This window comes from Canis lupus, chromosome 15 (genome assembly GCF_011100685.1).
Source record: "Canis lupus familiaris isolate Mischka breed German Shepherd chromosome 15, alternate assembly UU_Cfam_GSD_1.0, whole genome shotgun sequence".
In the NCBI taxonomy this organism is placed as follows: domain Eukaryota; kingdom Metazoa; phylum Chordata; class Mammalia; order Carnivora; family Canidae; genus Canis; species Canis lupus.
Window position 1 is genome coordinate 61,302,837 of NC_049236.1, and position 72,089 is coordinate 61,374,925.

Consider the following 72,089-nt stretch of genomic DNA (forward strand, 5'->3'; position numbering starts at 1 on the left):
TCAAGATGAAAAATATCATTTTTAACTACTCAACAGCAATGCTAGGAGCTTTCATTCATAGAAACAAATTTAAATATCTGAGAGAAATGATATCAACATAGACTTTACACCTGCTACACCAGGATGAATGTACAAGGGCGGCTGTGTGTATAAGCAAAAATCCAGAAGCAATCTAGATATCTATTACTAGAGGTAAAATAAATTACACCAAATAAATGTAACATTAAATTTTTGTTATAATCATATAAATAAACAAAGTAGAACATATTATAACATCTTACGATGTTTTTACCATGTAAAAAAATTCACTCAAATTTTATCGAAGAATGAAGTTAATTATATGTACTGACATAGAAGGAATGCCATTCTGTATTATTAAGTTAAAAAGAGTAAATTTCAAAATAGCAATGTACAGTATGGGATTTTTTTATAAAGGAATATACAGGAAAAAAGAATAAAAAGAAAAATAATATAAAGATACACAGAAATATAGAGATATAAAGTAACTGAGAAGAAAAATCTCTGTCATCAGTGACTACTTTTGGGGAATAGTTCTTAGAAGTTTAGCTTATCCTTTTTACTTTATACATACAATTCTATAACATTTGGGTTTTTTTCCTTACAATCTGCGAATTATTTTTTAAATATGTATAATTTCATTTCTTTGTGATGACAGCACCATCTAGTGGTCTGTGTCAACTTTTTAAATATTTTAACTTTAATGTGAAATTTAATATTAAAACTTGTAAAAATAAATAAAAATTTAAAATAAAAACAAGTAACTACAGCACAGGGGAAAAACTTATTTTTATTTTTACTTATTTATTTTTTAAAAAAACTTTATTTTTAATATGGCATTTAAAAGAACAAATCCTCGTAATGTCGAAAAAGTTCATCTCTTTGGTTTTTTTTTTTTTTAAGATTTTATTTATTTATGCATGAGAGACACACAGAGAGAGAGGGGGGCAGAGACAGGCAGAGGGAGAAGCAGGCTCCAGGCAGGGAGCCCGATGTGGGACTCGATCCCAGGACCCCAGGATCACGCCCTGGGCCAAAGGCAGGTGCTAAACCGCTGAGCCCCCAAGGATCCCCAAGTTCATCTCTTTGAGTAATTTCCAAGATACATTAAATGAAAAATTCAAAATACAGAAAAATATGTGTAATAGTCTATCATTTGTACTAAAAAAAAAGCAGAGTGTTCTGCGTATTTGATTGTATATGCATAAAATGTCTCTGAAAACACACATTAACACACACACATACACACAGGGAAGTTGGATGTCTTCAGTGAGGTTAAGTAAATGGCTGAAAAATAGGAATGAAAACAAGAACTTTGTCTATGTACCCTTTTGAACCTTTCGAATTTGAAACCCTAACATAAAATGTAAATTAAAAAATGAGCCTTTGCCTCATTGCATCCCAGAGAGAGCAAGAGGGATCCCCAGCAGCTCTCCTGGAGTATCCAAGGAAGTCTGGCCCAGCTTCTTGTTCTTGACACATCTGCTCAAACCCGCACCGTCTGATCCAGAAATACAGCCTCAATGTGTGCCACCAGTGTTTCCATCAGCGCGAGGGGTTAAGTGAACCTCTTTGAATGGGTCGTCTAAGAGACCTACCTTAACTGCAGATGTCCAGCAGACTTAGTTAGCTTAATGCTAACTCTTTGAACATAAAATAAAATAAAAATACATCAAAAATTGTCAAATGAAATATTAAAATGTTAAAATGACAAAAAAAAAAAAAAGAAAAGCAGGACGGAAGGATGGAGAGTGCCTAGCTGCCTCAGCCATAGAGAGCATGCGCTTCTTGATCTCAGGATGGTGAGTTTAAGCCCAACATTGGGCATAGAACTTCCTTAAAAAAAAGAAGAGTGGAGAAAAGAAGTACACAGGCATCAGATGGAAGAGAAAATTGTAAATGGGAAATCTATATACCGATCTATTAAATAAGAATATATACTTCAGATGCACATAAATTAAACACATGTAGCTACGTTCCAGAAGAATGCCAGAGGATCACACTTGGAATATATTAATGGATGTCAGGGCAAAAGAGTTGAAATGAAAGGGAAAGAATGAGAATTTGGAGACAGATCGTCCAGGGGAGAAAATCAGAAGGCAAAGTACTGGCAGTGTTGATAAAAGGATAGGTGGAATCGGAGTGAAATTATGAGAAAAAAGTCTTGGATTTGAAGAAACAGAGAAATCCAAGAGGGCATCAGGTTTTAATCCTGGGTGAGAGGCACAGGGAAGTACAGAGTAGTGCTATCGGGTAAAAATATGAGACATGCATATGTAATATCAAATTTTCTAGTAGCCACATTTAAGAGATCAGAAAGAAAAAAGCAAAATTAATTTTAATATCTTTTATTTAATCCAATACATCCCAAATGTGATCATTTCAAGATATAAACTCAATGTATAAGTGTGTATTTCATACTCCGTTGCATTAGCCACACTTCAAATGCTCCAGAGTCACAGGCGATTGGCCGCTGTTGTATTGAACAACGATAGATTGAATTTAGGAGAAAATAGCATGCTTTAAAAACAGGGAGTTTAAGGAACCAACAACACATCTATCTAAAACTATAAGGCGAATTGTTGGAGGCACAGAACAAGTATGCAGGCGAAAGCTGAGCGGTGGCCGTGGAGATTTGGACAGTCACGCACGCGAAATGCTACAGCCACCGGAAAGGAGTAGGAGAAGGAGCGTTAAACAGCACTGGCCAGCGCATGCCACTCAGAACATTAGTCGCTCCAAAAGCTATTTTTTAAATGACCAATTAACCACAGAATCTTCATGCATTTAGAAGCACAGATCAAGCAAGATTTTTCAACCTACAAATAATGTTCTGGACATATGAACTTAGCAGCCTTATAATAACTCCCTCCATGGAAAGGCCTCACTTTGGGAATACTTATTTATTGCTAAAGTCATTCCAGAAGTATTGCTCTTACTCCTTCATTAGTTAATTAATTAATCAATGCTTTTTAAAACTAAAAAAAAATAATGAATAAGGAGAAAGTAATGAGATCTCCTGGCAGAGTGAACACAAAAGGGCTACTTAAAATTCAATAAAAACCAAGACAAAGTCTCAAGATAAACAGCACTTGGAAAGTTAATTGTTTACCAAACTCTTATTTGTTCAGCCCGACTTATTGTTAAAGAACACGCCAGAAGATGACCTGTGTTCAGACACGTCACTCGTATAAACCACCTGCTGAATCTCAAGTGTGCCTGGGGGGAAAGAATAGTCTTTGCTGGCTCAGAGCTGTATATATTAGTGGTATTTACACAAGGGCGTGTGATAGAAAAAGTACATAACTGAACTTATTCAGAGTTTCCTGTTTCCTTCTTGATCCTGCAGAGGGGGAATGACTTCTTTCCTTTGGAAGCGCAGATTCTCTTTGGATAAATCTTAATTAAAATTCTAGCTGGATTAGTAAACTTTGGTTAATGAATTGGCATCAGGAAGCACCTATATTTTCACGGCCTTGTAGAGTTCGGTGAAAATGTTTACTAAGGGACACGGCGTGTCCTGCCCTCACCCCCAGGACACTGAAGACTCTGTTTGAATCAGACTCATGAGTTTCTTCCTAGCCACTCTCAGAGACAGGAATGCTTCTGGTAAGTTTTTATAAAACCCTCATATTTTCTTAGCCTCAACCGAAACTCTTCTTTTTTCCTTAATCTGTATTGACTGGTAATTAATTTCATTGCCACAGATATGAAATCCCACTTATTGTTCTTTCCTGGAGATTTTCATTAGTGTAAAAGAAATATAGCTAAAAAGGAGGAGAAGAAACCTATGCTTTGTAGAACACACTCTCAGAACAGTTTTCTTCTCCTCTGCTCTCTGAGACTGACTGACTTCTTTGTGCCAGTCCCCCCCACCGACCAAGGAAGAAGAAATGTATTTTCATTTACTTCTGAGATAGAATTCAGCGAGAACTTTCAGTTCTCGTACTTTCCTCTTGTTGAAATTATGGTACTGTATTCTGGTGAAAGCAAGAAATAACTTCAAGAGAAATACTTCCGAGGGACATAGTTACTTAAATAATGCTAGCTTAATTTTTTAATTTAGGTTGAAAGCAGATAAATGGTAACATTTCCTCCTGAATATTTCTATGGACTTTTTGTAACGTAAATCTTACGATAGAAATCCGTAACCAATATTATTTTGTTCTAGATATTCAACTAGCATTCTAAGGTAAAAAATGTCATAGGATGTGCCTTGAAAATTCAAATTGGACGGGGGCTATTCAGTCGCCTATTGTGTGGTGTGATGAGGTGTAGAGGATCCATCCAGTCCCATAGGGCTCCTCTCTGCTGAGACACAGCAGTAATCACATTACCAACCATTAAAAACAAAAATTCTCAGAGGGTGCAATGTTTATAATTAATCTACACAAACACAAACCCGAAATGCTGTTTTTCATATTTTCATATTTTAGCAGCAAAGACTTGTTCCCAAATTGTTGAAAAATTTCGAACATACAAAAAATTAAAATGATTATACCATGAACACCTGAACACCCACCACATAGAGTCTACAATTAACATTTTGCCGTATTGACTTCTTCATATACTATCCAATACCCCTCCATCTAGTCATCCATCAGTTCATATTCTTTACTTTTATATTTTTAGAGCAGTTCTAGGTTCACAGCAAAATTAAGAGTAAAGTACAAATATCTTTCATACGTCCCCAGCCTCCCCCATTGTCAACATTCTCCCACCCCAGTGGTACATTTGTTACAACTGATTAATCTAAATTGACGCATCATAATCACCCAAAGTCCATAGTTTATGTTAGGCTTCACCCTGGGTGTTGAATTCCCCCATCCGTGGCAACCACTACTGGTTTTGCTGACTCCATAGTTTTGCCTTTTCCAGAACATCCTATAGTTGGAATCATAGAGTATCGTGCCGTTTCAGATTGGTTTCTTTCACCTAGTAAGAGGCATTGAAGGTTCCCTAATGTCTTTTCATAGCATCGTGGCTCGTTTCTTTTTAGAGCTGAATCATATTCCATTGTCTGGGTATACCACAGTTTATCCATTCACCTACTGAAGGACATCTTTGATGTTCTGGGAAAGATAAATAAAGTTGTGTGCTGGGTTTTGGTTGGAGATAAGTTTTCGACTTCTTTGGGCAAGTACCAAAGAGAATAGTTGCTAGATCATGTAGCAAGAATACCTTTAGTTTTGTAAGAAACTGCCAAATTGTATTCAAAAATGGCTGTACTGGGATCCCTGGGCGGCTCATTCCGTTAAGCATCCAACTCTTGGTTTCAGCTCAGATCATGATCTCAGGGTCATGAGATCAAATCCTGCATCGGGCTCCGAGCTGAGACCAGAGTCTGCTTGAGATTCTCTCTCCCTCTTCCTCTGCCCCTCCCGCTTGTGCTCTCTCTCACTCTCTCTAAAATAAATAAATAGATTTAAAAAAAAAAAAAAAAGGAAAAGGCTGTACCATTTTGCATTCTCTTCAGCAATGAATAAGAGTTTCTTCTACTGCTCGACATCTCCATTAACAGTGTTCTGGATCTCTAATAGGTGTGTGGTGGTATCCCATTGTTGTTTTAATTGGCACTTCCCTGATGACATGATAGGAAATATCTTTTCATATGCTGGGTGACATCGATATCTTTTTTGGCAAGATGTCTGAAAGATCTTTGGTTTTTTTTTTTAATTGGGTTGTTTATTTTCTTATTGTTGAGTCTGAGAGTTCTTTGTGTATTTTTGCAAACACTGCTTTATCAGATTTTGAGTTCTGCAAATGTTATCTTTCAGTTTGTGGCTTGTCTTCTCACTCTCTAAATATAGTCCCTCACAAAGCAATTTTTAATTCTGATGAAGTCCAGATTATCAATTATTTCTTTCTGGGTTATTCTTTTTGGTATTGTATAGATATTTTTTAATGTTTTCAGATGTCCAGTTTAAGATAAGAGGGTATAACTCAGAACAGACAGATGGAAGAGATGCACAGGGCAAGGTGTGGGGAAGGGCACAGAGCTCCTACACCCTGTTCTGGCACAGCACTTCTCCCAAATCCACACATGTTCACCAACCCAGAGGCTCCATCCTCCTTACCTTTATGATGCATTTTGAAGTTGCAGACCTCAGTATACTTTACCTAAACATTTAGGGATGCATGTCACTAACCAGAGTTCAATTGTTTAAATAAATTTATATATATATATATATATATATATATAGTCCATTTTTTAAAATAGTCTATATATAGTCCATTTTTATAAAATAAAATATATAATTTATATTATATATATATAGTCCATTTTTTTTAAAAATTGGGTTGTTAGTCTTTTTATTATTGACTGGAGGTGCTTTTGTAAGTATATATTGCAGCTACAAGTCCTTTGTCAAATGCATATTTTGTAGTATTTTCTCCCAGTCTGTGGCCAGCTTATTCATTTTCTTGAAGGTGAGCACTAGCTTTAAAGATTGATGAAATCTAAGTACCTATTTTTGTATGGTTATTAATTTCTGTGTACTATCTAAAAAAGTCTTTTTTTCTCAAATTGCAAAGATACAATTTTATGTTTTATTTTCTTCTTTTTCCTTAGAAGTCTTATCATTTTAGCTTTTACATTCAGTCCTAAAACTATGTGTTTGTGTTTGGTGTAAAGCAGGAGTGGAAGTTCTGTGCTTGCTTGAGTTGTTCCACCGCTGTTTAAAAAAATTTGTTTTTTCCTTTTCCCCACTGGATTTCTTTGGAGACTTTGTAGAAAATCAAATGACCACTAAAAGTAGGTCCTCAGCAGCCCGGGTGGCTCAGTGGTTTAGCGCCTGCCTTCAGCTCAGGGCGTGATCCTGGAGTCCCAGGATCAAGTCCCATGTCAGGCTCCCTGCATGGAGCCTGCTTCTTCTCTGCCTGTGTCTCTGCCTCTCTCTCTCTGTGTGTCTCTCATGAATTAATAAATAATTTTTTTAAAAGTAGGTCTTAATTCAGACTCTATTCAGTTCCATTAATTCATTTTTCTCTTCTTATGAAAACACCACATTGTTTTGATTACCATAGCTTTATAGGAAGTCTTCAAGTCAGGTAATATGAGCCCTTTAAATTTACTTTTCATTTTTTCTTTTTTTGAAAATGTTTGGATATGCTACCTCCTTTGCATTTCCATAGAAAGTTTAGAATCAGATTATCAATTTCTACAAAAAGCATGGTAAGATTATGACTATGATTACATTGAATTTATAGGTTAAGTTAGGAATAAGCTAAATCTCCCAATCTATAAACATGGTATATCTCTCAATTTATTTAGCTCTTATCTGATGTCTCTCAGAAGTGTTTTGTAGTTTTAAGGGTAGCGATCTTTTCTTTCTTTTTTTTTACATAAATGGTCACAGAAGTTTTACTCATAATTGTCCCAAACTGGAAACAGCCCAAATATGCCTATCGACTGATGAATTGATAAGCAAAATGTGGGATTTTTCATAAAATGGAATACTGATACTCAGAACAAAAAGACTGAATCCAGTGGGATTTATCCCCAGGAGGGGTTTTTCCTTCTGGATGGAGGGTGAGGATGATTGGGCAGAAGGGTACTTTGGCAGAAAGTAGGCCAGGGATCCTTTGTCATTGAGAAAGCCAAGAAGGGGCTCGGAATCACCTTTATTTTAAATAAATAAATAAATAAATAAATAAATAAATAAATAAATAAATAAATACATAAATACATAAATAAATAAATAAATAAATAAATAAATAAATAAATAAATAAATAAATGGCTAAGCCCTCCTTACAGTGACAGCTCCACTTCTCCACTGGCCCAGGGGTGTCTCCAGCCCCCTCCTCTATTCTTAGGGACCAGTTATGCATCCTGCAGTGGTAGTCAACTGATCCTACCCCACTCCAGCGAGCTCCTGCTGTGCCAAGCCAGCTCCCTTCCCCAGCAGCTTTCATGTCACTTGAACTGTGCAACCAGCTCTTCAGCCTCTGTTGGCTTTTCCATGTTCTGATCCCATCTGCATCATGGGTTTCAGAGATTCCTTTAAACTGACATTTCATTCACCATCCACGTGCCTGTCTTCCACTACTGTGATGGATTTATTCTTTAAAAGTATACATCAGGGTGCCTGCATGGCTCAGTTGGTTAAGCATCAGACTCTTGATTTCAGCTCAGTCAGGATCTCAGGATCGTTAAGATCAGGCCTCACGTTGGGCTTTGCTCAGTGTGGAGAAGGCTGGAGACTTTCTCTCCCTCTGCTCTTCCCCCCTTCAAATAAATAAATAAATCTTTAATTTTAAAAAAAGATTTTATCTTTTAAGTAATCTCCATGATATAGAAGATGTTAAGGTTCGAAGCCAATGGCCAAGAAATAATTCTTGAGACATCTTTGGTGCAAAAAGGTGATTTCATTAAAGCTTAGGAGCAGGACCCACCAGCAGAAAGAGGTGCATTGGGTCATGAGGTGTGGCCCATTACATATTTTCAAGTTGGGAAGGGTTAGGATAGCCTTAGGGTCTAAGGAATTTTGGAAGCAAGTTTCCAGGACCTTTGAAGGGGCTGGCTATTGTTGAGAAAAGGTTATTCATTACTGTCTAATAAAACCTGAGTCATGTCAGATGTATACTGATTGATCATACACTTGGAGAGTGATCGCCAATGTGTACCTTGGAGAGTAGGGATAAAGGAAGTTTCCAAAGAAATTTTTATATGTTAAAGTAGCTTACAGGATCCTGGAGGTTGGGCTAAGATTACCTGTTGCCTTAGGAAAGTATCAACATTGAGGCAGCTGAGTCCCTAAAGGAATGTCACTCTGCCTGTTTCAAGGACTTGTCACCGAGCTGTAAGTAGTAAGGAAATTTAATAATTTTTCTTCTTCCTTTGTTTCCTACATCAATATGCACTTAACGTGGGGCTTGTATAAACATCGGGGTGCAGGTGTCCCGGCGCTTTACTGCATCTGTATCTTTGGGGTAAATCCCCGGCAGTGCAGTTGCTGGGTCGTAAGGCAGATCTATTTAAAAAAAATTTTTTTTTTTTATTTATGATAGTCACAGAGAGAGAGAGAGAGAGAGAGAGGCAGAGACAGGCAGAGGGAGAAGCAGGCTCCATGCACCGGGAGCCCGACGTGGGATTTGATCCCGGGTCTCCAGGATCGCGCCCTGGATCAAAGGCAGGCGCCAAACCACTGCGCCACCCAGGGATCCCAGGCAGATCTATTTTTAACTCAACTCGATGTTTATAGCAGCAATGTCCACAATATCCAAACCGTGGAAGAAGCCTTGGTGTCCATCGAAAGATGAGTGGATAAAGAAGCTGTGGTCTATGTATACAATGGAATATTCCTCAGCCATTAGAAACGACAAATACCCACCATTTGCTTCGACATGGAGGGACTTGGAGGGTATTATGCTGAGTGAAATAAGTCAATCAGAGGACAAACATGGTCTCATTCATTTGGGGAATATAAAAATTAGTGAAAGGGAATAAAGGGAAAGGAGAGAAAATGAGTGAAAATATCAGTGAGGGTGACAAAACATTAGAGAGACACCTAACTCTGGGAAATGAACAAGGGGTAGTGGAAGGGGAAGTGGGCGGGGGGTTGGGGTGACTGGGTGATGGGCACTGAGGGGGGCACTTGGTGGGATGAGTACTGGGTGTTATGCTATATGTTGGCAAATTGAACTCCAAAAAAAAAAAAATTAAAAAAACAAAACAAAAATGTGGGGCTTGAACCCAAAACCCCGAGATAAAAGTCTCATGTTCGGCCGAATAAACCAGCCAGGCACTTCTCCCTTTTTTAACATCATTCTTTTTAATACTACTGTATTATACACTTAAAAATGGCTAAGGTGATATTTTTTTGTCACATATTTCTTACTTGTAATAATAAAATACCCACATAGCTCTTGAATTGCTAATGACCTTTGCGAGGAAGGAAAGGTAAACATGTGGGCAAAATTCATAGTCTTGAATGAAAAGGTAATTGGAATCCTAAATGTGAAATTAACTAGATAGATATTTTTCACTTTTAATTTCATTGTTAAAATAATATTTGAGGGCACCTGGCTGGCTCAGTTGGTAAAGCATATGACTATTCATCTTAGGATTATGTGTTCAACCCCACATTGGACATAGAGCTTACTTAAAAAAAGAAAAATATTTTAAATCTAATGTTCTAAGACTATACAACAAAGATAAACCATTTCATTGCGTCATTTTAAGTTTTGCTACTATATGTGAAAAATGTTCATTAGAATGCACTCCTTTGAAAAAAAATAGACTGCACTTCTTTAGTTGAGATGACAGACACCAAATTTGAACTAACTTTATGATGGTAATAAAAATTGGAGTGTTTACATGTACCAGCCACATGGTATTTAAATGTAAAGGTCTTGTACATATTTTGTTCATTTATTCCTAAGTGTTTAAATTCTATTTTAAGTGGAATTCTTATGTTTTATTTTATAATTTTTGAAATTAATCAAAATAAAGTTGATTTTTTAATAGTGACCTTGAATTCTGAGATCTTGACAAATTCTAATAATTCCCTATAGAATCCTTAGGATTTTCTATTTAAGCCATCATGTCATCTCCAAATAGAGATAGTTTTATTTTTGTTACGTTCTTCACGCTTTTTTATTTTTATTTTTCACCTTACTGCAATGGCTAGAGCTACACCAGCATAACATCGAATAGAAGTGATTGAAGTGGATACTACTGCTTAGGGGCAAAGCATTCAATATTTCACCTTTAAGTATGATGGTAGCCATAGTTTTTTTAGATATTCACTTTATCTGTTTGAGGAAGAGCCCATCTATTCCAATTTGCTGGGAATTTTTTTATTCTGAATGGAGTTCAATTTTGTCAAATGAGTTTTCTGCATTGATTTAAATGATTATATGGGGTCTTTTTTCTTTATTCTCTTAAGAGAGAAAATTACATTGATTGAATATCAAGTGTTAAATCAGCCTTAGGATAACCTGAGATAAACTTGATCATTCTGTTATCCTTTTATGTACATCACTGGATTTTATTTTGTTCTTATTTTGTTAGAATTTTTCAGTTTATATTCATTAGGAATATTGATCTGTAGTTTTCTTTTGTTGTTTTTTTAGTATCTGTCAGGTTTGTTTATCACAATTAATGCAAGCCTCATAAAATGATTGGGAATTGTTTTTCTCTGCTTTTATTTTCTGAAAGGTTTTATGTAAGATTGGTGGGTTTTTTTTCCTTAAGTGTTTGATAGAATGCACTCATCTTATGAAAGCCTATCATAATCTTCCTGTGAATAAGAAGGTCAGTAATAATAGCTATCATCTTTATAAGATCCGACAATGGGTCAGTTACTATATCAGGAGTATTATATATGTTAATTCATTTAATCACCACAACAACCTTGTGAGGTAGATATTATTATTCTTTTTTAAAAGATTTATTTAGTTTAGAAAGAGAGAAAAAGCATGAGTGGGAGGGAGGGGCAGAAGGAGAGGGAGATAAGCAGACTCTCCACTGAGCAAGGAGCCTGATGTCTGGCTCCATCCCAGGACCCTAAGATCATGACCCGAGTCAAAATTAAAAGTCTGAACTTTAACCAACTGAACCACCCGGGCACCCCAGATACTATTATCCCTATGTTAAAAATGCAGAAACTGTATTAGTAAGTGGCAGAGGCTAGAGTAATGTAAGACTCTAAAGGTTAAGCTTCTTTCATTCTAGTATACTGTTTATCAAATTCATTTTTATAGTACCTTAATCAAAGATATTAACACTGGTAAGGAATCATACCAACAGTCAAATCTATATCAAACCCATCAGACCTCCATTCATTCATTCAACAATATTGATAAGTACTAATTGAGCACCTACCATGTGCCAATACTACTTCAGTCACTGGTATAGGTTCAAAGAACAAACCAAGCAAAAATCCTTGCCTTTGTGATGCTAAATTCTATCATTATACTAAATAAAAAACATAATAAATAAGTACATAGCCAGAGGGTAAAACTGTTTTGCAAAAATAAAACAGTGTGGTTTAAGGAGGTTAGGAAGTTTCAAATATAAATAGGGTGATAAGAGTAGACCACATTGAGAAGATTATTTCAAGCAAAGACTTGAAGGAAGGAAGTATTTAGCTATCTGGAGAAAGAGCGTTCCAGGCCAGGAGAACAACCAGGATAAATGCTTTAAGATGCAAGCAAGCCTGGAGTGATGGAGCAGAAGCCAGGAGACCAGTGCATCTAGAATGGAGGTGGGGGTGGGAGCAAGAGAGAAAGTCAGAGACACAACAGCAACCAGATCATGGAAAGTCTTCTAAGGCCATTACAAGGATGTTAGCTTTTACTCAGAGTGGATGGAAGAGTTGTATTGGAGTTTTCAGCCGGTAAGTTAATCAAATTTTTCAAATACTGTCTTAAGAACAGACTTAAGAAAAGTAAGGGAGGAAACTGAGAGATCAGGAGGGTATTTCATTAAACCCTGTAAGAACTAAGTGTATCTAAGGGAGCCTGATTGGCTCAGTCAGTAGAGCATGTGACCCTTAACACAGGGTCATGAGTTCAAGCCCCATATTGGGCAGTCTTAATTAATTAATTTTTTTAAGTACCTTAAATCAGAGTAGTTGAAATAGAAGTGGTAGGATTCTGAATATATTTTGAAGGTAAAGCCAACAGGATTCCTCAATGAAAGAAGAAACGGAGTATGAAAAAGAAGAGTTGAGGATGACTTCAAAGGTCCTGAGCAACCGGAAGGATGATAGAGTTGCTGTCAAATGAGAAAGGAAGAGTATGAATAGAAAAGTTAGGGGGTGAGATAAAGTAGGAACATGTTAAGTTTGAGAAATGCTATATAAATATCCAAGGACATATGAGATCATTGTCTAATGAAATCTCTTGAGTTCTTCGTGGCATAGAAATATTGTCATTACCTGTTTTCTCAAAACAATTGCCCAGCCCTAAATTTTTATTGCTATGCTAAGCCCAAGGATTAAAGTGTCTTGATTATTTTTATGCCCGTCCAGAGACTTACCATATATTAATTGACAGTATTTGAATGCCAACTCTTCATTAAAACATACACAACACACACACACACACACACACACACACACACACACACAAAGGATTTAGTAATTGAACTTCATGCTGTAGTATAACTTTATCAGAGAAATATTCTGGTGACTATTACTCATATAAAGATATAAACTTAAAGTTTTGTGTTAACAGTTTCATAAAACAATTGAATCTTTTTTTCTTGAGTTTATTTCTATGCTTTGCACAGTTCTCTTACCTTATTGTCAAACCATCATTATTATCACAAAAAAAAATAGTTATAAACTGGTCTTGAAACTTAGCAGGACTTATCTTGTAATTTTACAGAGGTGGTTATAAAAATAGACACGATTTCTGCCCTTTGGAATCTAGCAATCCAGAAATCACAGCACTGACACACAGCAAAAGGAGCCATGGTCAGTTACTCATTCCTGAAATAGAGTACGTAGTTGCAAAGAGTTAGAACAGTGAGGTATCTCATGCTTTGTTTTGGCTCCCACTTCCAGGGCTCTGCCCAGCACAGCCAGTGTTTACAGGAAAGAGGAGAACATGCAAGAGAGCCACCTCAATCCATCCAGACTCCACCACCCTCAACAATCACACAACATACACTCAGCAAGGCCAAGAGTACAAAATAGGAAACTCTCTTTAACTCTAAATAGAAACTTTGCAATATAAAGCATATGATTCAGAGGTGGCAACAAGGGGACGCCTGGGTGGCTCAGTGGTTGAGCATCTGCCTTCAGCTCAGGCCATGATCCCGGAGTCCTGGAATCGAGTCCTGCATTAGGTTCCCCAGAGGGAGCCTGCTTCTCCCTCTGCCTATGTCTCTGCCTCTCTCTCTGTGTGTCTCTCATGAATAAATAAAATCTTTTTAAAAAATGGCCTCAAGTATGGGAAATATATATATATATTTGAATATATTATATATAATAATATATTATATATAATATTTGAATATATTTGAATATGATAGCTCCTGCCAGGTTTAGGAAGCTCAAAGACTGAAGATATACCAGACATCACCTGGAATTCAAGGCATTGGAATTACAGTTATAACATCCTAAATGTCTTTCTTCTATTTTAACAAATATCTACTGTAACCAAAATGATAAAATGTCTAATTCAACCAAAATGATTGAACATACTCAGCAGCCTCCAAATGGAGCCAAAATGCTGCCATAAAATAAAATGCAAAACATTTGCTTATATGTTACACAAAATTCATCTTAACTCTCTCAGGTTGAAAAGCATTGGAATTACTTGGTTGTGGGTGGAATTATGTGATTCCACACTGCCTAGAAGAATGAAACACTTTGAAGAGCAAGCAAAGAGGAAAATCTAAAGATACCTGCATTCATGCTCTCCTGGGCAAAAATAGACCTCAAATGGCCCTGAATTAAAAAGACTTTGGAGATCTATTACTTTTCAATCACAAAGGGATTCTGACTGTTTTTGATTAGAGGATGAATATCTAACTAGAGACGAAAGAATAAAGAAAAAAGGAAAGTTAATATTCTTAGCATGAACTTGAGTTAAATACAGCATATATATCCTTAGAAGGCAGAAGGAGAAAAACAAAAACCCTTAGGAAATCTACACCTTAGAGAATTGCAAGTTTGGTAATGCTTCTTTCAGCAATATAAAGCCACTGCCTAAAATGAAAACACAAACACTTTCATGATTTTTTTTTCCTATTTTGCTTTATTTTCCAAAATTCCCCAACTATTACATTCACAATCACTAAAAGATCAATGTTATTTTTTTTAAAGGTTTTTTTTTTCTTTTTTTTTTTAATTTTTATTTATTTACTTATGATAGTCAGAGAGAGAGAGAGAGAGAGGCAGAGACACAGGCAGAGGGAGAAGCAGGCTCCATGCATCGGGAGCCTGATATGGGATTCGATCCCGGGTCTCCAGGATCACGCCCTGGGCCAAAGGCAGGCGCCAAACCGCTGCGCCACCCAGGGATCCCGATCAATGTTATTTTTAAATCACCTGTTAGAAACCCAGAAAATGTTGTTAACTAAACTAAAAAACGAATAAATATATCAAGAAGGATGAGGATAGTCTCTTTAAAGTAAGTCTGTAACCAAAACCTGAGAATTTTTGAAGATGGAACAAATAAAGACACAGATTAAAATTAAGGGATTTAGTTTTTACAAAGAACAGATCTGTAGAGGCAAATTAAATTTAAGAATTTCAGGAAGGGGGCTGGAGTGTCTGGGTGGCTCAGTCAGTTAAGTGCTCTACTCTTGATTCTGGCTCAGGTCATGATCTCAAGGTCATGGGATCGAGCCCTATGTGGGGCTCCCTGTTCAGTGTGGTGTCTGCTTGAAGATTCCTTCTCGCCCTCTGTCCCTCACCGCATCCCCCCACTCGCACATGCACGTGCATGTACAGCTCTTTCTCTCTCTCTCTCTCTTTTTCTTTCTCTCTCTCTCTCTGTCTCTCTCTCTCAAATAAATAACTCTTCAAAAGAAATTTTCAGGAAGGGGTATAAATCTCAATGACTAATTTACTGAGCACCCACCAAACACAAAGCACTATTCAAGGCACTTTATCTCATATGATTCCCCCTAAAACTCTGAAAAGTGGCCTCCCTAAATATATAGGATTAAGCAAATCCAATAACCACAGCATATTTGTCTTGCTCTCATTGAACAGATAACCTTGTTCTAAGCAGTGTTTTCACCAAAGATTTAAATGCTGGCATAGAAAACTCACTGGAATAGGTGACATAAAGCTGAAAGAATTTGCAAAGGCATGGAATGATAAGAAAAGGATCCAGAAAAGGTCTTAGGTGGGCTAGATGGGCTAAATCTTACAATACGAAATTTAGTAAGTAAAACTATCAAGGACCAAACAACCAACTATAATAGAATTCAATATAAGAACTATGATTTGACAATTTGGCAATAATATAGATTTTAAAAATGACATGGGGGTTTAGTCTGTCAGTAAGTATAATATTTTTTAAAAGTAGGATTGATTTGCACCAGATCATTGATGAAAGAGAACAAGTAGAAGGCAATGGATTCTGCTACTGTCCTATGGGACCCTAGGCAATCTAATAGAAAATATTGTCTTTAGCTTGGGTATTTCACTTTAAAAGATTTGGAAATCAGGGAGAGAAATCACAAGGGAAAAGAGATGCAGAACTATGTCGCATGAGGAGTGTTTGTTTAGCAAAGAAAGGACATGCAAGTGACATGTTACAAATTCATTGTCTTCAAATATTTGAATAGCCCTCACATAGAAGGGGAACCTACTAGTTCTGCATTTAAGAACGGAATTGTAATGGCTATGAGGAGAAGTCAGCTCATCTAAAGAAAGAGTTTTCTAATGAGCCAAGAGCTAGCCAGAGGTTAAATGGATAGCTTCCAAAGGTAGTGAGTGCCCTGTCACTAGAGGAATTCAAGCTTAGGCTGGGATCTATTCTGACAAAACAGTTTAGGGAGAATCCAATCGTTGTGTGGTGTATAGGCAGAGTGATATTTAATTTTCTTTCCAGACCTGAAATTTCATTTAAGGGAAAGTTCTTGGGAAGAAGATGGCTTTTTAGTCAAAATTTAAAGAGAGGATGGCTTGAAGTATGGAGTCCAAGACAGGAGAGGTCGATATGGCGGGGAATCCAAAATAAAGACTGAGAAAATCAATCAAGGAGACATTTAGCAGGTTGACACATGAAGCGGAGACAACAGTACGGGAGCTGGGAACACATTTGCCATCGGCAAGTGCAACCACTTGGAGGAGTATCTCAGTCCGTTTGTACCGCTATAACAAAACTACCACGGGCTGGTGGCTTACCTAACAAACATTTATCACTTATATGAGGAGGCTGGGACGAGGCCGATAGTTCCACAGGCTGGGAAGTCCCAGGATCAAGATACTGGCGGGTCCCATGTCCAGCGAGGTCCTGCTTCCTGGTTCATAGGCAGCTGTGTCCTCCCTGTGCCCTCACGTGGCAGAGGGGGTGAGAGAGCACGCTGGCGTATCTTCCATGAGGGCACTAATCCCATTCACGAGGGCTCCAGCCTCATGACCCAATCACCTCCCAAGGCTCCACCTCCACATAAAGTCACATGGGGGATTAGGATTTCCACACACGGATTCTGGGGGGACCCAGACATTTAGCCCATAACAATGAGCCCACAAAGTGAGGAAATAATTCAGCAGCACGGCCTACAGAGACGAATGTGGTGGTGGTGCCTCCCAATCCTTCCAAGCTGGAAGGATTCCTGCTCAAGGCCTTGTTTTGTAGGTGGCGTTTACACCATGACAGAAACTTCCATCTACAACCATCTTCACTCCTACAATCACAACAGAAAGATGTGCAAGTAGTTTCAGACCATGTCCATAAGGCCATCGCTCCGTGCAGGGGCTGCATGTTGTGTTCAGACTTTTTAAAAAGGGACTGAGATGCTCCATCTCAGAAACAAAAAGGGCCGACAATTCCATCAGGCTCAGGGAATGGCGTGGGTGTCGGGTTAGTGGCCAGGGCCTGCGCTTGACAGTGAGACTGTGTGAATATCTGTGACTAGTGCAGCTTTTCAGATTTTGCCCCTTAGGCCTCTGAAAACAGGTGGAGGAGCTGCAGAACATCATGGAATTTTTTTTCAGCCTGTAGTTTTCTGATAGAGTTGGCTTTAAGAATTCAAAATACTGGGGCGCCTGCGTGGCTTGGTCGATGAAGGGTCTGCCTCTGACTCAGGTCATGGTCCTGCACTCCCGGCTCAGCAGGGAGTCTGCTTCTCCTTCTGATCCTCCCCCTCTTGTATTCTATCTATCTATCTATCTATCTATCTATCTATCTATCATTATCTATTTATCTCAAATAAATAAATTAAATATTTTTAAAAGGAAGAAGAAATCAAAATTCTAGGGGCACCTGGGTGTCTCATTTTGTTAAGGGGCCAACTCTTGGTTTCTGCTCAGGTCATGATCTCTTGGGACCTGGGAGGGAGCCCAGTGTCTGGCTCCACACTCAGCAAGGAATCTGCTTGAGATTCTCTCTCTCCCTCTCCCTCTGCTTCTTCCCCAACTTGAGTGCACTCTCTCTCTCTCTCTCAAATAAATAAGTCTTAAAATATATATATATATATATATATATACACTAAAAAAAAAGTCCCTTGTACCCAGGCAAGTTTATTTACTTACTGTGAATGAGCCCTTTGTGTTGACTTCGGCCAACTTTCCTTCAGATTGAGGCAATCATTTTCCCCATTCCCTTCGGCTCTCGGTGCAAACACGGGGTGTTCACATGAAGAAGGTTATTGAACAAAAAGAGCACATCCCACACAGTCCCCAAGCAATCCTAACAGCCCCCCAGGGTTTGTTCCAATATCCATGGAACAAATGGATGGGGCACAGAAAGAGCAGTGTGCACCGCAAGCCACCGCCAGAGAGAAAATGAAACAACAAAGCACCAGAAACACATCCCCGCCTTGCCAGCAATGACGGCAGCAAGAAAAACCATCCCTCCCAACAAGGCTGCCCATTTTCTTGAAGTCTTAAAGCTGTTTTCAAAGCAGACTTCTTGTCCTCTGGGTGGGATTTGCTCAAGTAATAGAGCACTTCACCAAGCAATCACCAAGATTTCTAAATATACCTATAACCCAGATTTTCCCCCAGGATCTCTGCTTCAACTTGCTTGTTTATGTGCTTTTTTTTTTTTTTTTTTTTTTTTTTTGGTCCATTAGTTTATTCACTTACATTCATTCCATGAATATTTATAGACACATTTATGGCATACCAGTCACTTTCTGGAACTCTGCAGATTCAGAGGTAAACAATTCGAGGGCCCTGCTTTCATAGGGCTTTATTTCGTGGAGACAGACAAATAAACCAAGAAAAAAAATGCAATGGGTAAGAACTACAATGAAAATAAAACAGGATGATGAAGAGTGCTTAGAGCCCCCTTTAAATGGGAGGCAAGAAAGGCCTCTGAGGGGAAGCAGGGGAAGCAGTACTTGAACAGAAGAGGGAATGATACCCTCATTTCCCTGCAGAAACCAGGTCCAGGGAAATGAAGAGGAACGTTCTAGGCCTGGGCAGGGGAAGAGCTGTGTGAGCTCAGCAGGGTGCGCCAAGTATGACCAGGAGCACAAACAAGGTCAGCGGGCTGGAGCATGGTAAGTATCACAGGCACCACCATCACAGACGAGGGCAGGTGACCCAGGGCCTCGTAGGGAAGGCCTGGGAATTAAGATTCTATCCCCAGGAGAGCCATTTGCAAGTTAAACAGAAAAGCAACATGGTCGGACTTACATTAATAAAGATCATTCTAGTCGCCAGAAGGACAGCAGGGGTGTAGGATGGAGGGGTAAGATAAGTCTAATGACCCAATTCCCTCCCCATATAGAGAAGATAATGTCTGAATTTAATTGGTTTCTGGGGAATTCCCTAAATAATAATGACAGATCAAGGTGGCCATGCTTTAGTCAATAGTAAATGAAAGGAACTCAAGTAAGCTTCCATAAGCTTAGATGTGATATGATATTCGGTATGATAAAAGGAGCGAGATTTATTTTCTCTTATTTAAAAATGAATAGGGTTTATCTACAGTCTCCTACTAAATAGTAAGTGCAGTTAGTCCTACTCTGTGAGAAGCTACAGAGCAAAGTGATTTGTTTATACATTAGGCGACCTGGGATGGACCAAAGTGTCCAGACACACAACCCAGCAAGAAATGCAGGCTGTATAACCAATTGGCTTTTAGATGCTCCCAGAATAATCCTCTGGGGGGGGGGCGGCCTGGGTGGCTCAGTCAGTTAAGCATCTGCCTTTGACTCAGGTCATGATCCTGGGGTCCTGGCATCAAGCCCTGCGTTTCCGCAGGGAGCCTGTTTCTCCCTCTGCCCCTCCCTCTGCTTGTGTGCTCTCTCTCTTTCTCTCTGTCTCTCTCAAATAAATAAATAAAATCTTAAAAAAAAAAAAAAAAAAAACTCCAGAGTGGGGAGAATGCAGATAACATCATCCTCTAAAAACATCATTTTTTGGTAAGATTTTATTTACTTATTCATGAGAGACACACAGAGAGAGTCAGAGACACAGGCAGAGGGAGAAGCACGCCCCATGCAGGGAGCCCAACGTGGGACTCGATCCCGGGTCTCCAAGATCAGGCCCTGGGCTAAAGGCGGTGCTAAACCCACCGAGCCACCCGGGCTGCCCTAAAGGCATCATTTTTGCCTTCAGACAACAAACTTTTGGCTGGTTTTGAGGCCCAAAAGACAGCTGTGAAACCACCTTTTTCTGGAATTAAGGGCACGATGGTAGAGAGTTTCTGGTTAAGGGCTCTCTGGTCTGAGCATTCAACAAGGACATAATCAGGTTCCATTTTCTTTTTCTTTTCTTTTTTTTTTTTTTAAGATTTTATTTATTTTGAGAGACAGAGAGAAGGAGAGGGGGCAAGCAGTGGGAGGGGCAGAGGCAGAGGGAGCAAGAGAATCTTAGAATCTTAAGCAGCCTCCACATCCAGCATGGAGCCCCACACAGGGCCTGTCTCAAGACCCTGAGACCATGACCTGAGCTGAAATCAAGAGCTGGACACTGAGCCAGCTGAGCCACCCAGGAGCCCCAGGTTCCATTTTCAATAGCCATATATGTGACAATATTCATTATCCCATGACATCATTTGACAGTGTTATCCCAGCACATCAGCAGGCAATAAATCACCCAACTATTCATTCCTGACAATCCAAAGGTCATTACTTTGTGGTTTTTATGCCCAGCAGCCAGTATGATGAGCTAGAAATAACTCGTTGCCTCTGATCCATGTGTATAGGAAACATTAACGGACTCTTCCTTCTGGAAACAGCTACCTGAAAAGCAGTGAATGTTCTGAGCATGGGACAAAACCAAAGAATATGGGAAACGGTGTTGCGTAGGTGTGTGATACCGTATATGCAATGTGAAATATCAGAGAGCTTGGGCGATTCGTCCTCATTTGCTTCCAACCTATAGCATTTAGTCACCACTAGATGACACCATTTCTTTTTCTTTTCTGTTTTTATTTTGCTTTGCCTTTTTTTTTTCCATGAAGAAACAAAGTTCTCATAGGACTCTAGCAATAAACATGATTTTTTTGTTCTCTGAGCTGCTTTAACAAACTTAACAGTCTTCATATTCTTTGATGAGGCACAGCATGATCAATCTGATTTTCAAATACTCGAAAGACTGCAAAATGTACAACAGCATATGCTACATGTCTACTGACCATGAGGAAGTTTGAAGAATTAATATTCTCTATACTGCTGAATTCACACATCATTCCATGGATCTTTTATTTCCCCGTGATCTTCATCTCCCCTCTTCCTCTTTGTACTGCATTGTAACTAGTGTTGGGGGATCCTCTGCACCCCATATAGCCAGCAAACTTGCTTTACAGTGGTTCTTGGCTTCATCTCTTCCTCTCCATTCCTATTGCTGGCACCTAATACAAAGCTAAAAATCTCATTCTGAATTTTTTCCAGTTAGAATTCTTTTCCTTCAATCTATTCTTCCCTTGGAGATGCAATTAATATTCCCAAAACACTACTTCATTATGACGTTGTATTGTTTTTTTTAAGTAACCCCTTACACCCAACATGAGGCTCAAACTCATGACCCCAGGATCAAGAGTCACGTGATGTATGGACTTGAGTCAGCCAGGCACCCCATGACCTTGTAATATTAATGACATTCTCTTTACCTTCCAACATCATTTAAGTCTAAGCTCTTACCTTGACATTAAATTCTTTCAGTTGTCCTTTGCCTGACCAATATTATCTTCTTCCATTACCTAACATAAAAATTCCTTTTCAATTAATGCACCTAATGCTTAGCAAAACAGGATTCTAACTATGAGGATAGGTTTTGATGTGTTTGTTTCCCTGGTTGCTTAGTTGGTTGGCTCATGGCCAGTATAGTACATTGATTAAGAGTGAGGATTTCTGGAACCAGGTTGCCAAGAGTTGATATTCTAGCTCTACCCTATACTAGGTTTTTGTTTTTGTTTTTGTTTTGGGGGGGGGGGGTTGTAATTTTTTTAAGTGATCTCTACTGCCAACGTGGGGTTCAAACTCATGGCCCTAAGATCAAGTCGCATGCTCTACCAACTGAGCCAGCCAGGTGCCACTACAAACTAATTTTTTTTTAAGATTTTATTTATTTATTCATGAGAGACAGAGAGAGAGAGAGAGGCAGAGACACAGGCAGAGGAGAACAGGCTCCTCGCAGAGAGTTTGAGGCAGGACTTGATCCCTGGACCCTGAGGTAAAGGCAGGTATTCAACCCCTGAGCCACCCATGTGACCCACACACAGAAGTTTTACAATTTAAGTTAAGTTAGTTCATGTATCAGTGCTTCAGTGCCCTCATTTATGAAGTGGAGATTAAAAACAATAACTGCTCTTGGGGCACCTGGGTAGCTCAGTTAGCGAAGCATCTGACTCGATTTTGGCTCAAGTCATGATATCAGGGTTGTGAGACTAAGACCCGTGTAGGGCTCCACACTGGGTGTGGAGCCTGCTTAAGATTCTTTCTCTCCCTAGCCCTCTGTCCCTCTGCCTCTCCATCCCCTCCCACCCACGCTCGTGTGTACTCTCTCTTTTCTCTCTCTCTCAAAACAAAACAAAACAAAACAAATAGTATTTATTTTACAGCATTACTATGAAGATTAAAGGGGTTAAAGATAGTGAAGCTCTTGAAACAGCACCTGACACCTTCCAAGTGCTCATTATGTCTCCTATGTCTCCTGCTTCTCTCTCTTCCTATCATCTCACTCCACCACACAGACAATTTGGCAGCATGCAAGGCTCAAAAAACATGTGTGGAATGAATGAACCCCCTTCATTTGAATTGATTTTGCCACTCCTCTCTACTGAAAGCTGGGATTTCTTTAGCGCAAAGCTTAAGGTCCAAATGTACCCCCCACCAAGCCTTCTTTTCTTTCCTTTTCTTTTCTTTTCTTTCTTTTCTTTTCTTTTCTTTTTTCTTTCTTTTCTTTTTTTCCTTCCTTTTCTCTCTATGCTACTAGCACTGTACTATGTCTCATGCATACAAGTTTGTGTTTTTTTTAATGTATGCTTTCTATCAACCTTTTTTTAAAAAAATGATTTTCATTTATTCATAAAAGACACACAGAGAGAGGCAGAGACACAAGTAGAGAGAAGTAGGCTCCTCGCTGGGAACCCGATGTGGGACTTGATCCCAGGACCCAGGGATCATACACTGAGCCAAGAGCAGATGCTCAACTGCTGAGCCACCCAGATGTCCCTCATCAACCTTTTAATTGTATCTTTCTGACTCTAGATTTTAACTTTCTGAGGACAGAAATCATAGTGAATGCCATGGAGAGGACAAAAGAAGTAAGAGCATTTACCTGCAAGAATTTTACTCACTCAGAGAAAAATAAGACAAAAGAGATGGTGCAGTTAATATTTATTAACCTGTTACCTGTGAAAAATAAAGATAGAAAGTAGAAATCAGGTGCTAAGGAAATCCATGTAAGAATGAGAACCCTTATGTTAAGAGTAGTCAGAAAAGATGTGGAAGAGGAGGTGCAGCTCCAGTTGGGAGGTGAAGGATAAATAGAATCAGAATAGAAGGGTCTTGGTAAGGTGTTACAGAATTATTTTTATACCTGCTGCCCAATTCAAAGAGCAAGTTTTGTTTAGTATTGAATTTTGGGGCTGCTTTTACACATCGTGACAGCACATGCACAGCGGCTCTCCAGGAAAAGAACTGATAGCACAGGAGTTGGGCTTGGTTTCTTCAGACTTCACACCTCATATCTTAAAATAATTAGTGCAAAAGTGGCTTTCAGGACAATAAGAACAGTGCTTAACGAGTCATGAAAGAGTCTCCACAAAATAAATTTCCATGGAAAAAAAAAAGTGTCTATCTGTATATATATAAGATATATACATATACATATATGTATATATATATATATATATATATATATATCAGTTATCTTTTTATTTTTTTTTTCCATAGACCAGCATTGGTTTATTTGGGCCAAATGCATGCCTTGTTGCTTGTTTCTATTCTAGCAGCGGCACCGCTCAGCTGTCAACACCGCAAAGAAGGAGACTGCCCTCAAGCAATCTAGCAGATCACTAAGCCAGAGAACAAATGCCACGAGTCTCTTAAATATATAGTTTTGGATGTTGTGGAATGTAGAGGCAGGCCTTCACTGCGGCAAATGTGGTGGGACACAGGGGCTTGGAGCATGCTCAGAACCAGCTGTTCTGGAAGGACAGCCCTGGGCCCACCCTGACTTGACAAGGCAACCAAAATCTGCTTCGGGCATTTTTCCCATTTTTCTTTTTTACGTTATGAAATCACACTGTCCAACCAGTCTGCAAGTGCCCATTTGTGTGACTTCATTGAGACTCATTACCTGAACGAGCAGGGGAAATCCATCAAAGAATTAGGCGACCATGTAACCAACCTGCGCAAGATGGGGGCTCCCGAATCTGGCATGGCAGAGTATCTTTGACAAGCACACCCAGGGAAACAGTGATAGTGAGAGCTAAGCCTTAGGCTGTCTTCCCATAGCCACAGGGTGACTTCCCTGGTCACCGAGGCAGTGCATGCATGTTGGGGTTACCTTTACCTTTTCTAGAAGTTGTACCAAAACATCTACTTCTTTCATTTGTATCTTTTCTTCAAATAAAGTAATTTGGTACCCCCCCAAATAAATAAATAAATAGATAGATAGATAGATAGATAGATAGATAGATAGATAGATAACTGCTATATATATATACATATATATACATATATATATATACACAGACACACTATATATTTTTTTCACTTAAGAGCTAACTCACATTTATTAAAAATTGAAGATTACAGAAAAGAATAAGATTTGCTTTATTAAACAAGCTCAATTAACTTACCTTCCACTAATAAATGAAACTATTTAATATCACAAAAGGAATTTTGAAATAAGGTTGATTTCAACCTCTGAAATTAAAAGCAGCTAAGACATTTTCAGGAGAGCAACCACAGACCTCCCTCTAGTGGCAAGAGATAAAGTTGCTGCTGAAAGTTGAATTGCTTCTGAAACTACAGGAAAACTGCTCACAGACATTTCTTTTCTAGAATTACAACCTAAAAAGACTCTAGATTAATATATAAGGAAAATAGATCTCATTTTTTAAAACAAAAGTCAGACCTAATTTTCACGTACAATTAATGCTACTCTCTCTAGAAATCTGATCTCTCCAGAAAAATGATTTGCCAAGGACATTTGGGAAATTCTGGCTTTCACAAAACAAAAGTTTATGGTTCATATATATATATATATGGTTCATATATATATATATATGAGAGAGGAAGAAAAATAGAGAACAGAATCAAGAGTCCAGAAATAGACACACACAAATAGTGAACTAATTTTCAATAAGGAAGCAAAGATAATCCAATAAAGGATAGTCTGTCCAACAAATGGTACTTGAATAATTGTATATCCATCTGTTTAAAAGAAGCAGAAGGAGGAGGAGGTGGTGGAAGAAGAACCCAGACATAGGTTCTTTACAAAAAGTGACTCAAAATGAACCTTTAGACCTAAATATAAAATGCAAAACTATAAAACTTCTAGAACAGAAGATCTATATGACCTTGGGTTTGGCAATGAGTTTTTGGATACGACACCAAAAGCATGGCCCACAAAAGAAAAGATTTAATAAGCTGGGCTTTATTATAATTAAAATCTGCTCTTCAGAAGACAAAAGACTTGAACAAAGAAGATACACAGATGTCAAATAAGTGCATGAAAAGATGTTCAACATTGTATACCATTAAGGAACTACAAATGAAAACAATGACATACTACCATTAGAATGACTAAAATCTCCCCAAAAGATGAAATACCAAATCAACACAAAGATGCAGAGTAACAGGAATGCTCATTCATTGCTAATGGAAATGCAAAATAGTACAGCCACTTCTGAAGGTTAGTTGGGAGTTTCCTCCAAAGATAGGCTTACCACATGATCCATCAAAAATGCTCCTTTATAGATTGAAAACTCATACTCACACGAAAAATCTGAAAAAGCTACATACCATATGATTCCAATTATATGACAATTAGAAATAAAACTAGAGATAGTAAGGAGCTTAGTGCTTGCCTGGGGGTGGGAAAGAGAGATGACAGGGAAGCGGAAGAGAAACTATTCTGTGTGATACTGTAATGAGGTTGACATGAGTTTGCCAAAGTCGACAGAATTGTACAACACGAAGAGTGAACCTTAGTGTAAATCATGAATTTCAGTTAATAATAACATCAATACTGGTACATTGATTGTAACAACTGAACCATGCTAATGCAAGATGTTAATAACAGGAGAAACGGAAGGCAGGGAGAGACAATATATGGAATTCTCTGTACTATCTGCTCAATATTTCTGTATCTCTAAAATTGTCATAAACAAAACCAAGGATATTTTTATTTTAAGAAATTAAAATTATGTAGAGAGAAAAAAGCATATGTGACTTTGGAAGCAGCTACTAACATGTTCACTTATTACAAAAATCATACATTCCTTTACTTATTACAAAGAATCATATTGCCTTTGAATAAATCATTATATTCTGCTAATATATGCCAAGGTGCTTATTTCAGCCCATTGCTATAACATGGCCCAGACTGTTAATGTCAACATGACTTAGCAGAGTCTGTCTGTACTCATAGACACACACCTTGGGTTTTGGAAACACACAGTGGCCAAAAAACAACAAAACAACAAAATCCCAATACATTCTTAGAGAAATGAACAGAATTCATCCACGGTTATAGGTACTAGACAAACCACAAAATAACATATTCACTTTTCCTTACATTCTGACTTCCCCAAACCATCCAGAACACCCACTTGTTTTCTTAAACACAGTGTTGGACAGCTCCTCAACCTGAGAATGGAGCTGTGAGCCCGGGTTCTTGTGTGGCAGCGAAGACAAGAAACAATGGTGAGGCAGTATGGATGGCACCGCCAATTCTTTATCAATGCAAAGGTGGTCACAAGTAAGAATTAACTTCAAATTCCTACCCCAGAGATGGCAAGACCCTGGAGAGAACTAGGAATGAGACCAGAGATGGACAAGTGCTTTTCAGTCAAGGTGGATTTAACTTCATAAAAAATAATGTTTTAAAAAAATATCTGATTAATCAAAGATTCCATAAACATAGACAAAAGATAGATTGAAGATTAGAGAATATATAGACCCAAAATATATAATGAGTGTCTACAATCAGTGTGAAAATTACAAATGCCCAGCTTAAAACTGGACAAAAGATATGAAAAAAGCTTTCACAGAGAAAACTATGTAAATAATCAACATATGAAAAAATATTTACCCTCACTAAAAATCAGGAAAAAGCCAATTTAAACAAAGATAGTATTTTCAACTTCAAACTGGAGGGAAAAAAACTAAAGAGAGAGAGAGGTGGGGAAGGATTGATGAAACAGTCCTTTACATATAGTCTCGGTTGCAAATTCCAGGGAAATTTATGAAGAATAATATTTGAAAGTTGTATAGTTTCAGCAATTCTACTTCTATAAATCTTTCCTAGAGAAATCTAAACCTGTCTGCAAAATGATATTTACAAAAAAAAAATCTTTTCTACTGCATTGTTGGTAATGCTAAAAAATTAGAGCCCAATTCAAGAATAGGTAAACACATGATAGTAGAGGTATACTCTAGAAAGCTGGGGTCCCATTAACGAGAATAAACTAGATCAACATGCAATGGTATTAAAAGTTTTTTAGATGCATTTTAACCTCTGTTGGAAATATCCTTTAAATTTTATATTTTGAAACATGCCCCGGACTCGGGGCACATGGGTGGCTGAGTTGGTTAAGCGTCTGACTCTTGTTTTCAGGTCAGGCCATGATCTCAGGGTTGTGAGATCAAGCCCCATGTTGGGCTCTGTGCTGGGCGTGGAGCCTGCTCAAGATTTTCTCTCTCTCCTGCCCCTCCCAAACCTCTGCGGGAGTTCCCACACTCTCTGCCTCTCTCTCTAAACAAACAAACAAAAAAGTGAAAACAAACAAAAAAACATGCGTACCTAGGACACAGAAATTCTGTCCTACAAAACACAAAAAGCTATAGACTTCTGACCAGTCATTCCCAAACTATTGTCAAATATAATAAATATGTCCTTAAAAAAAAAGAAATCTGTGATTCCCTCACCCACCTCTGTTCTGCAGAGGGCAAACCTAACTTTGGCCACAAATGTTGTCTCTCAAGAAAGGGTCTGATGAGGTCATTTTAAAAATAACAGGCAAAGGAAACTGAACTCTTAGGTGAAAGACCTCAGTAAATCGCTTCCACAAAAGAGACAGTAAATGAAGAATTGGGGATGAGTTACAGTGGAAGGATGTGAAATCTCATTCTCTGCATGTTCTTAAAATTATAACATTCCCACATATATCTGGAGTCATTTAAATATTTGCCATTTGTGCACTAAACATTGAAAGAAAGACAAAAAGAGGGAGGTTACTTCCAACTAGATAATGCTATAATTTCCCCCCAATGGAACTATTATTTCCTTTCTAAATAAATGAGCTCTTCTTGTTTGAGTCAGAAATTGGAAGCTCCATGGTTGCATTATTATATTTTGTCTTTAGTTAGGTTAGGTATAATCCAGCTACTCTGAGGTCTATGGCTTTTTTCACTAAAAATTGCTTCAATTGTATATTTATCACCTGGCTAGTGGATGTCAGGTGATTTCAGGCACACAAACCAAAGAGATTTTACTCTGAAGCTGGGTATAGTTGGGGCACCTGGGTGGCTCAGTCAGTTAAGTGTCTACCTTCAGCTCAGGTCATGATCCTGGGGTCCTGGGGTCCAGCTCCACATTGGGCTCCCTAAGCAGAGAGTCTGCTTCTCCCTCTCCGTCTGCCACTCTCCCTGCCTGTGCTTGCTTGCTCTCTCCTTCTGTCAAATAAATAAAATCTTAAAAAAAAAAAGCGAAGCTGGGTATAGTCATGTCGGATAGATACCAACATTACTACTTATTTTTTTCATGAAATGAAATACACCCCAGTTTTACTCCCAGAGTGGTATCCAAAAACTCACAAATGTACATACACAAAACCTGGCCCCAGCCTTCATGCACGTTCTCTTCCAATCTGTATGGTAAAGGCGTAAATTCAGTTACATCAATAGTAATGCTAAATTTCAAAAAATGAGAACACACTGTATTTTTTGCCAGTGCTGAATGTAGTGTTCCAGGTGCACAAAAGTATTTTAACAAGTTTCAGTAAATCTCACAAGTGTTTGATTCTAAAATAAATAATTGTCGAACAAGCTGTCTCCGGGTTAGAGTGTGCTAAACCAATGTTTGGTTTCCATTGCAGGTGAAGAAGTTTGTGGTGGCTCATGGAGCTTCCGTTCACCAGCCTGGAAATAGCATTCATTTTATTGGCTTTTGTTATCTTTTCTTTATTTACTCTGGCTTCCATCTACACTAACCCAGATGAGAGGAATGAAGGTAAGAAGAGAAAGCTCTTTGTGGCTAGTCTCTGTTTCCTTTGTTTTCCAATCAGCTTTCTGTATGATTTGATTGGTTTGGTTTCTGTTCTGTGTGTGAAGATAAATTTGTTTTGGGGTGTGGTGTGTGCATGTGAGAAAGAGAGAGGGCAAGACAGAGGGAGAGTTTCTTATTAAGTAGCATCAAAAACCTATCATGGCACTTTACCACCAATTTTTTTAAAGCTTAGACATGGAAAAAAATCATCACATGACTTCTGATCCCAGAATTTGGCAGATTTTATGCCTTGAGACTAATATACATATAATGTAGAATTAATGCATATACTATAAAATTAGATATTTATTTATTTATCTAATTTTAACTTTCACCATCCTTCCCTCCCTGCCCCAAATTAGAAATTTAAAATGTATAAAAAGCTCAATATTTTTAAAAAGTTTTTAAAGGTAATTTTTTTACAAGGCAAACATAAATGAGTTTATGAGACAAAAATTCCTGTGTAGCATGGAGTATGTATGTTTTCAACTATACATGGGAAGGAAAAGGATTTGAGTTTTTTTCTAATGATTTCCTGTCAAAGACAACCTTTTGAAAAATAGAAGTATTTTTAAAACAACACTGCATGTTTACCTATTGCCAATAATAATTGTTTGAGCAACAGAGAATATAATTTAAATGGTTGTGCTCCCTAGTTCACTGTCATTCAAGGCCCAATACAAAAATGGTAACTGGCCATTTTTAAGACCAAAAATTTTACATATATATATAATATGCCAAGGAAATTATACACACTTGTAGAGAATAAGATAAAAATCATAAAAAGAAAATTGTGTTTCCTGCAATTGTGATATGCTTCCAACAATTTTGGATTCTAAAAGAAGTTCTCTCTGTTTAACAAAACGTTATTCTCTGTTGACATACAACACCTGTAGAAGTAGGAAACGAAAGTCATAGTAAATAGTCCAATTCATGCAGACATGCAGATTAGGAAACAAAATTGGAGTCCATAGGTCTTTTCCTGCTCCACGTTATGCTAGTTTAAAATGAGTTTTGTTCAAAGAAAGAGTAAAACCAAAATAGCCGTCACTTTAACTTGATAATAATGTATTTCTCCTACATGGAAAGGAAGCTTTTCATCTCTGGTTAAAAGTACTGAATCTAACTATTCACATTTCAAATGGGATAACAGAGACTCAAAAGTGTTTAGAAAGTTTCTCAGGTGCTCAATTAGTAGAAGAGCCAAAACTAGAGCAGATGTCCCATAGTTCCAAGTTCACCCCATCTTCTAGGCCACCTTGCCTCCCTAATTATAATCCATGAGCATGAGGAGCCAAAGGATTAGAACAGTCATAGAAATTTACCTTTGCTTTACATTTCATGGTCCATTTTTCTTAATTTTTTCTCCAACTCTGTTCTTCCTATATCCCATGTTTATTTTCCAAGCTAAAGCTATTCCTTCATTGGAATACTATCATACTAATAGAACCAGCTTTTCAAGGATTCCCATCAAAGAACACCTTTGGCCTAGCAGCACTCACTTTTCTTCATGACTATCAGATCAAACATAAATACAAATTTACAAGAGAAGCAAAAGATGTACCCTTTCCTAAATGTGATAAGACTTATGAGTAAACCCTACCTCCATTAAAATAGCAGGACTATTTTAATTTCCTTTCTCAGCATAGCAGAGAATTACAAGAGCCACTAAAAATAAACTTAAACAATGTGGATTTAGTTTCACACATGTTAGGAGTGCCTGGCTGGCTCAGTTGAAGAGCATGCAGCTCCTGATCTTGAGGTCATGAGTTTGAATCCCATATTGGGTATAGAGATTACCTAAACAAATAAATAAATAAATACTTCAAAAAATAATTTCACACATGTTTATTAAACATCTAATGACTTAAGTTGGCTCAGTTGATTAAGCATCCAACTCTTGATTTTGGCTCAGGTCAGGATCTCAGGGTTGTGAGATCCAGCCTTGTGTTGGGTTCCATGCTGGGCATGGAGCCTGCTTAAGGTTCTCTCTCCCTCTTCGTCCCCCACCTCCAAGCCTCCACTTGCAAGTGCATGCACTCTCTCTCTCTCTCTCTCTCTTAAAAAAAAAAAAAAAAGTTAACGGGCTCAAACTATAAGTAATGGAGGATCCAAAGATGAATAGGAGGCAGTTTCTACCTCAGGAAGCTAATTAATAATCTAGTGGTGAATTCAGCTGTATAACCAGAGAAAAATTCAATAAAATGTTTTTATTAAAGACAATGGAGTCAGAATGGAAAGAACTTACTCAAGGGGCATTGAGATAGGCTTCACAGAAGAAATGGCCATCTTGGTCCAATTGTGCATTGACGGAAGAGGGTGAAGTAGAGTACATTCCAAATAAGAAAATAGCCTAAGGAAAATTATCCAATTGAAAACATAAAAAATATATATATAAATATATATATGTATTTATATATATAGTATAAAATCAACTGTAATTTAAAATGAATATAAATCCATCAAGAAATTGAACAGAATTGATTATTGGCCAGAACTTTCTCAATCCTTTCAGAGGTCAAGAGAGGAAGTGAGCCTGTGAATAGTGCCACCCTTAAACCTAAGAGATAGCGGCCTCTGTTTTCAACCTCCCACTTGAGAACAGAAGTTTTAAGCTCTAATCTGCATATAAATCACATAGAGATTTTATGAAAAAGTATACTCTCATTCAGTAGGTCCAAGTGGGGACCTGAGATTCTGCATTTCTAACAAGCTTCCAGGTAATGACAATGCTCCAGAAGAGAAGTCAAGCCACGAATGTACACATTCCTAGGCCCCAGGGATGGCCTAAGTCATCTATGTGCAGCAGGTGAGGAGAGAGCCTAAATATGTGGCTGGCCTGCCCACATGCCTGCAGGCAGGTATTATCCTTGCATAGTACAGGACAGATACAAAGGCAGGAAGAAAAGAGACCACAGAACCCACTCTATTCTTGCCACAGGTCCTACAAATGTCAGGAATGGATGAGCTTATATTTAAGAAAATATTTTCTATATTTAGAAGACTCATAGGCATTCCTTAAAAATCAAAATATTTCAGTATTACAAGATTCCTGCAATTCTTCATAGTTTATGAATTCACGATCTCATTTGTAATTAGCATTCTCAATTCTCTCTCTTGTGCCTTTTTATAAGGAAACAGTTAAGACAACTTTCTTTGTTAAATGAAGGTATAAAGCATGACAAATCCTTTAGATATTTCAGGAAAATTTACTTGTTGAGAATCTGACCAATAACCCACGTTTTTATTCTTATTATCATTACCATGAGGAGTCTCTAGATAAAATTTTTCAAACACTGTCAATTCAACAATCTCTGGCTGGAAGGAAAGGTTTGGCTATTCTGATCTCTAACTGAATTTACATAGATTATCCACCTTTGACTGTTTAGAGGAACTTAAGAAAGTTGCTTTCATTCTGGACTGTCACATATATCTTAAAATTTAAAGTAAAAATGTTAAATATAGCTTTACTAAATTTGAATCCAATAAAGAACAGAATTTTGTCACTATAGAAAGTCACAAAGTCCCAAAGAAATCTTAACTGTTCAAGAAAGCTTCATCTAACACCACCATGATCAAAAGTCCCCTGTGGATTTCAAAACCACACCAACAGATTGGAGCGTTACATACACACGCAAAATTCGTCATCCCAAGACCATTACTGTTTATGTGGTTGTTTGTTTTTGAGACTCATAGGTATCTACTTCATTGCTGTATTATCTTTAAAATAATAAAATAAGTATAGCTTGATCATCATAGAGTTAATTTACAAGATGCCTTTCCAAAGATATTTAAAGAATCCACTCAACCTGAAAAAAAATTATTGTCTCATTTTGATGACTTAAAAGTTGAGAAAATTAAAAAATTATATCATAGTAGTGGAACTTACAATGAAACAGAACTGCTTTTTTTTTTTTCAGTCCAGGACACTGTTTATCAGACTACTGGGTCTCACTGTCAGCATAAAAGCAATGATGATGACAATGTTTAGTAGGTGCCTTCCATGTAAAAGGCATGATGCTAAGTGCTTTAAGTATATAATGTTATTTAATCTTAAAACAACCCTATGAGATAATAGGGTTGTTATTACCTATGAGGTAATAATAACCTCACTATTTTAAGATGAGGACATTGAAGCTTTAAGCCGATCACTCAGCTAATAAGAGACAGAGCCAAAGTTGAACTCTGGTTTATAGGACTAGAAAACCTGTATATGTAACCATACTCTCTTTACAGATTACCTTCAAAAACATACTTGCTTAAAAAAAGAAAAGGAAGGGGAAAAAATGTGTATATACCTCTCTTTATTCCCACAAAGGACTTTAATTAGCTAAAAATATATAGAAAGATAAAACTACACTCTTTATTCCCACAAAGGACTTTAATTAGCTAAAAATATATAGAAAGATAAAACTACATTTGTCGTACACAGGGAAGGGAATCTAGACAGAGAAAAGTAAGGGTGGGAAACATAGAAATGGGTGGGAAGGTGAGGAGAAAGCTAGCATACCGTTTAAGCAAAGAGTACAAACTGAGTTATTAAACATTCCTTCATTCGTGCCCTGGCTCTGTCATTTGGTGACTTAGGGAAAATTGTACCAATTCTCAAAATCCCCATTTTTTTCACCTGGGTCCTGGGGGTGGTAATAACACCTGCCTCATAGAGTTGAAGTGAGAACTTCATAAAATAAAGCATAGAAAACACAGAGGGGTGCCTGTTATTGGAGTTTCTGTCATTTGAAGTCTTCATAACTAGGAATTTAGATAGAGCAATAAGAGTCTAAAAGGAAAGTAAAGGAAAATATTTACTAGAAAACTGAGACAATTTGTATTCACCTAAACCATCCACATATTGGGCAAATGTCTTTGTTCTAAATATCCGGCCATACAATACATTCAATATAAATCAACTACATATAAACAATATAAATCCGTAAGGGAGGGGGAAGGACCACTAGAATTACTCAGGTAAAGCCATTGACAAATTGAACATTGATTGAATTAGATCTAGCAAATGAAAAGGGGAGGGTACACAGGCATTGCCAAAAAGAATAAAGTGAATACGAAAAGAACTGAAAGAAAATTGATGAAGACTTGAATATATTTTTACAATGATACCCTTTATAAAATTGTCCTATGAAAATGGCGAAGAGAAGAATATTGTATGGAGCTATGGTACCAGCATGTCAGAAAAGTGATGCCCCCAAATCAATATCTCATCCATTCTTTGTTCTAAAATTAGCTGATAGTTAGGATTACAAATTGCATTTTGTTAAATGAGACAATAAATCTATTTTTAAAATTTTAAGTTTTATTTTTCAAGATAGACTCAAACTTTTTTTGAAGTTTATCATCTATTCAATTTTGCCCTGAAAGTAGATTCACTTTAAATGAAATTTTCCAGTAACCGTTATTCTCCAAAAAGACGTTTCCTGTTACAGATGTATATGCCCAACATTATTAGCCTACCATTAGTTATCATCCAAGGAATTAGCTGGATACATGCCATCAAGTTACCCACTTGTAGGAAGTAGGTCATATTTTGGGTCCTATACTTTCTTTAAAGCCCCTCCAGAAGAGAAAACTGACAGTGCCAATGTTTACATGAGCACTATGCTTCTGGAAAACAGCTGTAGGTAAGGAATCCCCTCAACTTTTATTTTCCAAAATCCCTCAAGTCTTGTGTTCTGAGAAATGGCTTACCTCAAAGAACCACCTTGCCCCATTTAACATAGATAAGACTGTCCACTCTTTCTCCTGACTTCCATGAGACTCTCCATGATTCCTGTTTACCTGTGACAGAGCCAAACGTAGTAGACCTTTCCTCTTTCACCTGAACCTGCTGACAAGGACGGACACAGACCCTCCGGCTCCCTGTTCTTTGTCTCAAGAATGATTTAGCTGAGATTAGCACTGTTTGTCTTCCTGAAACTACCTAGGCAGAGGCATCAGCATTCCTGCACAGCTGACCGACAGACTTTCTTTGATTACAAAGCAATTCCAACTGTAAAGCACTCACTCGTGACTTTTCTACTCCTCCCTCTGGTTGTCTAAGGTAAAAACACCTTGCTGAGGTGTCAACTTCAGATCTGTAAACTTCAGATCCAGGGTGTTCTCCCTTTCTCCATAGGCTGAATAGTATCAACATCTTCATTTTTTTGAGTTTTGTCTTTGAGAAAACACAGTCTTGCCCCTCCATAGGATAATGTGATATGTGTATAAATAAATAACACAGTTGCTAGCAGAAATACAACTATTTCTGAAATGGAGAAAAAAAGGAGTGCTCACTAGTGAGAATCTCACTAGGGCTCTAGCTCGGTGGTTTTGAACTTTTTCTGACTGAAATCCACTTCCAGATCCATCCCTACCCAGACACACACACTCATCCACACATGTGCAACTGAGACTTTCATAATACTTTATCTCACCCCAGGTGACACACTTTTTTTTTAAGATTTTATTTACTTATTTATGAGAGAGGCAGAGACACAGGCAGAGGAAGAAGCAGGCTCCATGCAGGGATCCCGACGTGGGACTCGATCCCGGGACTCCGGGGTCACGTCCTGAGCCCAAGCAGACGCTCAACCACTGAGCCACACGCGTGCCATGACACACTTTAATACTTTGTATTCAGTTCTCTTTTTCCTCTTTTTTGTTTTAAAGCTAATGGCAGGCCTCCTAATAGATTATATGATCCATTAAATTCTAATTAAATTCTATTAAATTCTCATCATTTGTAAATTCGAAATTCAGGCAATAGCAGCAAATACAGCTGGGAAAACAATTTTCACGTTAATCCCTGAGGCAAAAACCTTCACTAATTTACCACTGACTAGAAAATAAAGTAAAAACTACCAAAGCTGCTGGGATTCTTCCAAGTGGGGTGTTTCCACTTACCCACCGTCCTCTTCTACCTGAATCTTATTTATTCTTTAAGGCCAAATTCACATCCTCTCTTCTAAAATCACTCTAACCCAAAATGGGTTCTTTTTTTTTTTTTTTAAGATTTTATTTATCCATTCATAGAGACACAGAGAGAGAGAGAGAGGCAGAGACACAGGCAGAGGGAGAAGCAGGCTCCATGCAGGGAGCCCGATGTGGGACTCGATCCCGGGACCCCAGGATCATGCCCTGGGCTGAAGGCGGCGCTAAACCGCTGAGCCACCCGGGCTGCCCGCCAAAATGGGTTCTGCTAGCACCTCCGTTGTATGTCACTAATTTGACACTTGTCTTTATCACCTTGTATTATTAATTATCTTTGCTTGTATAGGAAGTGCAACCACGAAGTAATGAGACAGAGATCCATAATTTGTTATTGGAATCGATTAGCCTTTCAACAAGTATATTTTTATTTCATATTATTTACAAGAAGACACTGTGCTAGGTATTGGGTGAGAACGACCAACTACCCAATCACCCGTCTTTGCCCTTAAATTCCAGAGTTTTATAGGTGAGATGAAGTAGGTTGATAAAAGTACAAAATAATTTTGTTTGTGTGAAAATAAATTTCTTCATCTCTATATGAAAGCTTGCCTTGAAAAGCCAAAAAAGTAAGACAATACACCACCCAAAGCGATACTTTAAAGAAAGTAAGAAAGGCCACTTTGCATGTCCCCTGGAATGTAAACTTCGTAAACAGACATTTAGTTCCTGTTGGTCACTCCTCATCCCGGCACTTACCACACTGCCTGGGACAGCGGAGGCTCTCGTGGCTCATTGCCGAATGAGTTACTCAATAATACCCGCAGCTTGGGGTGCCTGGGTGGCTCCATTGGTGAAGTGTCTGCCTTGGACTCAGGTGGTGATCTCGGGGTCCTGGAATCATGATCTTGGGGTCACGACCTTGGGGTCTTGGGATCGAGCCCTGAGTAGGCCTCCCTGCTCAGTGTGGAGTCTGCTTGTCTCTCTACCCTACTCCCCCTCCTGCAGCTCGGGGTCTCTTTCTCACTCTCTCAAATCAATAATAAAATTTTAGGTAATCATAATAATACCTGCAGCTTATTTAAACAAGCTCAACATGAGTTCTAAATATTATTAGCATAGAACATGGTCTTTCTCACTCATTCTATACCTCCTTCTACTGTGCTCATAGCTGAAACTGGTTGATGTATATTCATTATTTAATCCTCACACTAAATTTATGAGGCAGGTACCTCTACTATATTATATCTAAAATCCCCAAAGACTACCCACTGGAATCCTGTCTATAAAATCCAATGAACTCGTAAATGAGCAGAACAGTCATGATAGGGCTTTTCTGTGAGTGCAAAGTTAATCCCCGAACTATTTATGAACCTCCTTCTTGAAAACCAGTGACATGCAGCACAAACAACTTCAGAGTAGCAACAAATTCAATATAGAGAGGGTCTTCCTGGCAGTACTCAAGGTACATTTGATGATCCCTTATATCCATGAATTGAAACGTATTTGAACCTCAGTCAAATACAATCTAGCTAGGATGAGTATGCCTGCGGGACAGAGGAAATGCTGTGATGTGTGCCACAGCCGGATGGATATAAATGGTTTGGGGGATTTCCTTTTACTGTACCATCCAGACCACTGCTTCTTTTTTATTTCCTTGAATTATAAAGGATGTCATTGTTCCATCCATGTCATTGTTCTTCAGATTTCACACTGGACGCTGTGAGGCTACAGTATCAGGTTAGAAGAGGCTAGTGTCTCGGCCTCTTTATATCTTTAGAGACGAGCACATTGTGAGGCAGGCTGGCTGTTTCCTGCCTGAATTACACGGCTGCCCACCTGCTCACCAGGCCCTGCCTTTGAAAGCTCTTGGCTCTAATGACCAGTAGGAAGTGATAAAATGTTAGTGACCCATCAGGGAATTATAAGGATATTCTGGGTAGGTAATGATCCTTCATCAAAGGTGTGTCCATCCTCCTGACAGACCATAGCCTCCCAACATCCCCGTGCCAGACGTGGCCTTCCAGGACAGGTGTGGGACTGCCAGGTGAGCAGCACTGCTGACCTTGTGCATCAGGCACAGAGCTTTAGGGGGAGAAATCAGGCTCGAGGCTGATGAACCCCCACCCCAATGAGGAGAAATGTTAAATTATCTTGGGATCCCTTCACTTCTAGAACTTTGTATCCATTAAGAGTTTGTTTAGATGTTTGAGCTACTATTACCCAATTGTGCCGATGTGACCAAAAAGCCCGGCACTCCTCTCCACCCTTCCCACCTGAAAACACTTGGTAGAAAATAATGGTTAGAATATTTGTAACAGGGACGCCTGGGTGGCTCAGTTGGTTGAGCTTGTGCCTTCGGCTCAGGTCACGATCCCAGGGTCCTGAGCTCAAGTCCCTCATCGGGCTCCTTGCTCAGCGGAGAGTCTGCTTCTCCCTCTCCCTTTGTTCCTCCTCCTGCTTGTGCCCCCACCACACCTCTCTATCAAATAAATAAATAAAATCCTTTTTAAGAAAAAGAAATATTTGTACTAGAGTCAGAGATAAATGGATTGAATCCTGTCCCTCCTACTTACGTGCAATATGACTTGTGCAGGTTATATAAATGCCCCGAGGCTCACTTCATTTATATAATACTAATTACCCACACAAGGCTGTTGTGAAAATTAAGACATAATAATATATTTAAAACAAACACTACCTATTGTAACAACGAATCATAGATGCTACTTTCGTTATCTTACTTTTTTTATTGGTGTGGTCCAGACTGCTCTTCGGTTTGTGCATACACCTGCTGTGTGTAGGGTGGTAGTGTTCGTGGCTCTAACAGCCTGCTGCAGTTAGGATGTCTCCTAGGTTGATCCATCTGCTGATGTTAGGAGGATACTCTTGGCATTCCTCCTACATGTACTGTTTATTTGCTCCAAATTAGCACAGTTCTATAGACGTAAGTCTCACTGCTATAGCAGCTTACAAGCTAGTTCTAATTTTGTGATTTGTTGTTTATTTTTGGGTTTGGGCTTTGATTTTCTTGGTGACACTGGGTGCCAGTTGATAGTAAGAAATACTTGTTGCGGTGCCTGGCTGGCTCAGTTGGAAGAGTGTAAAACTCTTGATCTCAAAGACATGAGTTTAAGCCCCACATTCAGTGTGGAGATTACCTAAATTTAAAAATTATTTAAAAACTTAAAAAAAAAAGAAATATTTGTTGAGTACCTGCTACTCAACTCTGTAACAGATATTACAGTTCTTCTTCAGCAGAAAAGACACCTCTTTGTTCTGGAAAGACCTTCTGACTGGCAAAAAAAAAAAAAAAAAAAAATTGTTGCAGGCACAAATTTGAATTCTGGAATTTGGGTGGCTGTTTCCTTACTTAAAGGAACATTGGACAAATACAAAACAGTGTCAACGAATAGAGATTGTTACAGCACAGCCATGGCCATAGCCTAATAATCTCTTGCAAGGCCTATAAATGCTTCCATAGTTACTTCACTAAACAACTGGTCTCCGTGTAACTGTTGACTGTAACTGCTTCACTGCCCTGACCACAGACTTCTAAATATTCATGAGGCAAAATTCTGGCACATTCCAGGAAACATATAATATTTTGATACTGATCTGATGTTAAGGAACTCCCTGACCTCTTACAAAGAAAGGTTTTATCCCACTTTAACCGTATCATGCCATCTCCCAGAGAGCACCATGTGCACTCAGCAGGAGCAAATGCAAAGTTTTGTATAGGGAGCAAAATTCAGCAGTAGAGCTCTGAAGAGTGGGCCAGGGCACACCTGTTAGCCATTGCTAACTTGGATTGTGACAATTTATAAGCAAGGAATAACTACAGAAACCTCACGAAGTACTTATATCTGCATTTGTCTCTAGTGTAGTGAGAGGAGCACTATAACAATTCAATAAATGCTTGCTTTAAAAAAAAAACTAGAATCTTGATGGCATCAAAAAATTGTAGTTGAGGGGCATCTGGATGGCTCCTCAGTTAAGCATCTGCCTTGGGCTCAGATCATAATCCCAGGGTCCTGGGATCGAGCCCTGCATCTGGTTCTCTGCTTGGCAGGGAGCCTGCTTCTCCCTCTCTTTCTGCCTGCCGCTCTGCCTACTTGTCCTCTCTTTGTCAGATAAATGAATGAAACCTAAAAAAAATAAAATAAAATAAAATAAAATAAAATAAAATAAAATAAAATAAAATAAAATAAATTGTAGTTAAATTAGCCTATGCAGACTTTTGGGAAGAGGTGGACTTTTAGAAATTTATATAAAGAGAAAGTTAAAGCAACATGTTTAAGCAAAAGAGTTGTAAAGGTGATGACAAAATAAGAAAATCACATGCAGAGAACAGGCCACCTATCCTCTAGAGCCGGGAAGTACTACTAGAAACCATTCTGGAGCTTCCCTGCAGCTAGAGGTAATACTATACCGACACCTTCCATTTTCCTGCTACTCTGTAAGCATCAGACTTATGTGGCATGAGATGTAAGTGCAGAGGGTAAAAATAGGAAGCTTTGAATGATTTTAATCACAGAAGATAAATCAAATTGGATGTTCACTGAAGCACTGATTACAGTAGTGAAAAAAGTGGAAACAAGCTATATATCCATCGATATAGAAATAAGATAAATCATAGTAAATGCACACAAAAGGATATCATGCAATAGCTAAAAGAACTCTATATGAACTGTCATTAAAATATCCAAGCCACAGTAAGTGGAAAAATATATTCCCGAATTATATTATGATCTGATTTGTGCTTTTGGGTTTGCATATATATTTATATGTGTGTTTATAAATATACATATACACACACACATAGATGAACACACACACACACATGATCTATTGATCATATCTAGAAGGACAAGAACACAGAGAAACTGCCAAAAGTGAGTAACTCTGGAGAGGAGAATTGGGACACAGGACTTTGGGCCCTTCTGAACTGAGTATTTTACCAACAACCTATTGTAAATTCCTTCCACAGTTAAATAATCATGCGCCTATAACTGCTCACAGTTTTCAAAGTACTTTCATGGTTTTTGTGGGACTCTTATAAACCTATGATGTTGGTTGGGGAGGTAGGAAGATCCCTGTGTCCTTTCTGTTCTAGGAGATACATGACTTTCTGAAGTTACACAGCCAGGCAGTAACAGAACCATATATCCTGACCCAAGTGCAATACCCTCTGAACTCCTTAAACAAGCAAACCTGGAGGAACACAAAATAACTCCAGTGAGCCGATCATCATTCAAATAGTCCATTACATTTTCTCCCTGGGTTTTCAGCAAGCTCAGAGAGTCTTCTCACTCTGATTCACTACGACATACTCCACACTACTGTAGCAACCCTTTTCTTTCTGAATAAACAAAATTTTTATTTAGTCATTAAATACTGTTGGGGCATCTGCTATATTTTAGACATTGACAGTAGAGTAATGAACATGTCATTCAATCATGTATTTGAGAAATATCAATCAAAAGCTTAACATGCATTCACTGTGGTAGATGTTGACTATTTGGATCATTAAAATTCCCCTCCTACAACTTACATACATGATGTTGGGGAAATTGAATATCTAATCACATAACTATTTTATTACGGCTGTGATAAGAGCTAGGAAGAAATATAAAGTGCCAAGAGATGTACAATATGAGAATCCAACCACACGTTAGAGACCCAGAAAAAGGTCTCTGAGAAATGACATTTAAGCTGAGCATTGAAGGAGATGAGGGTAAGGCAATGGTGGTGGGGGTGAGGGGAGCAGATGAGAGCCAGCATTCCTCTTACGGAAGATCAAATGAGCCAGCCATTTGATGGAAAGGGGTACAAAGAACTAACACGATGCCACATAGGGTTTGGTCACAAAGGGTCAGGCAGAGTGACTGGGATGAGGTAGATCAGTGGGCTAGAAGCCAAGGTCAGTGTTTCTGATTTTATCCCATGAGCAAAGGGACAATGGTTAATGATTTTAAGCAGAGCAGAGACAAAATTAGATACATATTTTTTAAAAGATCATTCAGACTAGATTGGAAAGATAATGTTGGACAAGGCAGGAAGACAAGCAAGAAGATGACATGGAGGCCACCCAGGCAAGATGTAGCCTCAATGAGGGAGAAACAATGAATGTGTCTCCACTCAGCACCACTGAAATTTTGAAAGACACTTCATTTAAAAATAAAAATTAAAAAAGATTGCAAAACTCATGGAATCAGATGGACATAAAGTGAACACAATTCTGACCTCAGAACAAATTTGTCTGCTTTCTAAGTTTCATGGGTCTGCCAATCAGAAACATTTGATTTAAAGTTATCTGTTCAGGGACACCTGGGGGGCTCAGTGGTTGAGCGCCTGCCTTTGGCTCAGGGTGTAGTCCTGGAGTCCCAGGATGGAGTCCCACGGCCAGCTCACCTCAAGGAGCCTGCTTCTCCCTCCGCCTATGTTTCTGCCTCTCTCTGTGTGTCTATCATGGATGAATGGATAAAATCTTTAAAAGAAATAAACAATTAAAAAAAAATAAAGTGATCTGTTCATAAAGGAAATCACCACCACAGTGATTTCATGTTAATCAGACAGCACCAAACACACTTGTCATTTAAGGAAATTCCTATTTTTTCTAGATATGTCTCACAGATCAGTCAATAAACAGCCATAAGATATAAATTATACAGCACTCAGGAGTAGTGTTGAAAAACCAAAGGAAGGAAGATGTAGATTTTACTCATGTAATGAGGAGAAGCATCTTTTTTTCTGCAGTACCAATACACCTTTTTCCAAACAACGATAACAACAAATAAACCCCAAACAAAAAAATAAATACATGCTTTTAATAATACTAAATGAATTCAATAGTACCAGCACACACTGAGGGAGTTAGTTGATGACTGGAGTAAGATTATTTTCTTTTGTACACAACTTGAGTTGTCTACAAAATAACACATCTTCAATAATTGATGGTATAAAGATAATAATAATAATTTAAGTGTTTGCTGCATGCCAAGCATTTTTACTCATTTGATCCTTGTGACCACATTATAAAGTAGGGATATATTGTTATCTCTACTTGAGAGATAAGGAAAAGGAAACTCCCAGAAGCAATGTGCCCAAGGTTCTAGCTAGCAAGACAGATCTGGGTCTGAGTGCATGGTCATGATTCAGGTTCTTAGCACAATTGAGTCAGATGCAAGTGTGGAAAGCAGAATTGATTCAGAAGTAGCTGTGTGATTGAGTTGCCAAATCAACCCTCACATCTAAATCCAAGTGTCCTTGAACAAAGTAATCCACCGTTGTGTACTATGGTAGTGAACTTTTTGTGGGGGAAAAAAGTGACCTCCTACCCTGAGGAAAATGTAAAATAATATTGAGAAAGGAAGGAACAAATGTAAATCCAAAGCGTTGGCTACATCATTTTCAAATGAGGGCATCATTAACTCCCTTAAAGTGGTGCTTGCAATTACCCAAGTTTAAACGTAAATTACCTAAAATGAAACATAAATGAAATGTCTTCTGATCCCAGAGAAGTTCACACTGGGATATGTATAACTGAAACAGTGTGGTCCTAATAAAGCACGCAGATGAGGACTGTGTGTGCTCATTTCCAATTCTCAAATAATTAGAGTTGGGTTTGCATTTTGGTCACCCTAGGCTATTTCTGTACCATGTGGGTGGACTACCCAGCATGCTGAACTAATACTTCACAACAGAGTGCTTTGGGTGCCAAAGGCCACAGGCACCAAGGTTTCCAGTTAAATTGTTAGGAACAAAATGCCAAAGTGTCTGGATCCCAAATTGTACGCCTCTGCCTTCACTTCATAAAAGTGAGGAAAGCCCGTTAGCAAAAAGACCAAATTGAGGCTGCTGGCCAATCTGTAGATGCACTCTTATTACAAACAGTTTTAAAACTAATTTTCTGCAATTTTTTTCTGTTCTCATTGGATGCCATGAGCCTTCTGCCCCTTATTAATTAAATTGTCCAAAGTTAAGCCATGGCCACTAGTGGGACTGAGGTCCTCCTATCTATTTCTCTCACCTGGATGCCTTGATCATGACCAGAATGATAGAGGGCCACAGTTAGTTCTTTCTGATGGCAAATTTCAAGTTTGTTGTGAATGAAATCATAACATCCTCTCAGCATCAATACTCCTGACACACCTAATCTAGAGAAATCCCTGCATTGAAATAGAGATCAATGAAGTTACATTTAAGAAGAAGGAAAAGAGGGATCCCTGGGTGGCGCAGCGGTTTGGCGCCTGCCTTTGGCCCAGGGCGCGATCCTGGAGACCCGGGATCGAATCCCACGTCGGGCTCCCGGTGCATGGAGATGGAGCCTGCTTCTCCCTCTGCCTGTGTCTCTGCCTCTCTCTCTCTCACTGTGTGCCTATCATGAATAAATTTAAAAAAAAAAAAAAAAAAAGAAGGAAAAGATGCAAGAAACCATTTAATAGCCTGTGGCTAGAGGTGGGAATATAGCAAATTGTGAGAATAGGTAACTAGTTCTTTATATGAATCTCAGAAGTAATTTCAGCAGCCAACCAGTAACGGAAAATGTTTTATGGACACTTGAATCTAAGAAAATTATTTTTATTCTGTTTTGCTCAAAAGCTGCCTCTGTGGAATTCACTTCATGCCAATGATCGTGCTAGATAAAAAGGACATTAAGATTTTGTCCCTTTTCGTGATCCTGGAGACCCAGGATCAAGTCCCATGTCGGGCTCCCTGCATGGAGCCTGCTTTTCCCTCTGTCTGTGTCTCTGTGTCTCTCAGAAATAAATAAATAAAATCTTAAAAAAAAAAAGAGAGAGAGATTTTGTTCCTTTCCCCAGTGAACTATGAGAAGTGCATTAAACTTACAAATAATCCTTTAATTATATGTAAAACAGGGGTGGCTGGGGATCCCTGGGTGGCTCAGCGGTTTAGCGCCTGCCTTCGGCCCAGGGCGTGATCCTGGAGTCCTGGGATCGAGTCCCACATCAGGCTCCCTACATGGAGCCTGCGTCTCCCTCTGCCTGTGTCTCTGCCTCTGTGTGTGTGTGTGTCTCTCATGAATAAATAAAATCTTAAAAAAATAAATTAAATTAAATTAAAATGGGGGTGGCTTCTCCTCCTTCACCTTTTCTCAAAATCCATGTAGCCTGGACCAGGCATGTACTGAAGATCCTTGTAGATCAGTGAATCCTAACACTGTTAAACTGGATTCTCTTAGAATAGAAATTGTAAAAGGATCAGTAGCTCTATAATGAGGAAGAGCTGAATGAAAGTCTACAAGACATTCATAACTTTTTGCCAGTTATTACAGACTTTATTTATGTGATACTATATTTTGAAATCTCAGAAAATGTGCATTAAATTCTAAATCTAAAAATTAACCAGAATGGACAAACTTAAAACCACAATGAGATACTACCACAGACCCATTAGAATGACTAAATTAGGAAAAAAAAAAAAAAATACCCACTACCCAGTCCTGCCAAAGATGCAGAGCAACTGGAACTCTCATATGTTGCTTGTGGCAATATAAAATAAAATAGTACAGCCTGAGAAACAGTTTAGATTCTTTATAAAGTTAAACATACACTTGCCATATGATCAGGCAATCCTCCCAGTACTTGTGTTCACTCAAAAACTTTCTGAAGTGCCAAAAACTGGGAACCCAAATGTCCTTTAGTGGGCAAATATATCCATATATCACAGTACTACTCCGAAATAAAAAAGAATGAGCTACTGATCTATACAACAATATGGACGGATCTCAAATGCATCATCATGCTAAGTGTTTCTCCATCTTAGCTTCATCGACGTTCTAGGCCAGAGAATTCTTAGCTGTGGGAGGCTGTTCTGTGCATCACAGGATATTTAACAGCATCCCTGGCCTCTTCCCACTAGATCCACATTGCACTCCCCCAGTTCTGAAAACCAGATACTGTCTCCAAATCTGTCAGACGTCTTCTGTGGAGGCCAAAGATGCTCTCAGTTGAGAACTGTTGTGCTAAGGGAAAGAAGCCAAACTCAAAAGGTTGCATATCATAGGTTTCCATTTGTTTGTCATTCTGGAGAAGGAAAAACTCTATGAACAGAAAACAATAGTGGTTTGCCAGCTGGTAAGGATAGGAGAAAGACTTGACTACAAGAAATAACACGAGGAAATTTGAATAAAGGGTCTTGTTCTATATCCTATTTATGGTGACACTTTTGTCTTGGCAAAATTCATGGAATTTTCCACCAAAAAAAAGGGAGTTCTATTTTATGTAAATTAAAAAATAAAATTTAAAGAAGCACGTGGAACACTACTTTATCTCTAAAGCAATACAAATACTTTAGTTGAAATATGTGAACTTAAAGAGAATTATTTAATGCAGCATTAAATGGCAGAGCTTGGGATCCCTGGATGGCGCAGCGGTTCAGCGCCTGCCTTTGGCCCAGGGCACGATCCTGGAGACCCCGGGATCGAATCCCACATCGGGCTCCCGGTGCATGGAGCCTGCTTCTCCCTCTGCCTGTGTCTCTGCCTCTCTCTCTCTCTGTGACTATCATAAATAAATAAATACCTTTAAAAATAAAAATAAAAATAAATAAATAAATAAATGGCAGAGCTTTGCATTTTCATGTCAAATATCAAAGAATATAGTATATAAATGACAATAAGCATATAAATAGTACTGCAAAGTTTAAAGTTCTTTAAGAATAAGTGTGTATATCTGTACATAAAGGATAATTTTAAAAGACATCATAGGGTAGCCCTGGTGGCTCAGCGGTAAAGTGCTGCCTTCAGACCAGGGTGTGATCCTGGAGACCCAGGATCGAGTCCCGCGTCAGGCTCCCTGCATGGAGCCTGCTTCTCTCTCTGCCTGTGTCTCTGTCTCTCTCTCTCCCTGTGTGTCTCTCATGAATAAATAAATAAAATCCTTAAAAAAAAAAAAAGACATCATAGTATTTTTTTACAGTAGTCATTTCAATACAACGAATGTACTGGATATCTTAAATTCATTTTTGAATGCAAAGTGGTCTGCCAATATAGAAAAGTGTGTTCTTCAGATTTTTATATAAAAAGATATAACACATCTTGCTGAAATAAAATAATTTTTTCACTTATACATTTTTACCTCACTTATATACACTTACTTCTCTGTAACTACTTCTACAAAAAAAAAAAAAAAAAAAAAACTTCAGAAAATGTAAAATAGAGAAGCCATTTGTGTTATGACATAATTAACTACCAGAGCATTGCTTTAGTAACTTGAAAATGACAAGGATTCCAGGCATGATTTCCCCTCACCGAGGCATAATAAATTCTGCTGCTCACACACCATCTGCTGAAAAGCAAAGGAAGAATGGTGGCCCTAAAAATAAAAACGAGGAGTAACATAGTAGTAACTATGAAGAAAGAAAGTTGGAAGCAGAGGCCCAGCTGGGAGACGAGATTAATAGTGTGGGAGCTGTAAGGGGACATCAAGACTTTCTCACCACTCTCTAGGGAGATGTAAAATATATGATTTGAGTACAAAAGACATTCCAAGCTTGACTCTAAAGACTGCCCTTAAATTATAGACTAATGATGGCAGCTTAGCTATCTCTTTATTTGAATTCTGAAACAAACAACAGTTTAATATGTGATTGGTAAATGTAATTGCTCATGCCATTGGTTCTTGATATTAGAAAATGCCATAGGGCACCTGGTTGGCTCAGTAGGAGGAACATGTGAGACTCTTGACTTCAGGATTGTGAGTTCAAAACCCCACACTGGGTGTAGAGATTACTTAAGAATTAACAGAAAAGAAAGAAAAGAAAGAAAAGAAAAGAAAGAAAAGAAAAGAAAAGAAAAGAAAAGAAAAGAAAAGAAAAGAAAAGAAAAGAAAGAAAAGAAAAGAAAAGAAAGAAAAGAAAAGGAAAAGAAAAGAAAAGAAAAGAAAAGAAAAGAAAAGAAAAGAAAAGAAAAGAAAAGAAAAGAAAAGAAAAGAAAAGAAAAAAGAAAATGCCACATATCCAAATAAGGCTTTTTTGATGCAGAAAAGACCATTTGATGGGGATAGGAAATCTTTTGAAAGATGGCAAAATAACCCACAAACAGGTGGAATTAGATACTACATAACGAATTTCAAATGAATGGAAATCCAGCAGTAAACCAGTAAATTCAAGAACATGGTTTGTTGACTCCTGTTTAACAGACTACAAAAGATCTTGGGAGAAATAAGACCCAAGGTTTACTTCCTCGGGCATTAAGATGCAAATAAGAAAAAGCTAGTTTGGGAATCTTACATTCTATTTACACACCTGGGAATCTAAACAAGAATCAATATGAAACCGTCTCAAAGGAATGTGCCATAGTGGGGCTCATTCAACTGATTATATAGGCTGCCATGGGTACTTCTGGAATATTGTGTCTTTGGACAAAAAGAGCTTTGCTTTTAAGCTGCTGCTGAGGGTTCCAACCACCACCCCCACCACCACCCTATGACCCCCACCCCCCACATCTCCCTGGGGGTGGAGGGTCTTTTTTTTTTTTCTTTTTAATTCCTTGAATAGTTCAGTCTTGAAACATTTACTAAAGGAAAAAGAAATATTTCTTCAGGACAAAAACATTTAAAAATCACTCCAAAATGGGTTTCTTAGCTATTTTTGTTGATTTACACTGCTTTATTTCTCAAAAACTTTACTAACTTTGAAATTCAAAGTCGGTCATCAAATATCTGTAAGCCTCAATATCCTACTCTGTAAAATGGAGATAATACCACCTACCTTGCCTGGTAGGAGAATCCAATGAAATGATGTATTCAGATAAACCTTGGAAACCACAAAATAGTAGTCATATTCAAGGAATTATTTATATATGCACTGAATATTTTGTTTATTAATGAGATAGATTCTTGAGATAGAGATCTAACTTTGAAATATGCAACCTATATCTTACATAAGTTTTAATATAGGTCTCTTTAAGGAATGGAAAACTGTGTTTCAAGAATTGTAAGACCAGACACCCTCTTACAACGGTAGAAGCAGAGTATCATTTGGAATAGATTGTTAAATGTCGTGGCTACAGGCAGCATGGATCGTCTCAGTTCCCTGAATCTAATCCCAAACTTCAGTTTGTAGATGGTAAAATTACGTAGCATGAGGGAGAGTGGTTATCCCTGAGGACCACGTAAGCTATGGTTTTCCCATCTGAGATAGTCAAGAGACCAAGCACTTTTAAGAAAGTATATCTGTACAGTAAACCAATATTAAATTTACATCTAAAAATTATAACCCTAAGGAAAATCAACTTTACAGATTTGAGGAAAGTGGTAGAATTTATGTTTTATTTTTATAACACAATTTCCCAGGAACTTAATCCTAGTTGAAGGATGTTTGCTAAATCATTTGCCCAGTAAACCAACCTCCACCCACCAGCAGTGACAGCCTTAGTGGCTCCAGTTTTATGTAGTGGGTTATATTAGGATTGTAGAGGAGACATTGAAATTTCCATCCAAGAGCTACCTAACACTGTTCCCAGGACGTGGTCAAAATTACAGGGGAAAAAGTGCATCAATGTCATCTTTCTGGAAAATTTGATAACTACATTTTTTATGGGTACTTAATATTCCACCATTCAGTGGGGAGAATTATCATCAGAAATCCTAGGATTTAGGGACGCCTGGGTGGCTTAGTGGTTGAGCGTCTGCCTTCGGTGCAGGTCATGATCCCGGGGTCCTGGGATTGAGTCCCACATCAAGCTCCCTGCAGGGAGCCTGCTTCTCCCCCTGCCTGTGTCTCTGCCTCTCTCTCTCTGTGTCTCCCATGAATAAATAAATAAAATCTTAAAAAAAAAAAAAAAAAAGAAAAGAAAAACAAATCCTAGGATTTAGAAATACAAAGAGAGAAAGAGAAAGGAAGAGCGCAGAGGGAAAAAGATGAATATTTGCTCACTTGAATATGTTTTATTTTTTTAAGTTTTTATTTTAATTTTGAATATGTATTTTAGCTTTTATGTATATTTCCTTCTAGAATCTTAAGGCTTTATTCTTGGGTCAAAGACTGATTATCTAAAAAAAATGTACTCACACTTTAGCTACTTTTAGCTTTTACCTTCTTTTGTGCCTAAATGCTAGTGGCAAGGTTCTCTAGGTCGAATATCCAAACCAGTAAAGCTTGATTGAATTTTGCCCCAAGTGCTTTGTCACTGCCTGGTTTGAATACTCTGACACTAGGGAGTTTAGAGGCTTAGAGCCTGCCTGACTTCACCCAGATGTAAAATGTAAATGGGTATGTACAGGATGCAAAGATATTTATGAAAAAATGGCTAAACCTTAGGTTAGCACCCATTTTATTCTTGGAATCTTTAGTGAAACCATGAGGTTACAATTAACACCAATAATTCTTTGCAGAAACTAAAGAACATTTTCCAGAAATTTTTGAGGACAGAAAATTAGAGGAAAGAAGAATAACTTTAAGTCCTATCCTCAGGAGTAGATGGTTATATTTTAATAACTTTCAGTGTTCTTTGTTTACATCTCAGAGTTTTCATTAAGTAATTCTTAAAACTACTTTGGAAAAATAGGATAATGGTACTTGTGGTAAATTGAAATTAATGTTGCTATTCCTTAGGCAACACCAGGGAGGGGAGAGCTGCTAAATGGTGTGCCAGGACTTTTATAACTTCTATGAGTTGTTTAGAGAAAGAAATGCATATTTTCACAAGATAAATATAGCATTTCTCTGGTACTTTAAACCACCCCACCACCACCACCACCACCCATTCCTCCTTCCTTCCTCTCTTATTTCCCTTTCTCTATACCTTTCTTTTTGTTTCAAGTTAAAAATAAGCATTTGGGCCCTTTTTTTTTTTTTCTTTACAAAGTTAGGACTAGTGAATAAAAACAGGTTAAGCGTAGTGTTCTCTGTATTCTTTCTTCTCTGACAATTCAATCTCAAATGTCACAAACTAGAACTCACTTTACTTGGATAACGACAATTCTACATCTCTTCAACCTGACCCCTAAATCCCTCCCTCTTTAGAAAATGCACTTTGTGTAAACATATGCACACTATCAGCTGCCCAAGGATATAGGTCTGTTTTGTGTCCTGTTCTGTTCTAGTCTCTTTAGTGATTTAAAAAGTCAACCATTTAAGAGAAAGTCTTTGAATATGGCATCAAGTTCTCACTTAGACACATACTTGTGCTTTCAACATCTTTGGCAATGCGTTTGTGTACATATGTACCACCTTGGGGCATGTGTTACTATCAGTTTTTCAAGGCTGTGATACCATTCCCAGTCTAGGCGCATTGCTCAGCTATTTAATTCAATCCTTTTCAAAGACTCTCCCTACCATCCTCACTCTTGTATTACTAGGAAGACTTCACTTTATACAAATGGTTTTCAAGTGTCTTTTCAAAACTTTGCTTTTCTTGGGAAGTAGTAGAGATATCAACAGTGTTCACTGAACATTGGTCCTGATTTGGAAGAACTTCTTTAATACTGTCCAGTATTTATGTTTCAGAAAAGTAGTTGACTACAGTTAATAATATGGTATTGTGTACTTGAAAATTGCTAAAAAAAAAGTTTAAGTAGAAAAAAATGAAAATTAAAAAGTTTAAGTAGAGCTTAAAAATTTTAATCACAAGAAAAATGCTGTACAACTATGTTTATAACAGATATAACTAGACTTATTATGATGGTCATTTTACAATATACACATATAGCAAAACATTACATTGTACATCTAAAACTAATATGTTATATGTCAATTACATCTCAATTTACAAAACTGGAAAAAAGAAAAAATAATTTGAAAGCTGAGTATAATTACTTTCTCTATTTAGGTTCATTAGAGCTAATTGTTCTGATAAATCACAGTATTTACAAAGATAAATGGTATCTTCACTAAATATTTTATATACACTCTTTGTTTTTCCATGTGGTAAATCCATGGAAAATATTAGAACTTTCATTTTATAAAAGGAGAAACAGAGTCACAGAAATTAGTGTCCTGGCTATTAGTACTGATGAAAAAAAACATTTTTTTTTGAAAAAAACATTTCTAGTCAACCAACTTCTAGTGTCCAATCCTAATCTATAAAATTCATTTTCTCCCCATTTTTAAGACTGCTCCTTGAACTCATTTCATGAAACTTATTAAACATTTTATATGTCATTTTCAGAAATTTCAAATCATTTCACATAGCACTCTGTGGTATCCTTATATACTATTTCAGATATAAAATCATCAATTCAGAAAGTAAAATGCATTTGATTTTACATCTTACCAGAAAAGTTGGAGAGTTCTGTGACATTAATGCAACTTGAGAGTTAGGGAGCAACTGAAACAAAGCCCTTATTCGTGTGTGATGCTAATGTCCTTATTTTAAAAGTTCTTTGTGATCTGAGGGGAAAGAAAATCTCAAAAGGGACTATTTCTGGAATTTTTTTTCTTTATACACAAGAATTCAAGAATAATTTAATTATCATAAGGAGTCTTTCAATCAACTTCAGTGCGAGTCTTTGAATGTTTGCGGATTCCAAAGACCTGCAAATAATTAGCTGACAGTCCTGGAATGCAGAAACAGGTTTGTCAACAGCATTGGTGTGAGAGTGTTGTAGGAGAACCAAAGATAATAGAGGTATAAATGAGTTCAGTAGGGTGAAGGTGAGGACCTAGAGTCCCTCCCTTATCTATAGTGACATTCTAGATGTCATATCAAAAGTTTGGTCAAATATCTATATGGATCAGATTAAGGAAAAACTTAATAATTTGATACTTACATGAAAGTCATGTCATTTAACATGAACTGTTCAAAATAATTACACTTCCATTTATGTCTACCAATATATGTCAATTCTAAGAGAAACTTCATTGTGTAGAGGCCTGATATTCTCCATGTATAATTGTTACTTAACCTTTCAAGTATTACTCCTACCTATATATAGGATCTATATGTAGAAAAGAATGAAAGCAAATCAATTTGACCTCCTAGTAATTACCATAAATGTAAGAGTTTAACTAATCTTTATTAATCTGATGCTTCTTCATCAATGTGTTTGCATCACCACCGAGTATTTCTGCAACTCACAGATAAGCAATGTGGGAAGATGGTTCTTATTGAGAAAAAATTCTTTCTTTGATATTTTATCCTTCTCATGAAAAAAACTGAGGTTAATGTTTCCCTCTCTCGGATTCCCTACTCTCTGACACCTTTTAGTTATTTTCATGATATGCCACTTTTATGCAGAACGTTCCTTCCAAAGTAGCAAAGGACTAGAAACCTAGCTTTGCTGAGAAGACTCTTGAAATATGCATTTATTCATCTGGAGACCATTCGCAGCTTCCCTTTCTTTAGGTGATGCCTACTTTTCTCTCGCAGTAAATAAAAGATAATAAACATAGTCTTTGGTAGGCTGCCACAGCTTCAGAATTCTCCTAGGCCTCTTTTACTTACTTTTAAAAACATACATGAAATACTATGATGACTAAAACACCTAATCAGGAAACTTGAAGGACTTATAAGTTAAACAATTTATTTACCTGATATCAGCCACTTGAATGATACTGCATTTAAAAGATCTTTTCAAATGGGGGCACCTGGGTGGCTCAGTTGGTTAAATGTCTGACTCTTATATCAGCTCAGGTCTTGATCTCAGGGTTGTGAGTTCAAATCTTTTTAAATGGGTTAGCATTCACGTATTTTAAAAAAACTCTGAAAATGGAATTATATTTGCCTATTTTACAGATTTCAAAATCCCTATTAAAGTAACTCAACAAATTTCAATATATGAGTGTTTTGCTTTAAGTGACTTCACACAGTACTTATCAATCCTTATGGTTACAAATAAGTAAAGAAGCATCAGGTTTGACTCATCATTTTAGTACATGGTTTCTGAAAAATGAAAAACAGAAAAATATAAGGTGACTAAGATCAATTCTATATTTTAAACAAAAGTTTTACTTTCTAGACTATTCAGGAATAAATCTTACTCAACTCTTAGAATACTTAGGGTTACTGTAATTCAGTCAAATAATTAGTGCTGTTCATTAGAAAAAAGTCTATTATCACCATTAGATTCTACATTGAAAAGGACCTATAAGTAAATCCTTTTTTTTTTTTTTAAGTTTGTTTTTTTCAGTAATCTCTACATCCAACATGGGACTCAAACTCATGACCTTTCCCACTGAGCCAGGCAGGCACCTCAGTAAATACTTTTAATGTTAAAAAAAAAAAAAAATCCCATACAGGTTATCTCAAAAAATAAAATTTAAAGGCCTTAACAACTTTTAGAATAATATTGACCCAAAGGAAAATATATGAAGTCAATCAACAAATACTAAGATTATATATACATTGACTATATGTAGTTTCTATCCACATTCATTATTAACTTACACTTACTTCTAAAGTTATCTTGGACTATATCTTCTTATTCTCAATAAAATTACTACATTAAGTAGATTAGTGTTTTTCAAATTGTCATTAAAATACTTAATTGTACTAAAAAGATAAATTTATCTGCTTACATGAAAAAAAGCATGACATTGTAATCACTGAGTTTTAAAAATTATATTTTGATAAGTTTAGTCATTCTTAAAAAATGAATTAGTCTATACTAATTGTCTGTGGCATCAGTTCTCAAACATTTTGGTATTGATTCGCAAACATTTTCGCCTCAATATTATTGTCAGCTGCTTAAGATTTTCTGGGTGATGGAGGGCAAGCTGATGCTTTAGATCCTTGCTACACAAAGTACCACTCAAATCAGATATGCACTGACCGGCACTTCTTAAAACCTTACTGTGTATTTGATTCACTTGAGGATTTTGTCAGGATGCAAACATCATTTAGTGAAGTTTGATCTGGGTGGGGTTTAAGAGTCTACATTTTCAACAGATTCCCAACTGATACAATGGTGCAGTGCCACAGACTACACTTTGAGTGGCAAATTTTTACATTATCATTAATCTATTCCAAAGCAGTTTGTTGAATGTCGTCTAAAAAGAAGGAGGTAATTGGTGCACCTGGGTGGCTCAGTCAGTTAAGCATCTGCCTTCAGTTCAGGTCACCATCCCCACTGAGATCCAGCCTTGCATTGCCTCAGGCTTCCTGCTTAGCAGGGAGTCTGCTTCTCTCTCTCTCTCTCTCTCTCTCTCTCTCTCTCTCTCTCTCTTTTCTCCCTCTGCCCCTCCCCACTGCTCATTCTCTCTCTCTCAAATAAATAAATAAGATTAAAAAAAAAAAAAAAGATATAGGCGATCCCTGGATGGCTCAGCAGTTTAGTGCCTGCCTTTGGCCCAGGGCGTGGTCCTGGAGTCCCAGGATCAAGTCCCACATCAGGCTCCCTGCATGAGCCTGCTTCTCTCTCTGCCTATGTCTCTGCCTCTGTGTGTGTGTGTGTGTCTCTCATGAATAAATAAATAAAGATCTTTAAAAAATAAAAATAAATAAATAAAAAAAGATATAATTGAAAATCCTGTTTTGTTTTTTAAAAGGGAGCAACTCATTAATTTTTTTTTTTAAAGAGAGGAGAGATTTGGAAATAACATAATATGCAGGCAGCATTTTGCCAAATTTCTTCCTCTTTCAGGAAACTAATTTAGTTTAGTTTGCTGTAAATCTTATCAATGAATTATTTTCAACAATTGTTTTTTATAGCTAATTTAATCAGAATTTTTTACAATTTAGGGAAAAGAACAACATGAAGACCAAAGCTTCAGTTCCTAAAATTTAAAGAAATTTGCCAAAATTTGTCTAAATTTTACAGGCATTTCAAAGTACTGAACCTTTTTTATTTTTATTTTTTTAGTAATTTCTACACCCAGCCTGGGGTTCAAACTCATAACCTCAAAATAAGAGTAGCATGTTACACCAACTGAGCCAGCCTGGTGCCCCCAAAGTACCAAATTTCTTTACTTAGCATTTTTAATTGATGAATTTATCATCTGAACTGTGACTAATACTAAGAAAGACCAGTTGATTTTACACAAAAATCTTCCCAGCGTTCCTCAAAGACTACCAAAGTGATCTCCAAATTCAACATATCCTTATTAAAATCTCATTGGCATTTTTTTTGTGTGTGGAAATAGAAAATTTCATCCTAAAATTCATATGGAATCTCAAGGGACTCCAAATAACCAAAATAATTTTGAAAAGAACGAAGTTGGAGGACTCACACTTCCTGATTTTATTAAATATTACAAAGCTACAGTAACCAAAATAATGTGGTACTGGCATAAAGATAAATTAGATGAATGGAATAGAATAGAGAGCACAGAAATAAACCCTCAACATATACGTTCAGATTATCTTTGACAAGGTTGCCACAATCTCTCAATGGGGAAAGGACAGTATCTTCAGCAAAGCAAAAATTGAATATCCACATGAAAAAGAATAAAGTTGAACTCTTATCTTATACTATATATTAGTCAGCTCAGGCTGCCATAGTAACATACCATGGACTCAGTGGCTTACATAGCAAAATTCACAGTTCTGAAGGCTGGAAAGTCCATGATCAAGGTGTTAGCACAACAGGTTTCATTCTAAGACCCTCTACTCTTGGCTTGTAGGTGACTATCTTGTTATGTGCCTCTTCTTTGTGTATATTAAGGAAGAGAGAGAGAGAGTGAGAATGAGCTCCCTGGTGTCTGTTCTTATAAGGACACTAACCTTATCATATTGGGGCCCCATCCTTATGATTTCATTTAACCTTTATACTTCCTTAAGGCCCTCATCTTCAAATTCAGCTCTACTGGAGGTCAGAATTACAACATACGAATTTTGGAAAGACACAAAAACTCCATCTATATTATACCACATACAAAAGTTAATTCACAGAGATAAAGAACTAAATAAAACACCCAAAGCAATAATACTCTTAGAAGAAAACATGGGGGAAAAGCATCATGACATCGAACTTAGCAATGATTTCTTGGCTATGATACCTAAAGGAACTGGCAACAAAAGCAAAAATAGACAAATTACCCTACACCAAACCTCAAAACATTTGTGTATCAAAAGATATAATCAACAGAATAAAAAAGCAATTTATGGAATGGGAGAAAATATTTGCAAATCATGTGTCTGATAAGAGGTTAATATCTAGAATATATAAGAACTCTTACACCTCAACTATAAAAAGTCAAATAATCCCATTTAAAAATGGACAGAGAGCTTGAAAAGACATTTATCCAAAGAAAATAAATAGCTGACAAGCATGTGAAAGGATACTTAACATCATTAATCATCAGAGAAATGCAAAATCAAAACCATAGTGAGATATCACCTCACACCCACTGGGATGGCTATTATCAAAACAAAAGAAAACAACAAGTGTTGGCAAAGATGTGGAGAAATTGGAATCCTTAGACACTATTGTTGGGAATGTAAAATGGTAGAGCCACTGTGGAAAATAGTAGGGAGATACCTCAAAAAATTAAAACTATAACTTCCATATGATTCCACAATACAATATTTGGGTATATATACAAAATAATTAAAACCAGGGTTTAGAAGAGATATTTGCACATCCTTGTTCATAGAACACATTTGCAATAGCCAAGAGGTAGAAGCAATCCAAATGCTCATCAGCAGGTGAACTGATAAACAAAATATGGTATATGAATACAATTCAGCCTTAAAAGGGAGGAAATGGATTGATCTCCAAAATATATAAAGAACTCATAAAACTCAATTATCAATTAAAAAACAACCTAATTACAAAATAGGCAAAGAACCTAAACAGACATTTTCCCAAAAAAGACATATCCGTAATTAGCAGGCACATGAAGAGATGCTCAACATCACTAACCATCAGAAAAATGCAAATCAAAACCACAATGAGGGGTGCTGGCTGGCTTAGTCAGTAGAGCACGTGACTCTGGATTTCAGGGTCCTGAGTTCAAGCCCCATGATGGGCATGGATCCTACTTAAAAAATTAATTAATTACAAAATTTTTTAAATTAAAGGAAAAACAGGGATGCCTGGGTGGCTCAGCAGTTTGGCACCTGCCTTCGGCTCACGGCGTGATCCTGGAGACCCGAGATCGAGTCCCACATCAGGCAGGCTCCCTGCATGGAGCCTGGTTCTCTCTCTGCCTATGCCTCTCTGTGTGTGTCTCTCATGAATAAATAAATAAAAATCTTTTTAAAAATAATAATAATAACAAAAAAGAAACACAGAATGAGATATCACTTCATACCAGTCAGAATGGCTAGTATCAAAAAGACAAGAAATAGCAAATATTGGTGTGGATATGGAGAAAATGTTAACTACTTGGTAATGTTATTCACTCCCATGATCCTGTGCACGCTGGTAGGAAGATAAATTGGTAGGAATATAAACTGGTTCAGCCACTATGGAAAAGAGTAGGGAGGTTCCTCAAAAAATTAAAAATAGATCTACCACATGATCCAGCAATTCTACTTCTTGATTTCTATCCAATGAAAACAAAACACCAATTCAAAAAGAAATACACAACCCTATGTTCATTGCAGCATTATTTACAACAGCCAAAACATGGAAGCAACCTGAGTGTCCATCTATAGATGAATGGATAAGGAAGATGTCATGTATACGTACAATGTATTATTGCTCAGCCATAAAAAAAGAATAAAACTTTGCCATTTTTTAAAAATTTATTTATTCATGAGAGACACACAGAGAGAGAGGCAGAGACACAGGCAGAGGGAGAAGCAGGCTCCATGCAGGGAGCCCGACATGGGACTCGATCCCGGGACTCCAGGACCACACCCTGGGCTGAAGGCGGTGCTAAGCCGCTGAGCCACCCGGGCTGCCCAAACCTTGCCACTTGTGACAAACTGGATGGGCCTAGAGGATATTTTACTAAGTGAAATACATCAGTCAGAGGTGAAACATAAAAAACAAAACAAGCTAAATGGAAAAAGACTCATAGATACAGAGAACAACTGATGGATGGGAAGGAGGGTAGATGAAATAGGTAAAGGGGATTGAAGGTGCAAATTTTCAGTTATAAAATAATTAAGACACAGGAATACAATGCATAGCATAAGGAATACAGTCAATAATATTGTAATAACTTTGTATGTTGACGGATGGTAACTAGAATTATTGTAATGACCATTTCCTAATGTATATAAATATCAGATAGCTATTTGGTACACCTAAAGCTAAAACAATATTTGTATCAATTATTCTTTGATAAAAAAAAAATAGAGGGAGGCGCCTGGCTGGCTGGCTCAGTTAATAAGAGTACGTGACTCTTCTCAGGGTTATAAGTTTGAACCCCAAGTTGGGTGTAGAAATTACTTTTAAAAGAATAAATAAATAAAAAGGAAATCCTGTCACATGCTACAATATAGATGAGCTTTGAGGACATAATAAGCCAGTCACAAAAAGACAAAATACTGTATGATTACACTTACCTGAAATACTTAGAGCCAAATCCACAGAAACAGAAAGTAGAGTGCTGGTTACCAGGGGCTGGGGTGAGGGAGAAAAGGGGACAACATTCTGTTTTCTAATGGGGACAGCATTTCAGGTTTACAAGAGGAAAAATTTCCAGAGATCTAGCTGACAGCAATATGAATAGACTTAACACTACTGACCTGTGCACTTAAAAATGGTTAAGGTGGTACATTCTATGCATATGCTTTTTAATCACAATTTTTAAAATTCTTCCAATAATTATAAAGCACTTCTACGTATCTCATCCCATACATCTGCATGATGAAGAGTAAATGAGTGCTTAGAGGTAGAAAAGTGAAGGAAGGAATATTTATATGCCTCAAGTCATTTCAATCAGTAGCCGAGGTTAGAATACCACTTTTCCAAATCTTCAGGTAGCCTATAGCAAAGGCTTGCTTCACTTCCACTAAAAGAAACATATTTAATGGACATTGGGGGGGGGGTGGAGAAAGAGAGAGAAGAGAGAGAGAGAGAAGAGCAGCGAGGGAGAGAGAGAGGGAAAGAAGGAAAGAAAGAAGAACTAAATGAATCAGGAAGATCTAGAAATTTGCTTCCTGACTCTTTGGATAAAATGCTTAATATCACTAAGCATCACATTTTTCTTCATCTATAAAAAGGGATTAGGGACGTCTCGCTGGTTCAGTTGGTAAAGCATGTGACTCTTGATCTTGGGGTTGTGGGTTCAAGCCCCATATAGGAAGTAGAGATCAGTTTTTAAAAATCTTTAAAAAAAAAAAAGGAGGGGTTTAATAATATCTATCTCATAGGATTAAGAAGAACAAATGATTAATAAATAAAGGTTGTACTGTAATCACCTTTGTATTCCCATGCCCTGATACATCATAAGCAATCAATAACTATTAATTATAAATAGTTAATAATGCATGTAATGACTATTTACTGATTGATTGCAACATGCTAGGGTTCTGTGAAGCAAAGATGACCAGAATAGTCTCTGCCCTCATAGAACTACAACCTAGTGATGTGTAACGTCTCCGTTTTCTTCATTTAGCTTCTGATCACACTCCTTCACACATGCCACAGAGAAATCCCCCCCGAACTCCTTGTGGACCAGTGATATACTCAATGGGCTCTGAAAGGGTGGCAATATTCTCCTAAATGTATAGGACTGCCCAGCTCTTAGGCTACTTACCAGCAGGCTCTGAGCTAACTGCTGCGGTACCTGGGTGGCTCAGTCCTTTAAGTGTCTGACTTAGGCCGAGGTCTGGATCTTGGAGTCCTGGGATCGAGACTCCCTGCGTCTGCTTCACCCTCTACCTCTCCCCCTACTCAAGTGCTCTCTTGTACTCATTCTCTCTCTCTCAAATAAATAAATCTTAAAAAAAAAAAAAAATCCCAAGCAGACTCCTCCCTGAGTACATTCAGGAAAGCCCTACTGGAGCTCACTCCCGTGACCCTGAAATCATGACCTGAGCTGAAACCAAGAGTTGGATCAACTGACTGAGCCATCCAGGTACCCCAATTTGTGAAATTTCTAACTCATTCTCAGCCGCCAAAAGTTTTACTGTAGTAAATTTGATTATAAATCTGAATTCCTTCAGTAATGAGAAATATATGCATTTATTTGGTTCCCCTCACCTCCCCTGTCATTCCTCATCTCTTTTGTAGTTCCCTCCTCACATTGGAGGGACCAGGACTCAATCCTTGGACCTCTTCTCTTCCCTGGAGAAGCAGGCTCCCCCGCGGGGATTCTGATACAGGACTCGATCCCAGGACCCCGGAATTCAGACCTGAGCCAAAGGCAGATGCTCAACCGCTGAGCCACTCAGGCGTCCCTAGTCTTTTGGCTTTAAACACCATCTTTAAATGAATGACCCACAGGTCTTTACCCTCAGCCAGACCTCATTTCTGCTCAACATCTTTACTTCAAACTCTAATACCTAAACTTAATTCCTTTTTTTTTAAAGATTTTATTTATTTATTCATGAGAGAGACACACAGAGAGAGAGAGAGGCAGAGACACAGGCAGAGGGAGAAGCAGGCTCCATGCAGAGAGCCTGATGTGGGACTCAATCCCAGGTCTCCAGGATCATGTCCTGGACTGAAGGCAGCGCTAAACCGCTGAGCCACCGGGGCTGCCCCCAAACTTAATTCCTAATATCACTCCCTGAATCCCTTCCACCTATCATCTTCCCTCTAAGGTTGCTGACAGCCGGATCTTTCCAGTAGCTCAAGACAAATCTCTTTCTCTCATACCCCCTAGCTAAACTGTCAGTACATCCTGTTAGCTCTAGCTTCAAACTAGAACCAGAATTCGATCACATCTTGTTAAACTCGCACTGACACCATCCTGGTCCACTGCCATCACTTCTCATCTGGAGAACTGCAATAATTGATTGTATTGTCCTTTAGCCCAGAGCTTGTCATAGTTTCCTGTTTCATTGGGAGTAAAACTAAAATCCCTACAATGGCCCACAGAGCCAAATGCCTTTTCCCTAGCCTTTTGACTTCCTTCCCTATCTCTTCCCCCCAGATCCTGCTGTGCACACTGCCATCCTTGCTGTTTCTGGAACATGCAGACATGTTACTGCCTTAGGGCCTTTCCACTGATCACTCTCTCTTCTTGTATCACTCTTAAAGCTAATACCCATATGGCTTTGTCTCTTCACCTTCTTTAGGTCTTTACTTACTGTCAACTTCTCAATAAGGTTTGTCCTAACTACCTCACTTAAATTCCAATCTCCTCCTTACCTCAGTACTCCTGGTCCTCCTTGTCATGTTATACTTTTTTTTTAGTATAGCACTTACTATCATAATATACATTTTCTTCTTTTTTGCTTATTGCCTATTTCTGTCTGCAAAAATGTGAGCTTGGGAGACTTGGGGAGAAGAAGACAGGAATCTTTGTCACTGAGGTATCCCAGGCATCTAGCACCAAGCCTGATGCACAGTGGGTGCTCAGTAGTAATTGTTGAATGAATGAATAAGTGAAGACTAGTAAGAATAATTGACATCAGCACTAAATGACTGATATCAATAGACAGTATGAATGATCACAGTGGATAGAAGTAGAATCCCAAAGCCATAAGGTGCTTTAAAGCTCACCTGAGATCACTCGTCTAAGAAATTTAGAAAAAGGGGGATCCCTGGGTGGCTCAGTGGTTTAGCGCCTGCCTTTGGCCCAGGGCGTGATCCTGTAGTCCCGGAATCGAGTCCCGCGTCGGGCTCCCGGCATGGAGCCTGCTTGTCTCTCTGCCTCTCTCTCTCTCTCTCTGTGTCTCTCATGAATGAATAAATAAAATCTTTAAAAAAAAAAAAGAAATTTAGAAAATGGAACCAGAGAAATAAAAAGATTTATCAAAGATCATACTGTTAGTTCATGGCAAAGGAAAGACAATCTGGATCTTTTGGTTTAGTGGTTTTCCCCAGTTTTTACTGGTTCTGTCTCTCCTATCCCCTAGGCTTAACCAAGACTTCTTGAGGCGCTGAAAGACAGCCTCTATCTAAGTGGAGATTGACTTATTTCTCCCTAGAAATGTAAACTAGTGTCTGAGGAAATGGTATCCTGATAGCCCCTACACCAGGTCCATGGACCCTGGAACAGACTGAGATCGGCCACCAGAATGCATGATAATGACCCCAGAACCTAAGGATCTGAGCACAGCTGGCTCCCAGAATCTATCACCCAACCCTCTATAGCCCCCTCTGTCTTCATAGGTGACATGCTTCTCACATGCAGTTAACTATAACATCAATCTAAATGTTCAAACACTTCAGAGGCAGTTCCTGTATTATAAAGGATGTTATTAGCCTTCATGGTATTGAACAAAAACACTACCCGGGAGGAAACAAATGTTGAACAGTCTCTTCTCAGTGGTCGGATTTCTGTTTCCTCTTTGCTTTATCCTCTTTCCCAAGATCCACTTCCTTTCCTTAGCCAACAGGAAAAATGACATTAGTGAGTACCCAAGTCCTTTATAACCAAAGTTAATTTCTACTTTTCTAAATGGTTGATTCTCAATCCTTTTTTCTAAATTCTTTTTTATTACAGAGGAAGAAGACCAAATAAAGGAAGAGGAAAAGAAAAGAAAAGAGTCTCAAAAGAAGAAAAACTGCCCCAAGAAAGAGCACAAAATTGAAGTTGTTTAGGTTCAGAGCAGCCGCCTATGACGTCACAGCCACAGATTCTTCCCACTAAGGAGATGGAGGAAGTGATCCACAGGAGCTACCTACCCACAGTAAATAAGAGGAAGAGATGGCCAAGAAAGCTGAAAGATGCATTTACAGACCAGACATGATGGTAACAACCATTAATGAAGGAAAGACTGGGGAGAGGACTTCGTAACATTTTCGTAACGCAGCTCTATTTAAAAATATTTATTATGCCTATTAAGAGTGACGTGCCATGCTAGGTACAACGGTTTGTACAAAGGAATATAGGCAAAGTGGTGACAATAATAAGATAGGACAAAGAGCAAGAAGAGCCCGAATTACATTTATTATAATTTGCCGAGAGAAAAAATGCATTTTAATCACTTGTTTAAATGAGACTTATATAGTAATGTAGGAGACCTAATTGTCCTAATACATGATTGTTCAAACTACAATTAAATGTATTGCTGTTCCTTTTCTGAAATAAACATGAAATAGAAAGAATATTACATATTTTTACAGACGTAAGGTAGAAACTTTGAGTTGTTCACACTAAATGAAAATATCATTGCTTCAATGGGCTTTAAAACACGAATTTTTATGTTCTGCAGTGCAGTATGGCTTACAATGACATGAGTCTTTATAAACTTCTGACACTAGAACTATGTAAATTCATAATGTGTAAGCATCTAGGAAAAAGTGTTATTCTATGTCCATTTTTTCCCTAAAAGTGAAATGTCCTGTCATTTTCTTATAAATAGATATTAAATCATCATCATCAATACTGATAGCATTGTAGTGACAGAAAGGAATCCACAATACTGCCAAAGATACCGAACATGCATTTAGTAAGAATCCTAGCTTAGGTCTATATTGCTTTTGGCTATTGAGTTCCAGTTTGTAAAAGATTCAGTTCATCTATACTTGTCCCTGTCTTGTACATTTTGCTGTCAAGCAAGAGTTAATAAAAGCAGTTCTCTGTCATAGGTAGATATGCATACTATTGTCAGCAGATCTTTTAGCAAAGTTAACCACAAAGTCACCCAGGTCATAGGTCAAAATACCAAAATTTAAATGGGCACATTTAGTTAGAAAGGGACCGACCATGCACTTTAAGGACAAAGAGATCTGGGTTTGAATCTACTCCAATCTTTCTTTGTGCCCTTTGGCAAATTACTTAATTTCTCCAAGCCCTGATGTTCTCCAAGAAAAATGAAGATTAAAAAAGACCTTTTTTGCTGGATTGATGAGTGGATAAAACACGGTATATGTAAAATGTATAACTCAGTGCCTAAGACAGTTGTTCAAAAAGGCTAGTTGTTATTATTAGAAAGTATTGATATTCCTTCAGACCTTTAGGTTTCCTTGATACGGTTTTTCAGGATAGCAGAAAAGTCTACAATATGGTTCAAAATACTTGGATGGTGCCCACCCACTTCAGTCCTCTAACTCATCTTACATTATATTGCATTAAGTGGGAATGGGAAGCACATAGCAAATTAATTAAGAGTATTTCAGGCCAGATGGTAAAAAAGAGACATGAAATTAAATCTCCCTAACATGTTTAATAGAATAACTGCCAAATCCCTGGGCTATTATTTTGTTGCCTAGAGCATAACCAATCTACCAAATCTATCAAGTTGCTTCTGAAGCAACTGTTCTAGTTATTCCCGTCATTGTATAACAGACATCACACTGAAAATAGGAATGTTGCCATTTCATGATTGCATATAAGTTGTAAATAAACTATCTCAGATACATAACATATTCCTAAACTTTATCCCCATCAAGCACACAATTGTTTTTCAAGTTTATTTAAGTTCTCTACACCCAACATGGGGCTCGAACTCTTGACTCCAAGATTAAGAGTCACAATCTTTTCCAACTGAGCCAGCCAGAGGCCTTAAAATTAATTTTTTAAAATAATTTAACAAACCTTCCATCTCTTAGTTCATTTAAGTGTTCTATCATTTCTGGCTTGCAGCCTGAATAGTAAATTGAATGAGAAACTTCTGAATCTTCCAGAGACTGGAAAGTATTGGGTATTCTCTCAAAAAATCCTGTTCTCAAAGCTTCCTATGCTGGATTCTTATAAAAAAGTTTGGATAAGTACCCTCCTGTTTTGATGTGTGCAATTAACAGAAGTTTAAATATATCCATGCCCTCTGAAAGTTACTATAAATATATAGATTTGCATCCCTTACATTTAATTCCCTAATGAGAATATCAGAAATAGACTTTGTTTAAACTCTGATCATGCTTGACAAAAACGTCCTCTTGCTTTAGTAGCAACTTCCGAGCAGCCACATACTAAAGAAAGAAACTCTGCTTCTCTTCATAGCATTTCTTTGTGCATCTCTAAAAGAATTACCTGTTTTTATTCTAACAGGTTTTCCATTTTGCAAAGTGTTTAAAAGGCAGTAAAGGAGAGCTAAGAATTGGGGAAATATGGTGGGTAAGAATTGCATGTATTTCAAACTCCTACTCTTGAAAACGTCAGACCCGTGTTGGAGTTAATGGGTCGCTTTCATGTCCACTCAGAGAATAAGAGTTAAACAAAGAAAAATGTTTGCTCAGATAAGAGAAAAATTCCATCAAGAAAAAAGAAAGATAGGAGAAAGAGGGAGAGAGAGAGACTCAAAGAAGATATAGTGTTTCCAACAAGTAAACATTTTATTTTGCTTTACAATAGGCAGGAAAACAAGCTACTGTTTGTTATTTTCCCAACTATCAGTATTTTAACTGATTAAAGACTAAAGTATTTTATTTCTCTTTGGTCTGATTTGGGAAGAAAGGCCAAGGACAGGAAATCTGAGTCACTCTATTCCTAGGAAAACCTTTGTATTGCAAGCACTCATAACAGTGATAAAATACACAGATGGGTTCAAAATGTTACCTCTGCATTTGTCCACCCAAATAAAATAATCATTGTGTAATCAGTTGGAAATCGAAGTAAATTTTTCTAGGAGTAAAACTAACGTTCCGTTATTTGTGCTACCTGGAAATAGGAAAAGAATAACAAAAGTTTACAAATAATTCAAAAGCCAACTTTACTCAATGGTTTTCAGCTTCGCTCAAACTTAATCTATTATTTGAAGAGCTAATCGGAAACTAGACCAACTAGCTTAAGTTTTAACTTGTTCCTCTTTCAACCTTAAGTCCTTCTGGAAAAAAAAAAGACACAAAAGTACAAGGAAAAGTCTAGAAGGCTTGCAGAAAATAATAAAATAGAAAAATGTGAACAGATGAGTGAGCTGTGTTTTTTCCCAACGTCAGAATAGATTAATCCTGTCCTAGATAATCCAGAAGTGACTCTTCAGTGTCTAACTATGTGCTCAGACCAGACCCCCCCATGCTATGTACTGTATTTGGGTCATTAATCTTCTGGGAACTGGTTTTCTCCCAGAAATCACACATCACCTTCCCTGAGTCAGAAATATCTCCAGTGCTTCATCCCTTAGTTTTCCACCCACTGGACAAAGCTTATAAAACTACTAGTGGGGCTATGTTTATTTAAAATACTGGTGGCATCAATTAATCAATTAAGAACATAAAACCATGGGTGAACTAGGGAATTAGAAAGAGAACACAAGAGGCAAAAACACGTGCTTTCAACCAGTCTTCAGGACCTGGCACAAGGTGAAATTAGAGGAGCCACAGACTAAAGATGCTAAATAGGGATGAAGAGGGCTTCATGGACCACTGCCTGCAATTTTCAAAGGCACAGCTTTCAGGTTTCAAAGGAACCAGTTGGCATCAATTACAAGATGGTTTTCTAGATCCCACAGACTTTCCCATCTATGGTTTACAAAAGAATTAGCCATATAGAAAATTAGTTGCATGACTATTTTCTGATTTCTCCCTAGGGTAGTAAATAGCCAGTGCCATCTCATTGCAAAGAAGAGAAGCTCATTCATTATGTTAATTGGTATCTTAGGGAAGGTGTTGACAAATTACAGCCACGTGGGGAAAATTCAGTTGCCCATTTGTTTTTGTAAATAAAGTTGGATTGGCACACAGCCATGCTCATTCATTTATGTATCATCTATGACTGCTTTTGAGCTACAATGGCAGGGTTCAGTAGTTATGCCAAATACCACGTGGCCTTCAAAGCCAAAAATATTTACTACCTGGTCCTTCATAGAAAAGTTCGTTACCAAAAAAAATAAAAAAAAAATAAAAAAATAAAAAAATAAAGAAAAGTTCGTTACCTCTATGTTAGGTAATTAGAGCTTAATTCTCCTATAGAACGCCCATTGAGAAAGGCTGCTGGTGTGTGACTGAAGCAATAAATCCAAGAAAGAAACTGTGACTCTCTCAAAACCTACCTCAAATGTGGGAATGGAGAATGAAAACTGAAACTCAATGAAAACTAGACTAATAACTGGACCTAGCGAAAATGACCTACCACTCTGAAGGAGGTGGTAGCACTGCGCAAAAATAAAATGTCTGCCCATGCCTTCCATACCGATCTACATGAGTTTATGTTAGTAACTATATCCATTAATTCTACTCCTGTCATTTTTTCTTTGACTTGTCAGCTTCCTCGGATTTTTTTATCTGACGTGTCATGTCATGTTTGTCTTTACTCATTTCAGCTTCTTCGGAAGTTAAATTAAGAAAAAAATGTTGTTTCTCTATATGTCCCTTGGAATTAATTCAAGTTTTGGGAATAAGGTAATCTTAGGAAAGAAGTCATGTGACATGAATATGGACTGTTTAACACATGGCATTGAAGATGTGAAAAAAAAAGGCACTCATATATGACTGATGAGATTATATATTAATCTAATCTCTGTGGGAGATGATTTAGCAGTAGCAAATAAAGTCACAAAAGCAAATTACTTTGACCTAGTATTTCTACTTTTAGGAAATTATCCCTCAGATATACATCACTGAAATATTTAGAAAATGAGCCATGTAAAAGATTATTCTTTGCAGTATTGTCTTTTTACCAAAAGATTGAAAATAACCTAAATATCCCTCAGTTGGGGACTAGTTAAATATATAAGGTACATGCACCAATGGAATATTGTGTAACCATTAAAAAAAGAATGAGATATATATTTATGCACTAACTCGGCAACTCATTTGTTTATTTTTTTAACAAAACCCTATTAAGCACCTACTATATTCTAAACAAAGAGGACACAAAATGGGCAAAACAAAGTTCCTTCTCATATGGGATGCCAACAATAAACAAATAAAAATGTATATATTGTGTCAAACAGGGTAAAATAAAACAATGTAAGGGGGATAGGTAGTGACCCAGTTTGTTGCTCTTTTAATTAGGATTGTCAGGGAAGTTCTCAAAGTTTAGGTGGCATTTAAACAGAGACCTGAAAGAAGTGAGGAAATTAGCCACATGTATATCTGGAGAAAGAACTATCCAGAGATAGAGCTCCTATATAAAGTCCCTGAGATGCCACATTTAAGGCACAAACCGGAGGCTGTTGATGAGGGGACACATATATAGAGACACCTAGATAGAGGTGTCAGATGAGACCTGACAGGTAGTGCAAGGAATCAGAATCCTTTTGGTGTACACCAAAAGTAAAGAATGTGACTTTTCCTCTCTGTGTCATGGGAAGCCATCAAAGGGTCCAGAATAGATGAATGACATGATCTGACTTTTTTTTAAGGATCACTCTGGTTGATTCACTCGTTAGTCAGAAATCTATTGCCTTAATAGAATCAAGGACACTAGCTCGAAGCACGGTGATCATAGAGGAAGTAGCAAGATATATTTGCATTCTGGATATATTTTAGATGATATCCAAAAACACTGCTTAATTAAATGTTAAGAATAATGTGTGTTACCATTTGTGTTTAAAACAGAAGGAGATGACAGCCAGCAAGAAGAACAAAATGTTGCCATTTGCAATGATGTGGATGGAACTAGAAAGTATAATGCTAAGTGAAATAAGTCAGTCAGAGAAAGACAAATATCTATGATTTCACTCATATGTGGAATTTGAGAAACAAAACAGATGAATATAGGGGAAGGGAAGAAAAAATAAGATGAAAACAGAGAAGGAGGCAAACCATAAGAGACTCTTAACTATAGGAAACAAAGGGTTGATGGGGGGGAAGGGGTTGAGGATGGGGCAACTGGGCACTAAGGAGGGCACATGATGGAATGAGCACTGGGTGTTATGTGCAACTGATGAATCACTAAATTCTACCTCTGAAACTGATGATACACTATACGTTAATTAAATTGAATTTAAATTTAAAAAATAGTTGGAGATGATAGATAAATATCATTGCTTGTAAATACATAAATTCTCTGAAAGAATAAATAAGAAATTGATAACTTTATTTGCCTCTGGGAAGGAAAACTAAGGGTCTGGGGAACAAGAGTGGGAAAGAGACTTTTCAATGTACAGTCTTTTGTGTCTTTTGAACTTTGAACAATGTGATGTGTAAATGATTTTTTTAATTAATTATTAAAATTAAAATTTTTAAGCTTAGCAAACAAAAACATGATCTATAATTTGTATGGACTATATCTTTATCTACTAGAATTTTAAAAATAATTAAAGGAAAGAAAAATAGATAAAAAACTTTGAATCAAACCTTTCAAAACACCATTTGATCCTTCTCCCTTCAAGTTATATGAAGTTGATATCCTACTAACATAAAAAGAAATCCAATTTGAGTTAACAAATATAATCTTTTATTCCCTTGGAAATTACCTTAAAATTTGCTGCCTTCTTTTTGTAATTTTCTTCAAACCTTTGGTAATTCTTAGTCTATTTTCATATACTCTTTCTTTTAACTACCTACAGTTGTCATCTAGTATTAAGTAATTCAAAAAGTACATGGAAAATAAAGTATATAGCTAAATTCTGTAAGACTTTAAAGTTTGGGAAAATATTACTTCAACATGAGAGCAATTCAAAGTCTATGATAATGCTGAATGACACAAGGACAATATTTACTTATCCTTAGCATTAGACTGAATTACTCAGGATAAGCTATGCTATGCTATTCATTATAAAAAAAATACAAAAAGAAAGAAGAAAAATCTCAATAGGCTTGAAACACTATATTACTTCTATAAGAGTTGAATGTGGTTGGCAGTTTTGTCTGTGGGTTGCTAGGTTACTCAGGTCCACGTGAGGACTCAGACAAAGGCTACTTCCGTCTTGTGGATGCCTCTTCAACACAGGTCATCCATGGAAAAAAAGGAGGAGAGCTCTGAGTGAGATTTTTATGCACCAGATCTGAAAATGCATATATCCTTTCCACCAGTTTTCCACTGGCCAGAACTAGTGATATGATATACTATAAGACCCAACTACAAGGAGCTGGGAAATACCTCTTCCAGTGTGCTCAAGACAAAAATAAAATGGTTTGGTGAGCACATAACACTATCTCTGTCCATTGAGGACTCAAGAAAATATATAACTTAAAACAAATATATCTCAATAATGTTTATTGAATTTTAATGTTTACATATTTTATTCAATCTTGCCGAATCCAAAATGATCTTCCATTGACCATTACTATTGTTAGAATACCCATGTATAGTTTATATGAGTATTCTGGAATTCTATGTAGAGAAGTCATTTTAACTTACATCTTTAAGAATTTATTTTCTAAAGAAACATTCTTCTGAGCCTAAGTGGATTCTCAAAACCTCTCAGATTCCAAAGCCTACCTTCCTACATTTGGAGCAGTCAAATATGGACTTCTGAAATAGATATGTATAAACTGTCTCAAAATTGAGTAAATCTGAGGCACTTGGCTTACTCAGCCAGTAAAGCATGTGATTCTTGATCTTGGGGTGTGAATCTGAGCCCACATTGGGTGTAGAGATAACTTTTAAAAATATTTTTAAAAATTTAATAAAATCTTGATCAATTTAATAAAGTATAATTATGAAAAATAGTACATGTGTCTATACTCATATGCAAACTTCCATATACTATTATGAATTAACTTGTGTATATGCACTTTGTTTTCTTAATGAAATTGTATACAGCAAACATTTTTTTTCTGCAACAGTGCTTTACACGTAATCAGCATTCAGTTAAAATGAGCTACTCAATACAAATACATTACTTTAACTGCTTCAAAGGACCTTCTCTCTTC

The 72,089-nt window shown here is 37.5% G+C and overlaps 1 protein-coding gene and 1 long non-coding RNA gene across 2 annotated transcripts; both read left to right on the forward strand.

Moving 5' to 3' along the window:
* Nucleotides 1-3,264: 3,264 nt before the first annotated feature.
* SMIM31 (small integral membrane protein 31) lies at nt 3,265-36,620 on the forward strand (the record flags this gene model as incomplete). The annotated part of the gene is made up of 4 exons (XM_038559148.1): nt 3,265-3,627; nt 29,381-29,514; nt 30,321-30,343; nt 36,591-36,620. Coding segments are annotated over exons 2-4 (165 nt in total), but the record flags the coding sequence as incomplete, so codon positions are not given.
* Nucleotides 36,621-63,559: 26,939 nt separating this feature from the next.
* Nucleotides 63,560-70,478, forward strand: LOC119868065. Its single transcript, XR_005370962.1, has 2 exons — nt 63,560-63,795; nt 63,889-70,478. It is a non-coding gene; the product is annotated as an uncharacterized LOC119868065 (long non-coding RNA).
* The last annotated feature ends 1,611 nt before the right edge of the window (nt 70,479-72,089 follow it).